The sequence below is a fragment of the Aulostomus chinensis genome, chromosome 2 (assembly GCF_037954235.1).
Source record: "Aulostomus chinensis isolate RoL2024-O1b breed Wild chromosome 2, RoL_Achi_v1.0, whole genome shotgun sequence".
NCBI lineage: Eukaryota > Metazoa > Chordata > Actinopteri > Syngnathiformes > Aulostomidae > Aulostomus > Aulostomus chinensis.
In genome coordinates, this window is record NC_141321.1 from 8,397,237 (window position 1) to 8,455,942 (window position 58,706).

Genomic DNA, 58,706 nt, shown 5'->3' on the forward strand with positions numbered 1-58,706 from the left:
TCCAAAGACATCAAGAGAGGACGAGGCTGATTGATACTCTAAATTGACCATAGGTGTGACTGTGAGTGTGAATGGTTGTCTGTCTCTATGTGTTGGTCCTGTGATGGACTGGTGACCTGTCCAGGGTGAACCCCGCCTCTCGCCTGAAGGCTGCTGGGATAGGCTCCACCCCCTTAACAGGATAAGCAGTAGAAAATGGATGGATGGATGGATGGATGGACGATTCTAAACAAGTTAATGTATTAAAGAGTCTCTAAGTATTCCTCTTTCCTCATTTAATGTCATGCAGGTCAAAATATGCTGATTAAGGAAAGGTAGGCGGAGGAGCTGTCCCCTGGATTCTAGCGCCACCTAGTTACTGACCGCTGCCAAATTTTGCTCACGGACTCAACAAGGTCCTGAGCCACATTATAGGACATATCATGATCGAGACATGCAAAGCTTCCTGTTTTGAGTTACCTGTTGAGAGGTGCCATGTGGCAGCCAATTTGTGTTGAATAGTGGTTTCAGTTTTCATGATCATAAATAATTAAAATTAAGTCATTTTTATTTGCAACTCACTTTTCACAAATCACTGAGCGCTGCACAATGAAACATTAAAAAAATACAAAACCGAAACGTCACACAACTTCACACAAAGAGGCAAAGAGCTTCAAATGTTCAAAACGCTCATCTTTAACAAATCCGACCAGCGTCTGTGTCAGTATGAATATATCCTTGAGATCTTGAAGGGAAGCATCATTAAGATGCACGTTCGTGATTCCATACAAATTAGACCTGGAGTTTGTCTGGTATTTTCTGTCCATCACTTCTGGAGTTAAACAGAACTGACTGCTGTAAATGAGGCAGCGACGTCTCCACGAGAGCGATGTCGTTATTGTGCAATCACAGTTTACCTGTTTCGAATTCATATTTATGTTCAGCTGTCCTATAAACGTCATTTCAGTATACTGTATGTCTAATTACCAAGAACAGATGTCCCAGGTAAACAGGAACAGGTGTCACCCTCAGGCTTGTTTCACTCTGGCAGACAACAGCAGCGCAACATGACTTCTAAACTAGTCCAGATCACAAATCTGACCCGCGGCCCAACCTCTCGCATGCATGGCTCTTCATTCCTCTAGTTGGACACCCAAACACATGCACTCATACACAGCACGCAACAAGCTACTTCTTTTAAGCAGCACCTGCTCTCCGCTCAAACAGCTCCTGGTTTCCCTCCTTTGTGAGCCCCGTCACACAGCTTGGCTTCCTACATGGACTCAGTGATAGGAGGGATGAAAAAAATGGATGTGCAGGAATTAAAGGCGAGTGGAACACACGTGCGGTAACATGGGTCAGCATCTAGGAACGAGCAAACCCATCAAACAGACATCAACTTTATGGTGAGTGAGCTGCCATCAGGAGATCATTGAGGTAACCTGTCTGTTCTCCGTCCAACATCAGCTTCAACTGTGGGGGTCAACTCAGCCCCCGCACCCTCACCGCCATGAACGACACATCCATCCTGACAATGAAGCAGAGTGGGGGAGGCACAACGGAGACGGAGCGCCACAGCGATCTAAAACAAATAAAATGGTCACAAGGACACACATTAGATGACATGACAACAGTCTGACGAACACACACAAGTGGTGAAAGAAAATAACGGTGTAAATACTCGAGCCGGGAAAGACGCACAGAACATAAATTCCTAGTTATTTGTGCGAGGGCGAACAAGTGTGTGCGCGCACTCGCAGCCCTTTGTAATGAGGGTTATGAAAATAAAACACGAAACACTGGCTCTTGTTAGCTTTTGTCATAACACATGAGGCAGACATTCCACTCAGAAGCCAATGAGCAGTTGAGTGACTCAGTGTTTTGGTTATGGCTCCACTAAAGCCAGTAGCTATGAGAAGACTTCAGATGGATCCAAAACCAGCTCTGCCCCACATGGAATTTGATTTGTCCTTTCACTGGCGGGACATTAATTCTGATCATATGTCCTTCTTGTCTGTTTATTGTTGTTATTACTAATTAGAATTGTCACTACAAATGTGAAGGACAGCTGACTGGTGTGCCTCACCCCCTCCCCCGCCGTCTCCATGTTCGTAACCGCTCCAAACCGCACCGCAACTCAAGAGAGATTCACAGAACATTCACTTTCTCTGTTTATTTTCAGGCCGAGTGAATCTACTTTCAGGGCACACATTTTGTTTTCGAATTCTCAAACTACACGCAAATTGTGTTGTCCAGTGCCAGTCAGAGAAGTAGGACTGTGACTGCTGTGAAGGAATCAGCTGTTATACATCGTATATGCTTATTTATGTTCTGTCAACAAGTCAAATACAGAAACTCTAAATCCACGTCAAGCGTGAATGTTTGTCAGACTCAAAGACCGACTCTGACAAACGATGAACTCTTCCTTAAATACCCAAACAGCTGTCTCATGCCTACAACTAGCTTTTTTCTCTGCATTTTTGGGGCAAAAGATCGTCCATCACCTTTATAAAATCCATTAGCAGATTCCTGAGGCTGGGTTTCCTGCATGAATATTTTCTGTCCGTTAGTATGGCGATTTGTGCTGTTTGATCCTGTAATGTGCTCAATGATCCCAAGTCACATGAGCGCCTTGGAAATATTTTCTCAAGCCATTTCATCAAAGTGCTCCTGGTCACACGGGTCACCCAACACAGTCGAGCGTTTCTTTGGGCTCAGGGTAAACACTGGTGTACTTGATCAAATTCACTGCGATCCTGTTGTATCGAGTGTGTCACAGCTTTCCCAGTCAGCCAGCACCAGAACTACCGAGGCCCGAGCTGGCCTCCCCTCACCACAAGAGGACACCTGCTTTGTTTCTCAAATCAGAACTTTTTCTGTTTGCACTGTTAATTTTGAACGATCAGATCAGATTTGCTGTGTTCAGACGTGGCTGACCTATCTGCATGGGTTGCTATTGTAACGACATAGCCACCAGTACCTCCTGTTTGTTAAAATGTATTCAGCTCTGCAACCACGACCTATGGAACCTCCTCTCTTCCATGCCGTGACATGTCTGCTCACAGCTTTGCCCCTGGGATGATTAGCTAACGTAGCTTAGCTTGATAGAAATCACATTAGCTGGTTTGATGCACTTCTGTGACTTTGGCATCGACATTGTTATTGTGTCTTATTGCGAGTGAGGCAAAAGACACTTGAAATCCTTTTTGAGCATTCAAACCAAGACACATCTGCAGAAATCTGATTCAGTTTTCAAACCTTCTCCAAATGTGGTTTGGATCGGATTTGCAAAAAATCATATTTCTGTGTTTTGTTTTTTTTTGTTTTGTTTTGTTATGTTTTTGTCTGTCCAGGCTGTCTAAAATAAATCTGAATACAATTAGGACATGCCAAAAATCTGACACGTGCTGGCAGTCTGGCCACGGCAGAATAGGTTTTATTAAGAGGCAGATTTTACAAAAACTGATGATTCTTAAAGGTGACTATTTTATGTAACAACTTTGCTTTTTTATGAAATGGGCAAAGAGTAAGAATGAAACCCCAAACTGTAAAAAAATTAAGCATTCAATACACACTGCAAGATTCATTTCGTTGGTGTGCACCACAGTGTTTTGTTGCATAAACAAACTGAAGTTACATTGGGTGGTGTGCAGGTAAGCTCGTTTATATTTGTTGACATAGAGCTGCCATGACAGCGCACAGGAAAGAGTTAATGATAGTGGACCCGGTGTTATTCACATTCTTGCCTCCCCAGAGTCCCTGACATTTAGGTGCTGCTTCCTGTTTCAAGACAATAATAAAACTGACATGAGAAAGCTCTGACGGCCTCATTACACCAGATGGTGAGATGACGGGAGTGTGTGTGTGACCATTACTGTGTGTTTGACATCAGCTTGCGCTTTCAATTAAAATCCTGCCCCAGCTTGTCCACTGGCCAGGACTCTGCTACACAGAAGTTACACTCCACGCAAATATACAGCAGTGGAGTCCTGGCCAGTGGACAAGCTGGGGCAAGATTTACCCACGTTCACAGAGGTAAACTGATCACTTTTGATCCACTGTTCTCAAAGTGCTCAACTGTATTTGGATCAATCACTGTTCACTTTGGTGAAGCGAAAAGTCAATTTGCACAAGAGGTCTAATTTCAGGCTGAATTATGACATCTTTCCTTAAACAAAGTCATAAATCTCCAGAAACTCTGGATGGGAAACATGTTTGTCCTCAACCCCCCAGCAGCCCAGCCCTCCAGTGCCAGACTCATGCCAGGTTCATTAAAGGCCCCATTTAGCTTGGTGAAGCACCATGTACGGCTCTTTTCATGAAGCAAATATGCTTGATGTGCTTGAACCTCCCTCATGTTATTATCACTGCACCCCGCTGTTTGAAACCTACACACACACACACACACACACACACACACACACACACACACACACACACAAACCTTTTATGATTAGACCAGAACATAAAGGGCTGCACCCTGATGAACCGTGGCGTTTTACTAGCACGCTGTTTTTCAGTCTGCATGTTGTGCTGGATATTTAAAATCTTATTAATGTAAAACAACCTGCACACCAGCTGTTATTCCTGCAACAGACACAACTAACATGGCAGGGTGAGAAAAACAGGACTGAGAGAGAGAGAGAGAGAGAAAGAGAGAATAATTCACTCAGAATAAAAAAAATGAGGCACTCATCTGGAAGTGTTTGCATCAAATAGGAAAGCAAATGTAGTTCTGAAAAATGGTCATGATACAATCGTCTTTGATGACTGATTTGACTGCCATATCAATTCAAAATACTTCTTTACATACTTTGAGGGACCGTCAGCATGGCTCCTTCGTGTGTGGACTCACCTGTCAATAGTTATTTCCTCAGCTCTGTAAGTGCCACAAGGTGAACATAGAGAACCAATAAACAATAAAAACGACAAAAATCCACCCAGTAAATGCAGTGCAGCTTAAATAAATTACTAATAGTTCAAACAAAAGAAGTAGATGAGCAAGAGCAACATCTTATAGTGTCAAAACATGGCAATGGTGTTGCTTTGTCTGATTGGGGTGACCATAGGTGTGAACAGGCTCCATGGAAGACGACCTGCTTTCTATGAAAAGTCTCATTCTAAGCTAACAAAACACAAGGAGTGTTAGCGGTCAGGGAACTGTACACAGCCTCAGTTCCTCCTGAGTGCTGAGAGCCAGTGAGACCACAGTTTAATTGGATGGCCCAACGCTAAATAAATAAATAAAACATGAAAAACAGCAGTAGAGTGTTAAGTAACACATCCTTTTTGCCTGTATGTCAGTATTATCAACCACCAGTAGGAAAGACACACCCCTCTAAGCAGACTGATGTAACAAATACATAAATTATCCTGACTTTTTAATGAATGAAGTGCCTGATATGTGTTGAGGAAAAGAGGAAGAGAGAGTCAACCACTTCATGTCTGGCTGAGAAGGTCAACACAATCGTGTGTCAAACCAATAAAATCACTCATGGTCATAATATGAGTGCACTCAGGACCTACAGTGTCTGTTTTCATTATCCTGCAGTCCTATTTCACATTTGGCACAGGATCTAGTACCCATGTTTGTCTTCTCATTTGATTACATTTTCCCATTAATGTATGTGACTAATAATTCTATTCTGACGAGGAGATGGGAACAAAACAGGAAAGGCCATTAAAAAAGGTCTACAAACATGGAGACTTTTGGGATAAAAAAAAAGAATAATTTGCCATCATCTGTTGCGATTCAGGAAAGTTATGACAGTATGTCACTGATGAATCAAGAGATTGGACTCTTAAAGACGAATACAAAAGTAGTCAATACATGACGGAGTATATAAACCCTAAAAATGTGGTCTCTTACCATAACTCTGAGCAATAAATCCACGTTCATCCCAGAACCAAAAATATTTTTTGATTTACCGTCACAGATGTGTACAGAAGGAAGGTTTGTAAAAAGCAGCAATTCTCACATCGGAAAAAAAAGTTGATAGGAGCGATGTCGGTTCACATGAGAAGCTTTTTCCAGATCACATTGAATTTCCAGATTAACCATGAATATGAATCATATTCAAAGTGTCAATCAAATAAACCGGTGTTATCTTTTGATACCATTTCTTGCGGATCATTCGAGGATCCTCTCAGCTGTTTGGCATTTAACACCAAACTGTGAACCCCCCACAGCCGGTGTGGTGAAAACGACGTGGCGGTCCCTGCTGAAATACCCCCTGATGACACCAATCAAACGTGTCGTAAAATACGCGCGTGTTCACAGATAAACAAATACTCTTATACTCTATTTGAGAGGGACAGAGGAAAAATAAATATAGGCCAACAGCAACGATCTTGTTCTTATAAAACACCACTAAATGGGTCAAAAGCTACCAAATACAGTCTGCAAATGACTCATTTCTACAGAGGGAAGCAGCCGGAACCTTTTCTTCATGCATTCATGTTCAGTGTCATGAATGTGGACTGATTTAATGGTGTCTTTGTAAACAGTCCACTGTTCTGACTCGGGGACTCCAAGCACTTATTTTAGAGCCACGGTCTCATTTAAAGCCACGCAGTGTGTGTTGTTATAAAAAAAAAAGGCAAAAAAAACAAAAGGCTCTGCTTTTTTTGATACATGAACAGATACGGTGAGCAGTTAAGAGCATGAGCCCTAACAGCTGTTCCTGCATTAGAAGGGATCAGAGTTATTCCCCCGACAGTGAAGCACAACGCCGGTTCACATTCTTTAACAAGGCCGATTACACTGGCCCTAAAGCACCACAACCACCTACAGCACGGGGACATGCGCCTGCCAGCACACGCGCGTTCTAAAAATGCATCCTGGTAGTGACTTTCACACAATGTCAAGCACCCGTTGGGTGTTTCATCATTTCTGAACATTTAGATATATTTCAACATTTTCACTGTCTGCAGGTGTAAGAATAGTTCTGACACAAAGGATATTATAATATGGTGTCAGCACTTTGTAAAAATGTTGCAATCAATAATATGAAATCCCCCCACCCACCCTTGAGTAGACAGACACAGCCACGTTGACCCTGAGCTGTGACCACGTGCCACTTTTTACTGCTCTGACACCCAGAGTGTCAGCAGGAAGACGGGGATGCTTCAAAGAGCCGGAGTGTGACAGTGTGGAGGCACGCTGTGTAAACAGACTCCCCCAAGGCCTCAGACCAAGAGTCCCCGTTGCTCTTAGTTCACTACCGTCAATGGTGAGTTAAGCCTCAACGCTTAAAACGTGAGGCAAGATCATGTTGTAGCCACACTGACGTGTTTTCATTTTAAAACCATCTCAGTCCACATGAGCACCATTTCTTGAATGATCTCATAATGACACGTGAAAATGAATATGACACGACCCTTGGGGACATGAGAACAAACCAGCTCTCCAGACAGGAAATAAAATATCCACTCTGTGGTCTGGTGCTCATTCGCCGAGACTTCTTCAGAGGGGAATAGCAATGGAAAAAAAAAAAGACCAAAAATTGATTTGTTTGGACCAACGACAAGGTCGAATTGTTTACCACTCAACATCGTCTGTAATTCATTATCCAAGCTAAACGATTGTGTTATCATGTTTTTCTTTCTTTTCTTTAGTTTGTTTGTTTTTTGAAACTGCAAATGAATGAGGGAGGGACACGTTAGGACGGATACGACCCCATCAGGTTGCGGCCGTGGGTGGCAACTGCATCGTTTTCAGAAGTCTGCACAAATGCGCTGACCTGAAAGGTTAAGTCTGACCTGCCCAGTAAATGAAGCCCACGCACACAGCAAAGAATCTCGGAGTTTCAAATTAAACCAGGTTGGCAGCGATTTGGCAGGGGTCTGCTTTAGGGGTTCGATCCCGTCTGAGTAATGCTGACGCTTAGGACTGACTGACTGATGCAAACTGATGTTGCATGTCAGGGCTAAATACATGAATTGTTTTGCTTGTGTGAAATGTGTTTTTGACATCACAACGTCACAAGATCACATAAGGAACCACCTTGCCAAGTTCCAAGTTATGCATTTGTGTTCAAACCAGGTTGGTTTGAATGAATCCCTGACCTTTTAGGTGGTGCAGCTTTGTCTAAGTGTGACAACAAAGAAGCTGGTCCATCAAAATAACGGCAGAAAATGAAAAGGAAAAACATTAGCTGCTAGTTGAACACTGCTGTAGTGTAACTTTACAGAATTTTTTTTAACAAAAAGAGCAACAACAACAAAAAAAAGGCTCTTTCCAGTGGAAAAGATGTATTTGTGCTTCTCTGATGGTTTGTTGATCTGTTAGGTGGAAGCGAGATAGCCTGCTATGGACGGATAGATTTTCAGTCGACTGCTCAAATGGTTCTGTGAAACAAACAATCTGACGTGCCAGGCTTGTTTTTTTTACAGACAGTTCATTTCATTGTTTTTAGTTAAGAAAATAAAACATTTATTGAAAAGATTGTTCCATGGTGTGTGTGTGTGTGTGTGTGTGTGTGTGTGTGTGTGTGTGTGTGTGTGTGTGTGTGTGTGTTTGGAAAGTACGTATTTATAGTTGGAGCTAATGTTGTGAGGCTCTGTCCCAAGAGATCCCCAATTATCATGGAATTCTGAGAGCAAAAGCTAAACCCAAACAGTCTAAAACGGTGCTAAGAATAGACAGACCTCAGACATAATGCATTCTCTGAGCATAAATGCAGTGATATCAGTGCGCACGCACGCACGCACACACACACACACACACACACACACACACACACACACACACTCAGACTCTTCTCTCCAGGAATGCTTTTAGATGCTGTGTAGGTGCAGACCCTGTGTGGGGGAAGATGGTGGAAACTAACATAAATTCTAGATCTAGCTTCATGTGTTAACACTTCAGAAGGTTCCTGAGATACAGCGGAGGGATAAATCATGGAGCAATATTCCCATCTTGCCAAGGACACACTGCAAACAACTTGGACAACTGCTGATGATCAGATGAGCTTCCAGACAGTTTTTATTTATAAAATAAAACAAATCTTAATGTTACAGTGTCATCGGGAAAGCTGCGTATGAGCCAAATAAAAACTTAAGCTGACCAACACATGATGTCATCGCAGGATGAAACAGTCTGAGCGAAAGGTTGGTCTGAATCTGAACGCTGAGTTCAAAGTGAGTTTGCATGTTTGCCTGTTACTATGAAAGAGCCAAAGCCCTCACAGACTCTACTGAACTCTGCTGCATTCCAAATAACAACATAAACACAGAAATAAAAAAAACCAAGAAAGAAGTCGGACATGGAAGTGACTGACTCACATTCACTGGGGTTTTAAAGCAGCTCTACTGTTCATGCCCCCCAGCCACCGCACTTCCTGTCCTACTGTAAACTCCAGACAGTGCCAATGGGTCCTTTGATCCTTGAACTGCAGCAGGCAGCCATTCAGGCTGTAAACACACTCACATACCTGCACGCATGCGAACAAACACACTTGAGTCGAGTAAAAATCCAATTATATGCAGAATACACAGTATAAGTGTCGACTGACACCCAGTAATTCCCAGTCTCTGTTTCCAATAAGTCTGGTAGCCTTGTCAGTTTCTCCTCTGTTGCAGTGACCAGACAGAGAGACGCTAACCGGTGAACACAGGTACAAAATAATGATCGTCATCATCTAATGTGATAAAGCAGGCCTCTGGATGTACCTTGAAAACTTACTTAAATGTGAGAATAAAAAGAGAATATCAGTGTCCTTTTTTTGCCATTTGTTTAATGTTGCAAATCTTGGACATTCAAAGTTATTTTCCCCATCTTTACTAATATAAAAGGAAATAGAAAAAGAACTAAACCAATGACAAGAGAAAATTAAGAGAACAGTGTCTCCAGATGTGATTTATGAAGTGATTTAACATCTGACATAGACAAGAGTGAGGTCCAAAGGCAGATCATTTTACTCCGATGGCAAAACACAATAAACTGGACAGAAGACAAAAAATCAAGAGGTGGACACGCACATCGAAAACCCCTTCAAGGCAATTCCTCGACCAGAAACTGAAAGCAGGAAAAGACTGAGAGGCTCTCCTTTGCTCTCGCTTGTTCATACAAAAAAACAAAAAAAACAAAGCTACTGCTCCTCTCCAGACAACAGACCACTTTTGGAGTGAACAATAATGACGTGACAAGCAAATTGTGTTATGTCTACAACTTCCTTCTCTCTCCTTTTCTCATTAGGTGAGGTCAATGGTGCTGCCCTTAACCTGTGAACTTGGGGCTCTAGTAAAAGCTCCAGCGGTACAGTTAACCGCTGTTGGGTCTCTCAGCTCCCTGCATCACAAATCTGAACTCTTACTTGAGTTTCAATCACAGCATGAATGTTTTTTTTGTAGTTCTCTCTTGAGGGTCAACAACTACGCACTGAGTGACAGACAGCCTCTGATTTTGCCATTGCCATGGCAGGTCAGCATGTGGAGGAATGCCGGCCTGGGAGGTGACCTGGTAGGTTCCATGAGACAGTCAAATACTCTTCTGCTTCTCTTTCCATTTTACATCACGTTGACTGAGTGATGGCGGTAACACATCCGGGGAAATAAACCCACTCATCCTGGGCACAAGATGAAAGTCGTTCATTCGTAAGGGCAATAATAAATTACCCATCAAGAATGAGGTGCGTCACACACAATAAAAAAGTACCACATCTGGATTCAAACCAGGCCGGACAGTCCAAGCTGCAGGTGAGCGCTGGCACCGATAACTGTCTGGCCATTAGCATGTAGATGGTGAGGATCAACTTCCAATAAAAAAACTCAGCTGCTGCACTGTTCTTAGCATGGCCCCGCCCCCTGATTCCCAGTCTCCGAGACCCAGTTCAGACCAGGCATCAACTTGGGTGATCTGACCACGGGTGGACATCTTTGCATAAAAGTGTGAGGTCACTCCTGGCACTCCAATGTGTCTACGCATGCGTCTCCAGTGACCGGATCTCCCTCGCCTGCTCAAGGTGCAAATAAACAAACATGAGGCAACAATATGCTTCCTTGACTCATCTCAGGGAAATCAGAAGAGGGTCGTGTTCCAGGAAGCCTCGTCCTGCCCAGGATATTTGATGCAACCATGATCCAAATGTTCATCAATATGCTTGATTTACAAATCGGCGCCCATGGTTTAGCCTTCATGTCACAGTCTCTAGGGTATGCAAATGGAGGCTCTTATTTATAATCAACCTTGTTGCTCTGGGGAGAGGAGGCATCATTTTTTTTATCATTTTAGTCAATATTTTTATGATTTATTATTTGTTAATCTGGCAGTAAAATTTACAATGAATCGTGAAGGATATCCACTTGCTGAGCAGCTTGCATGACCCCGAGAGCATCACCTCAGATTACAAACAAGAACATGCTATTGCTGAAGACGTCACATGGCCCAGATCACATTTGCACTTACTAATAAAAGAATGTGGATCAGGCCACCTTGAATGTGGTCTGAGTTAAGAGCAGTGTAAATACAGCACCGAGCCCATACGGGAGACCGATGTTACCTTAGCTACTAACATTATTATTTTCATTATTTTAACTTTATTTTGAAAGCTATGTCTCTGCACAGCATCTGATTTTTGTTAGCAACTGATTCAGGCTAATGCCAGACAAGGGAAACAGAGAAACTGAAAGATTTCTGATGACTGCTTTTAGTGGTGACATGAGAGCGTGTCAAAAGTTGGTCTATGGGCTGATAGATGGTCACATGCCATGTTCACACGTGTGGACGGAGGTCTCACTAGCTGGCCCCCCTTACAGACCTGTGGGGGGCAGATTCTCATCTCCAGGCAAGGTCACTCATTCAACTGAGGCCCGTCTAGCGTGGCCCCTTTCCTGCTGCCTGCCCGGGACTCACCTCTTCAGGTGTTAGGAGGGAGCACAGCTCGCAGTTCTTTAAAAGTCTCGAAAAGTGAAGGAAAAATATTTTTATAATAATTCTTATAAAGTCTTGCCTGTACAGGATTTATACAAAACCTAATTTTTATTTGATTCAAACAGCTGAACAAAAAGGTAGCGTTTGACACTAACACATGAATGTCTTGTCCTGCATGAACGGTCAGCAAGGTGATAGAAGGGACAGATGAACAGGCCAGGGTGACACCTAATAGATCAGATCTTTACGACCAACAGTTTAGAGATGAGAAGGAGACCTGCTGCGACCAGAAGTCCCCCTCTCGAAGGCCTGCAGCCCTGACCTCCCTGGGGGAGCGCGTCGTTCAGGGCCCATATAAACTTTTGAAGTAGGGAGTCCAAGGAAAGGCCAGGTATGTAAGGTAATAAATTATGTCTTTAAATACAAACACAAAAAGTGAAAGAGGGCATGACCCCTGACACGGAGATGAGTACTTCTGAGCAGTTATGTCTTCTGTTTTTCTCCGCTTGGATGGATACCTGTCAGCCTTTATTTATTGCTTCCCACTATTACTCTCAATAAGAATGAGACCCAAACTTCATCTTCTTTGAAGTGTTTTTCTACTCAAGTCAATAAATCAGAAGCTGCGATTCAGCGCAGCTATGTTGAACCACTAATTAATTGTGACATTCACAATGATAGGGAAGAAATTCCTTACAGTTTTGCCATTACAGCAAATATTTGAAGTAAATGCCACTATGATAGATGCATTTAGAAGCAAGTTGTTTCTTGGAAAAGACAGAGCATGAGTGAGTTTGTATCTAGCAGAGCTGCTATTAAGAGTTTATAGCTCCCTCTCATGTCTGGTGGGTGAGTGACAGAGAGACGCAGACAGAGGGTGTTCCTCCATTGCATCTCAGCCAGGGACAGCTGACTGGTTGGGATCTAATTGCTCTCAAGTGAGGTCAGCAGGAGGCATTTATCTAAGCAGAGTGCGAAGCGACAGTGGAAGATGCAAAGAGTCAGCCGGCCAGAAACAGGGACACATCCATGGGAGCTGACAGAAGCTCCCAGCTCAGCTTTACTGCCTCACTGGACTTGTTTTACAACTGAGACTGCAGCTTCAGGACTGAGGAGTCCTCAATTTCAAACTCTTGCTGAGAGGGAGCACAGCCTCGACAACTGCTGTCATCACTCAGAGCACAGGTCAGTCCTTCAACTACCGATTTCTTTAAAGAAAAACAGCATTGGTTTGTGATTTCCAAAACGTAAGAAGATACATAGTCGATTATAGGCCAGAGACGACTGAGCAAACCCAGCAGCGTTGATGCAATATTTCACTGTTCTGGGTCTGTTACAGGAAGACACATAGCTGTCAAATTACACCATAACAATGTTGATTCACCACTAGGAATGACACAGTTCATATGTGCTTGACTAGAGAAAAACAGACGCCTTTCAAAAGTTATTCAAAGATGTTCGAGAGCTCTATTGTTGTTATTTTTCCAACTGTGCAACCAAGACTCAAACACATTTTTGCTTTTAATACAGTGACATTCAACATAACAGTTCATGACCTGGATTATGGCGTCCTTTGACTGATTATGGTCTCAAGAGGATGGAGCAATCAAAGCAATCTGACAGTGAGAACTGAAGAGAAACATCACCCTTCTTCATCAGATCAGCCTCCAGCCTCATCTAACCCCAATCAACATCAGACCAGCTCCTCTCCGCGTCCCAGTAGGAATCCCTGCTGCACAGAGCCTGCACCTGGACGTCCCATCACAAGTGTCAGGGTCAAGAGGGTCGCTGGGCTGAGGGGATAGCTCACAGATCTCACATTTCAGTATGTTGTTCACTGATCCCCACTGCATTGTATTATAATGCGCAGATGGATGCTGACATGGAACGTTCAGAATGTGTTCCCGGGACTGTACCTGCATGCAGTCTTCCTGTTCAGCAGTGTGTGTGTGGTCTACAGTGACTGCACACCGGAGCAACTTGCTGCCATCATGAACTGCTCAAGGCATGAGCGCCACACCAGGAACTATGACTACATGGAGGGAGGCGATGTGCGTATTCGACAGCTGTTCAGCCGCACCCAGTGGTTCCTAACAATTGATGACAATGGCAACATCAATGGGACACAAGATCCAACCAACTGTTACAGTAAGGAGGCCTGCTTTTGTCTTGTGTACACACTGTTCTCGTGTCAGTTTAGTTGAATGTGGCAGACAACTTAGTCACATGGTCCGTCAGGGTGACAGGAGCACGTCCTCCAGTTTATTAGCAGAGTTAATAGGTCCCATGTCTCTATTAGAGCACTCAGAGTGACAGCAGGGGGGGGGCTTCGGCTTGTTAAATCAAAGCACCGTCAGAACAGTCTGTAATGAGGTAAACTGAGGAGGTGTGGGGACGGATCGGTGCCTATGACCTCGGACTCACACTGGCACACTTGTTCAAAAGGATTTACTTTCCCAAAAACGTGGCCGGACTGAAGGACAAAGAAAAACGACCGGCCTCATATTCCTTTACAGTGGCAAACGACATCTCGCTGACGTTTCTTTAGCAAAGAATACAAAAGCAAATGTTTTACACAGTTCGCTTTGTTTCTTAAGTGTATTTTCTAGACAGGGAATTTGTAATTGAACAAAGTAACCCTCTTGAATTGCTTCAGAGCCAACATTTCTCAACATTTTTAGAGACTACTGGAAGTCTCTGTCATGCTGAGGATGTTTTAAGTGGTTATCATTTCCTCCTATCTGACAGTGCAGCTGTGGCTGGAATGTTGGCATGAGAGCGAAAGGCCTCGGAGTGGATGGAAAAGATGCTTGTGCAACGATTGGCAACGAAAGAAAGGAGGAACGATACACCCTTGTGTGGCTGACTGTAGCACGCGAAAAACACACGCACTTCTTTTACGAGAGCGGCAGGGAGCAAATAAATTATGTGTAATATGAGAACAGATTCAAAAATGAAAAGGAGAGAATGAGTCTTGGAAGCAGAGTAATGATATTTTTGGCCTCCGTGTTGTTCAGCATCAAAAAGGTTATCTGCAATTCACCTCAAAAAGTTTCAAATCACTTATTTTAGCCATTTTCTTGAAACGTGTGCAACCGCTATGTGTCCGACACATATTGGGCATCGCAGAGAAGGAGCGTTGTGAAGAAATCATGTGTGGTTTGGGGTTATTGCAACAGTTTCCAGGAGTGTGTAAACATATCCTCCAATACAAACAGAGGACATGTAAAATAACAGATGGATCTGCTCTTCACAAACTAGTAAATGCTAAATGCTAACATTTTTGTTCAGGTTGAAATGATACACCGCAAATAGCTTCATTTGAGTTTGGACCAAATGTGATAACAATGTCAATCAAACAGAGCAAATAAACAGTTCTAAACTGGATCTACACTGCAGCATGGCAACTGGAAAACACAGTCACTGAGGCTTTTCGACAGTCGACCATTTATTTGCTGATTCACTGAGATAAAGCTGCTATCAGGTGCAGCTAAATGAGCCTGCGGGCATCTTATATTTGATTATAAGTAGTTATATAATTACTGTGTTTGCCAAACAGAAATAGAGATCGTCTAAAAAAAAAAAAAAAAAGTTGCATTGTTTCACGGGCAATGTCATTTGCATTCAAAGGCAGTAGAAAAAAGTTTTTAAAATACATTTTCCTGACATCATGATAACTTTGTATCAGTTGAGTCTGTTTCCATGACACAGAAATTCCTGAAAGGCTCTCAGTGAATTTAAATGACGGATTTGAGCTCCCTTCAGAGAAAGCAGAATCTGGAGATTTATCCACACGTTCATTTATTTAGCCTGGGGGGGGGGGGTGATGACAAGTCGATCCTGGCTGAGGATAGCCTGGGAGGCAGGACGCGTCACAGCCTAAATGTTAGTGATACAAGTGTGGAAATATGCTTTGTCTTTGCACAGCGAACAACTGCAGCTGTCACATTTAATAGTATGGGAATGTCATTTGCATGCTAGAAGAGAACGCCGGAAGATGTGTCGTCCAAAAAAAAAAACAACACATACTTATATTCGCACAAGAGGAAAAAATCAACAGCTGAATCTTTTTTTTTAAGGTGAAAATAATTTTAAACCAATTTTGCATGTACAGAAAGCTGTTTTAAGCACAAATACTTACCTAATATGGACTTTGAAATCATCCTCAGTTGTGATCGATCAAATTCAACGTGACAGAAAAGCGGGGTCGAGGAAATACTTGCGTGCAGTAAAAAGGCAGTAATATTCAGTCAAATACTACTAGCAAAGCATAAACAACATTCCTACATCGGGAGACTCATCTGTTTGTGATCTAGCAAACACTCAAACGCAACATGCTCAATGTCAGTCTGAGAGGCTTTCAGAGAGGTCTTCCCCTTCCTCCTCTGCCTGTCAAATGGAGGAATTCCTGCAGTATGCAGAAATTCACGATTGTATTTGAATCCCCAGATAACTCTCTTCAACATTGTCCTCAGATGAATAGATGTGTGTTTTACTGTTGCAATTTATGGACTCCCGAGGTTCCTTTTAGGAGCTAAACTTCAAGGATGATGAATTTTAGAGAGTTTTTCTGACTAAAGAAGAACTTGGGTGAGAGAGAGAGGGAGGGAGAGAGAAAGGTGAGAGGGCATGTTGTAGTCATTGCTGTGAAAATGAATGTCTTTTTATTGAGAAATTCATAAATATTGCTGGATATGGAACCTGCACCTTTGTGTTTAAAGAATCTACTTTATTTTATTCTCTTACAATGTCAAACCGGCCAGTTTTACTGTGTTTTTACATTAATAATTAATTAATGCATAAACTAGTAGTCGTATTAAATATTGTTTCTACTCACTGCAAACTTTATCCAGAGGGCACTTGGAGATGTGTCTGCCTACGTGACCTAGACCAGGCCCAGTTTTTTTCATGTTTCAGCTTTAACAGATCTGTTCCAAAAGGTACCGACGTCCCTCCTGGCTCATGCTGCACCCCTCCGCTGTGGTGAAAATCGCACAATTTGTGCGTAATACTGCAAACAAACAAGCAGCACTGACAACATTTCCTCCTTGCAACTCTAATTAACCCCCTGGAGTAATGTGTTACACAAATAAATTAATAATTTATTGATATCATTAAATAAAAAAGTGAGGCAGTCATGAGGCATGCTTTTAGTCTCCCAGAGATTTGAGGAGCAGGCCTAAAGTGTAGCGTGCAAAGCCCACTGAAGGAGGTAGTTCTCTCAATCCCGGGGGGAACGAGGCTTAATCTGTCTCCCACATGTGCAGTGGCATAGGCAGCAGTTTGAGTAATGGCCAACCAGGCCAGTTAATAAGCTTGAATGAAGCCAGAGAGACCCCAGACTGATTAACCACAGGAACTTCTGTCTTGTTCGTTAATGAAGATGAATGTTGAGGGCAGTATGGAGTCCAGAGTGAAGGCTGGATGTTACCGCGCTGGTAAATGTCTTATTTTTCTCACGGTGTGACTGTCTGACAGGTATCCTGGAGATAAGGACAGTGTCCGAGGGGGGCGTGCTGGCTATCAAAGGCATCAAGAGCCAGTATTACATCTGCATGAACAAGGTCGGACAGCTTCTCGGGAAGGTACGATGGCAACATATAGCAATCATGGCCGAGCGATAAACTGCCACCAAAGATGTTGTCTTGTGATGATGTCGCATTCTCTCTTTAATCCTTTACAGAGGATCTACAATGATAACTGCAACTTCAAGGAGATCTTCCTAGAAAACTACTTCAACGCTTACTCCTCTACAAAGTGGACTAAAAACGGCAAGGAAATGTTCATAGCCCTGTCTCAGAAGGGGCGGCCGCTGCGAGGGAAGAAGACCCGCCGCGAGCACGGAGCATCACACTTCATCCCCATGAAATGCCGGGAGGAGAGGAGGGTGGACTGAGAATGAGGACTAATGTTTATTCTATTAATACATATATATGTATATGTATATGTGTATATATATATATATATATATATATATATATATATATATATATATATATATATATATATTAACAGACACATGTAAACTCACTGCCATCGCCATGCTATACACTTAAGTTGTAATTTTCCATAATATCTAATTTTATGAGGAGGGAAGGAAATCAGATTATTAAACATACCACCATTTTCAGATTAGAAGAACTAGTGAAATTTTTGAAATAGCTTAAACATTAAAACCACAAGTCTATTCGATGTTATTGTTATTTTGAGTAAAATATTGTATTTCCTTATAAAACAGTTATGTGTTTTCTTATAAAACAATATTAGGCACTGTCGGAGCTGTATCCTTTCCAAAGATGATCTGCACGGACCAGATGAGGACACAAACACACACACACACACACACACACACACACACACACACACACAGGTACTACAGATGACTTGAAGCAAGCTGGACTTGTCTATTTTTTTATCAGTACAAGTGCTTGGAGTACACAAAACTGAGGCACACTAATAAGGTGACAGCCATTTTAGTGACATGTTAAGCTTGTGGGATCATCTGTTTAGATGTCAATATCAAAGTTGGATTTTGAAGATGTTCAAATATTCTTCTGCTCAAAAAAAAATGAAGATCCAGATTAAAATATCAAGTGATGGACGAGAGTTAACTGTCCCTCCGGTGGACACTGCAGGTGGAAGCCGTTGTTTCCGTTCAAGCCATTTTCAGCCTCTTATCGTCGTGAGCGACGGTGTAGTTTCACTTACGTCTATTTAATTTGCTAGACATGTGTGTTTCCCAAAAACAGACAAGTTTATAATGAAGCTGTCATTAAGAACATCCAAAAGTCAGTGAGGATTTTTTGGGGGGGTTTAAACATTTCTGCAGACATCAAATCTTGTCTATTTTTTCCCAGTAATTTCTACAATTTAGTGACATCAAACTTGGCATTTGCATGGTTGGTACGTTTGAAGTCATTTGGATGTACGGTTCCATGTTTGGCCCCCGTGTCTCCATGTTTGTTTGTTGTCTGTTAGTTCACATTGTGAGTGGAGGACTTGGTGATGAGGTCGGAGTTCTGCAGTGGAACTGTGAATGTCTGAGATGACAGTCAGGACCCTGGCTCATTTTTATACTTCATGACATCACATCACGACCCAACTCATAGCTCCGCCCCTTAAACACGTTGCACTGCCTAAAAATAGTCTGGGGTACAGCCAGCAGAAACTCTTGGGTTTGTTTGTATCTCTCTATTCGTTGTTGGCGGTGCTGAGCCTGCATGCAGATAATGATGATAGCGTCAGGGAGGGAAAGCACATTACCATCCATCCATCCATCCATTTTCTACACTGCTTATCCATTAAGGGTTGTGTGGGGGGGCTGGAGCCTATCTCAGCTGACATTGGGTGAGAGGAGAGTTCACCCTGGACGGGTCACCGGTCTGTCGCAGGGCCTCCAAGAGCAAATAGGGGCTCAGTGTCTTACGCAAGGATACTTGGACATGGTCACCGGGGGAAGTGAGGATCGAACCAGCGACCCTTCTGTCGCCAGAAAGCACATTACATCCTGCCTTATTTTATGTCAACATATTTTCAGTGTGTGAGCTGTGACTATCTAGCTAGCTCACAGTTTGTTGTTATTTCACAAAGTGAGGGGGAATTTGAACATCCCGTCACACAGAATATGGAGGAGGTGGTGAATGCAGGCAGAAGTAATCACCCGATGGCAAGCTAGCTAAGACCCAAAACACTGTTCCAGAAAACCAGACATAAACAAATGGTGTCAAGGTGGGGGTTTTTTTATTACGAAGAGATTTTTATCAAAATGGCGCCATGAAACACAGAAGGTCCAATCTACTCAAAATGTCATGTTTTAGTAGGTGCCCTGGCCTGAGGACACCACCGCCCAGATCTACATGCCAACACTGAGTCTCAGTTGTAGCACCACCTCCTGCCAACAGGAGGCGAGCCATTTGTTACAAACATCATTCAATTTATGTGACTTTTACACTGTTTGCTCCACACTTGATATGTCAGCATCTGTCGACGAGCTGAGCTGGGTCACCATGGCAGCCTCGTGACAGCCAATCAGCCTTCATATGGTTATAGAAACACCACTGACTCGTGAACACACCCTCACCACAGTAATCGTGCCTCCTACATTTAAAGGGGTCAACTGTTGCTTGCAAGTGTTCCTTCAGATATCATGTGGAGGACTTCACTCCATCTCTGTCAGTATGGAATAAGCCACATTATGAAGATGTACTTGATGTGTCGCACAGGGCTTTTATGGCAGGAGCTTGACTCCGTGACAGGAACAGGAAGTGTGAATAACTTGCAGCCATGCAGTTACACCTCATGAGCCTCGTTTACATCACAACCCACCGTATATTTAAAGATGTATCAACTTTGAAGTCACCGTTTCTTCATGCAGAATCCAGAGATTATAAAGATTCAAAACAGTGAGGTTCTTTAAAGTAACTGCCGCAGCGCGCAGAAAGGTGCAGGGTCCTGCTCAACTCCACCACTAGGGGGTCTAAACGCCCTCAGCCTCAAGACCCTCAAGGTCCTTTCACCAGCATGAGTGTCATCGCTTCCCCCAAGAATAACAAAATCATCAGCATGAGGATTAATGTTGACTGCTACATGCTAAATACCTTTTTCAGAAAAAGCAATGATTTACAAAATTTATAAAGTCTGCCAAATTCATTTTTATCAAATTAATCAGCGTCTTTAGATGTCATTTAACTGGTCGGATCGTTCCTGAGGAGAATATTTCTCTGACCAGCAGCCACTTCAGCTTTAGCCTGCCATCATTTGAGCTCCGCAGTAACCAGCTGTGGTTTGTTTTCATGGCTACAGAGCTGTACAAATGTTAACAATAAAATAAACCATTTCTTATTGTAAGCTGTAATTCAAGGAAAATCTGCTTATAAAGGCATGAATATCTGAAGCCTGAAGCCCAAACATAAAATACACTGGAGAAATAAACAGATTTTTCATTATGAAATCGCCATCCTTGTTAATAATGCAAATGTGGCCGTGTTGTTTGGATACAAAAATCTGTAGCCTCGGGTTTCCTGAGGCCTCAGCTCTGATACACAACACAGAGCTGAAACGAGTCCAAAATGTACCATTTGTAGGTAAATAGGACTTTGATATGAAATACAAAATGAACGCTTCAGAGAAACTCAAAATCTAATATATCTAATGAAATTAAGGACACAACATAAACACATATAGAAAACATCTAAAGCAACAGTATCTTTTCAGACAGACATCGGGACATTCCTCTGGAGATCTGAAGTCTGTTTCCTAGCTTGGCCGATACAATGACAAGATACTGACTGAACACACACTGAAAAGAAACATTTGGGAAAACTTTTGGTTCCTTGGACAATCTAAGGAACACGATATACATGAATAATAATAAAAACAAAAACATTCAATCTGATAAGTGAGGTTGAGACGTGGTCATGCAACTCCAGGATAAAACTATTCATTTATGACGGAATATTAAAATAAACTGACATGGTCAAATGTTAGGCTACTTTAATTCCCACTGAGTTTATACTGAGTATAAATGGATTCTTATCAGTGCAGCAAAATACTGGAGACATACTGGCAGGATTCCTACCCCTCAAGCACACACGTGCGTGCAGGAACACTCACACACACACCGACACAGTTTTACCTTTTGCCTGAGTTCACATCTGGCTTGGAGAAGCCCTGTCAGATAAAGACAGTCAAATTGAGAGAGCAAACCCCTGAAATACATTTGACCCAAACAACATCCGAGCAAGGTGAAGGCTTCTGCCAAGTCACGCAAAGTTAGTCTTAGCAGATAATTTGTAACATACCCAAAATGTAAACACATTTCAGACTCAAGGCTGTGTATTCCCAGGAGGACGGAGAGAGTGAGGGAACTGTCATAGACGCGAGGCTGAAACACAGTCATGCCAAACACATAAATTACCCACAAGGTGTGCCAAGACTCACAGGTTTTGTTTAATAAAATGCTCCTGAAATCACAGTCTTTTTTCTTTTACAAAACATGGCATCCCAGGAACTTTGTTTTGTTTTGGGTTTTTTGCACAAGAAATAAAATGACCAAACTAGCTGTGCCCTTGTCGGTTAATCTAGTCAAAAATATGCGACCGCTGAACGTATGTGAGTATATCAACACTAGGTCATTACATGCCGGATGCTTAAAATTCAAATGAATATTAGTAATTAATATTCGGATGTGGAAAAATAAGTGGATAAGTGCACTTGGAGAGCACAGATGTCTGCCAAGATCCATGTCATATTTCCTGAAAATAAACTAAACAGTCCAGTGACTATGAGAGCTCGCTCATGATCACCCACTGTTAGATCGGCATGTCTATGTTTGGGTAAAACAAATTCAGAATCATGTGATTGAGAGGCTCCTCCCTCCATGTATTGTTTATTTATTTAAAAAAAATTAAACTTCTGCAGTGGAATTTCCATAGACTGTGGTGACTGTTTACCAAAACGAGCTAACGGGCTACGAGTGCTAAATAACAGTCGGTTGCTATCAATGCAGCTGTCTTTGAGCTGTCTACTCAGGCAGACAGATGTGGAGTGTTCTCTCCCATTACAGGCCAATCAGTGCACGTTTCTATTGCCTTATGGGGGCATACGTGTATTATACAAAATTAAAAACCAGACATCTGCATGTTGTAACCTATAGTTAACACTGGAGTCTATGGAGCAGTGGGAGGTTGTGTAATTTCTTGGCTCTTCCTTGTCCTGCACAACAGTTCGTGAAAGTCAACTGGGTGGTTCTTGTGTAATCTAGCTAAAATACGGACAAACAGCAGTGAAAACGCGACAACCTTGGTGGGGTGATAATCAATACTTGCTGTGGCTACCGCAGAAATTGTTCATGTATTGTCTAACACGTCCAAACTTCTTCACTCCCTTTGCTTTTCTTATGCGAGAAAGCAGCTACTGTGCAGTTTGATGGATCCCTGGGGATGAATAATGACCCAGTGACAATGATTTGCTATTAATTGCGACGCTTTGGAACAGCAGTACTGTATTTGCATTAGCATGGAAGCGTGAAGCGAAGAGCTCCATGTGTTTCATATTACTGACAGCATGTGCATACAAGGGCAGAAGTAGGGAGGTCTGCTGCTGGCTGTGAACAGCACCGCAGGGAAGAACGGAGTGAGACAAGCTCAAAAAGTGGGTGTGCGTGAGGTAAAGTTAACAAGGAGGGAGGCTGGGGAGTCTCGTGCGATGTGGAGAGGTGGGCTTGGGGCAGCGGGAGAAAGGGGAGGGGTAACAAGCAGCTGAACTTGATACATTTCAGAGCCATAACTCTTCATTTCCCCAAAGGAAATCTATGGTTATGCAACCAGGGGAACTCTGTTTGCAGCTCTTAGCACGGAACCCCAGAACACCAGATCATTGTGAGGGAAATTCAAGACCACAACATCGCACTTTCCTGAACAGCAAATTAAATCAAAGCTTATTAACTTTACTACAAGTGTTGCTGGGGTTTGGATGGCTTAAACTTTGTTCCGTCTCCATGTAACTTGGAACTGAGGAAAATCCTTCTCAGTGAATTAAATCCACATGGATGTATAACAAATTTGAAAAGAGCATGTTTTTTTAATCATAAAACCGATAAAAAAAAACAACCCACTCATACCTGCAATGTGATATTGAGCTTGAAACTGTTAATGATAGTTCAAAATCTATGTTCATCGGCCATCATGAAATTAAACATTTATCTCAAAATGTAACTTTAACTTTAATTTAAACTGAGAGGAGAAAGACTACATTGAATTGCCACTAAATATCACAGTAATTACTATATGAAAGAAAAATACGTTTCCTAAAGCAGTTCATTGGCCTGCATTTTGTATAATACTGCAGTTAATCGTGGTTGTTTGCCACATTGACACGTGCCTGTCACGGAGACCTTCACATTTGACCACCAAGGTCTTTCCACTTCATCAGTTAGTCCCGATTTGACGTTCATGGAAAATTTGGAAAAATTCCCTCGAGGTGTTGAGGAGATTTCACAGTCATGATACAGCACTGGACGGCGATAAGAGCTTGTCTCTGACGGGTTCTGTAGTTTTACCCTTGAGACTTTCCTAAGGATGTCGTGTATGAGAAACCTTTACTTTTTCTTCCTTTTTTTTGCAGCAAATGCAGTGTTATTTCAAGAATCACATGTTTAAAAGGAGAAAAAGTCCAAGCCACATGAGATTCCATGATTACAAGTGGTACTGTTCCCTCATAACAGGGAGAACCAGGGTTGGAATTCAGGAACAGGCACTGAGAACCCTGGTGAGGAAGAGGAGCTGGTTGGACACATTTCGTTGTATTCTTGTGTCATGATAATGAGGACTTTCTTCTCCATCCAAAGAAAGACAATTCAGACGTGTTGTGAATCTGTCTGCATGATTAAAATCTGTCTCCAGGCTGTGGTATCTCGTGAGATCCCACAGTGATCCCATTGAAAAGTATTGGCAGCCGCTCTTCAAATTATCAAGAGAAATGTGGACATTGTTTCTAAAAGACATGATAGCTTTGTTTTTTCAGATGTAATTATTCAGTATTTTGATCAGTATAAAGACATGATGTTTCCCACACTGTCAAACATGGAGACTCAGAAACATGGCAGGTATGTCATCAATGTGTGGTTACTTGAGCTCCAAATATGAAGTTGTCTGCGACATGTCATCTAGAGCTCTCTTGACTCAAGTAGAATATCCATTAAAAAAATGCATTAAATAAAATTAGTCTGGATTGACCGAAATGAGTGCAGTTCAAATATTCGATTTTTATTTGCCTGACTGTGCGTTACATCGAAATGTTATCTGGATCAACGTCAGCAGATCAAAAGAAAAATTTATGAGATGTGGTGAGCTTGTTGTGTCTTTCCTCTTCCTCCGACTGAACAGAAAACAGATTTAATTTTTAACGCTGAGACAGTCAAGCTATTCATACCGAAGGTAGGCTGTTGCCTCGGGACTGCATTATTGTTTTGTCTTGCCATGTGATCATTGCATAGACTTTTTAAAAGAAGTGCATGTAGCCAGCGTGATGTCACTCATTGTTATAAAGCCTCAGGTTTTGCAACCAGATGAGAATGTATCAGGTCACAAATGGCAGAATGAGGTATAAGGTGGTGGTGCAGTGGTCAGCACTGTGGCCTCACAGCAAGAAGGTTCCAGGTTCCAGTCCCGGCTCCAGCACAGGATCTTTCTGTGTGAGTCTCCATGTTCTCCCTTTTCCTGTGTGGGTTCTCTCTGGTACTCCAGCTTCCTCCCACAGTCCAAAGACATTGAGAGGACGAGGCTGATTGATACTCTAAATTGACCGTAGGTGTGACTGTGAGTGTGAATGGTTGTCTGTCTCAATGTGTTGGTCCTGTGATGGACTGGTGACCTGTCCAGGGTGAACCCCACCTCTCACCTGAAGGCTGCTGGGACAGGCTCCACCCCCCCCCCCCCCCATGACCCTTAACAGGATAAATCGTAGAAAATGGATGGATTGATGGATGGATATATCACAGTACATCTCAATGTGTTATTTTTAATAATCACTCACATAATATTTTCCACTACTTGTGCTATCCACATTTAGTCCACATCCTGTTCTTGAGGACAGACACAAAAAAGACAAGAAAAAGAATTAATGTACAGCAGGGAGGCTGACCAGAAGTGACTCAGTATGCGCCCACCCAAGGGCCTCGCCTCCTGCAGCTTCTCTGTAAAGATCCTTGCTGGATCTTTGTGCTGGATCCCTTGTGCAGCCTCCTCAACCTGTGCTGGCTGAGGCTGCTCATCTTGAAGGGACGTTGATGCGTCCCTGTCTTCCTCCTCAGCCCCTGCTTCGGTCTCTCCAACCTGTGGCGGATCAACGTCCTCCGTCAGCTCAGACTGCTGAACGACCTCTTGGGCCTGTGCAGCCTCCTCAACCTGTGCTGGCTGAGGCTGCTCATCTTGAAGGGACGTTGATGCGTCCCTGTCTTCCTCCTGAGCCCCAACCTGTGGTGGATCAACGTCCTCCATCAGCTCAGACTGCTGAACGACCTCTTGGGCCTGTGCAGCCTCCTCAACCTGTGTTGTAGCCTCATCCTTCTGGGCAGTGGATGTATCCTTCTGGGCAGTGGATGTATCCTTCTGGGCAGTGGATGTATCACACTGACCTTCTTCAGCCACTACCTGGGTCTCCAGGAACCTGGCTGTTTCTCCATACTCCTCCATCATGGCCTGCTCATAGGCCTCCAGGGCCTTGGCTGCCTTCCATTCCTCTGCCATGTACTCTGCTTTCCTGGCCCACCAGATGGCCTGTAGGTATCTGGCTTCGTTTGTATGTGGCCTGTATAGGTTCATCATGTTATCAACTTGTTGTGTATATATATATATATATGACAAAAGGTATTTGAGGTACAGCTCAAGCAAGAAGGCTCAGGGTTGTCTTCTTCGATGTCTTGGTAAGGTACCAACAAGTTTGGAATGTGTTAAATGATCACTTGTACGGTTCTCATATATCATATATATTATCATATATATATATATATATACGCCTTCCCAAAGTTCTGTTTTTGATCTCAGAATAAAGGATTCTGAGATCAGAGAATAAAGGAATCTGAGATCACAGAATAGTTGCAAAGAAGAGATTGAAGAAAGGACTCCCTAAAATCACAGTTAGAACTGTCAGACCAAAATACACACACACACACACACACACACACACACACACCACCACCAACAACAACAACAACAAATATCAGAAACGATGGTTGCAGCCTGCTTCGCTAAGCTCATCCTCACATAGGTGATGTCTTTAATGTGCCAGTCGAACTTGGTGACTTCTTGGTCCAGTGTGTCTAACAATATGACCTGATTTTGTCTGGTCAAGGAAAAAAGGGAAGAACAAGGAAAAATGTTTTCAGTAATGGAACAGAAGGATGTTTGACAAAGCCAACAGGTTGAAATGTGACCTGCTGTCCTCCTCCTGGCCTGGAGGAGAACATTTCTGACATTCAGTGAATGCTGACAGGACCAGGTCTTTGCAGGACAGAAGACATTCCATTTCACACTTCACATGATGGCAACTTCTTAAATCTATCGTGTGTCAACTCCAACTACTAATCAAATTACGTACAGTTGTTAGTTTTAGTTAGTTTTTTAAATTTTCTTCATTGTAATTACCTCTGAATTTCAAGACCCACTTCCTTGTTGAAAAGAAAAACAAGCACCTTCAGAAATGCGGAGGAGGTTGGGGGAAAACGCACATTGAAAAGAAAAGAAGTTTATTATTTATGGTATTGTAAGTTACAAAATGAACATCACGCTGTATTGACAAGGACTTGAAAGGAGCTGCTGAGACCATAAACCTGTTCGGAACATGTCTACTTGAGGTGATACATCAAGGGAGTAGTAGTTACCTTGACATCAGGGCTTCAAAACCAGAGTCGCCTCCTGCTGGCCAGTAGAAAGACAGCAGCTTTACGGTTTTAACCTCCCAGAACTGAATGTCATGTCCACTCTTTTATACACTGTGATTTATTGCCAGTTTGGAGCATAAACACCACAACATCATGCAAGAGATAATTAGGAAATCTTGGCTATTGCAATCTTAATCTGCACAATGAAAAATACTTTGAAGTTGAAGAGTGTGGAATCACTGACCTTTCTGAGAAAGTGCAGAAGATGTCTTTAAGCACATCCACATGTTGTAGTGAAAAGACACAAAAACAGGCTTTTAATCTTCAAACAACAGGTATGACCGGTGTGAATGATTTGAATAGTATTGATAAATGTTTCAAAAGTAACTTGGTACTCAGTAGATATTTGGCTGGTTCCCGATTGTTTGAAATCTACTATCACGGACAGTGGAAGAGGCCTCATTTGATTCACATCTGTTTGCCATGCAAGTCTGCGTGGGATTGTCTGTTTTATTGAGAGTGTGACAGCTCAGGCAACTTTGAAATATGACATAAAACAATCTGTTTTACATCACACTGAGCACATTGATATTTTACACTTGTTTTCCTTGAACTAATCCTTTTAGGTTTTGATGAACCCCAATGAAGGGATATCCACTGTGACATTTTGTTAAAGCAATCTGAGTTTGATGGGTGCCAGGCTCTAATATCTGAATGATTGGTTGCAGAACATTGCAGAAAATTCCATTTTAATGTAATGAGAGAGAAAATTAATGCAAAATAATGTGACTTAATTACTCTTCAGTTTCACTTTAATGTCCACTTTCATTCAACTGACTAATTAATTTGATGTATGTGAGAACTAAGCAGAGCGGAGTGATGGCTGAAAGATATGGAAAAAGGCTTGTTCAAATAAAAGATACAAAAAAACAAGACATGTTGTGAAAGACATGTTGTTTTTCCCTTTTGTTAACGTTTATTGTGCTGTCTGTTTGATCTTGGTTTCTAAATGTTGTCTTTTTTTTTGCTTGTTTTTTTTGCCATTGTGGTGTTTCTTATTTCTGATTTGTGTTTGTTCGTTGTAAAACAATAATGTGAGTTATTAATGTTATTGTGTGTTTCTTTGCATGTGGGTTGCACGTGAATGAAGAGTTATTTGAGCAGAAGTCCGGTGTTTCCCTGCTCGTCATTCACTGGTTTCGTGCTGACACATTAGTCCAGTTTAACAATGTTGTCGACATCTCATACAACCCAATAATTTAACTTCTAACCTTTGCCGTCCTTGTGAAAAGCACTCGAGTCGCATTCCTGCTTGACTCAAAGTGTTTTGGTACGTCGCGGCTACCGTAGCTCACTAATGAACTATTACTTCCGGAGCCCACGAGAAGCATCAGTGAAGCCGTCAAGCTTCATTTATTTCACCTACAAGCCGGTAATTTACGTCTGTTTTAATCTAGACTGATACATGGGATTAGTAGATGATCAACATTTGATGAGTCTTCGCTTCCATCGCGACTGAACCAAGACGTCAGTTTAAATTCAGTCAGATATGCTAGCTGAGCTAGCAAGCCACACCGACATGTGCCTACTTCTTCATGCTAGTTTAATCAGCAAAACACTTCATATGGGAGCCTGGTAACGCTGGGAGAGATGCATGCAATGTCAACGATCGTATAGTTTGCGTTTCTTTGTTTTTACGTCATATTCACAGTCACTGACTTCCCTTCACTGTGGGGTCTGGGAGGCGTCTTCACCTGAAGCCCAAGCCGCCTCATCTTACGTCTGTCGATGTGGAGCAGCAGCGCCTTTTCTCCGAGCTCCTCCCGGATGCGAAGAATGTTCCCAGACACACTTACCTTACTACCAGGTAGACCTTCCATTACATGACGGTCACTTTTTTACATCTTTATACCAATTATTTCTGCCTCATTCGAATGGCAACCATGAAATCCTAGCAGGGACTCAGAATGACCCGCTTTTTACTTTACTGACCACATCAGACACTAGTACTCCTCCGGATAGCATCAGTGGCACACGTTGTGTAAATAAACCTGCAATAAATAAACACAACTGGAGTAAAGACAAGACGCCTCAGAACCAACACTGCATTGTAGCTCTGCTACAGGGAGCGAATAATCACACAGACACACAAACGTGAGAGTAGCCAGGTTTCCTGCAAAATTAAAAAAAAAAGAAAATATTAAAAGTGGAAGTACATAGGGTGATTATTCAGTTTATTTTATTTAAAATGAGATTCAACTTTTAGATGGGGCTGCAGTTATTATGACATTCCAATTGCTGTATGATTTGCAGTATTTAAACAAAGATCACTTTTTACATTTTTTTTTCCCCATTGAAAAACCCACTAAAATGACAATGTTGTGAAAGCAGAGATGTGTCGTCTGAAGACTATGATGCGTGGGCATGCGTTTCTGCAGCACCACAGCATTTAATGTAGGATTTTGGCGTATGTTTAGCCTATAAATATTGCTTGATTTGAAGCAATGTGATTTGAAAAGTGCAGTTGGCCATATTGTGATTATTTGTGCAGCCCTACTTCTACTTTAACAATATGGAGCTGTATGAATAAAAATGATGGCAGCTAAGCTCCACCATTTTTTTTTTAAAGGGAAAATCCTTGAAATTATATCGTCTCACAATATTAATAGTATCTCACAATTCAAGCCATGTGTGTGAAAATCACCTTTTGAAAACAATCCCTTGTTTGTCTTTAGGGTTTTCAACATTCAGGCATTCCTCACGTTTCAAGTTGTGTCAGTGTTGGATTATTTCTGTCTGCTCATATTGGCGTCATTTGTTTTGTCGTTCCTCTTCAGCTATGAATGTCGGGTCCACATACTTCAGCACTGGTCTGTCAACATTTAAAAGAGCAAGCATGAGCACCTTGGACCAAGACCAGCTTCTCCATCCCGGTTGCCGTGACAAAACAACAGTCTCTAGCGATTCATCAGACGTTCCTGAGCTTGCCAAGCAGCCTCTCCAAGGTTTAAAATTGGCATCACATGCAGTGCTGGAGGAAGCGAAGAAGAGGGGCAGGTTGAAATGTTCTAAATGTGGCGCATCGAGGATGTTCTTCTGCTACACATGCTGTTCATTAGTGGGTGTCAGCCCTCAAGAAATCCCCTTAATCAAGGTCAGTAAGGCTTTAGGACTCAATCGACTGTTCCTCTAGGCCTTCAGCTGAAGACCTGCTGCATTAGTCATAATATAGCGGAAAATATCAGTCGTGTTTTTGATCGGGGGAGGCTTGAATCACGGCCAACTGTCCACAGGACGCTGTTGTTTAGCCTAACCTGGACACGCGAGACACTTTGTGTCGTTGATGTCACATGTCTTATATGTAGCATCCTCCGTGGCGGAACATCCTCCTGACATGTCTCCACACCGTCTGCTCTGTGTAGCTTCCCATCAAGATAGACATCATCAAGCACCCCAAGGAGACCGATGGCAAGAGCACTGCAATCCACGCCAAGGTCCTCGCTCCTGACGATGTCACCATATACACGTACCCCTGCATGCCCGAGTTTGAGAAAGACAAGGTTCGTCACCTGGTAAAGACAGTGGGGGTGGTCTTACTCCCTCCACCTGTCATTCATAGAATCCACTCTTGATCATCTTCCTGTCTCTGCTGCTTATTCTTGTTTGAACAGAACTCCAGGACTTTGCAGGCTCCGTCCACTTTTCATCATCCTTAACATTATTTTTTTCACTGAGTATGTAAAACTCAATGGACATTTCAGTGTCACAGCAACAACACGTAGGAGAGTGAATCACAGGAATATAAACAACTTGATGAGTTAGGAAGTAAAAACAATTTTGAAAAATGTAATTCAATAATTCAAAGCAAGTACAGAGAAAAATCAGATATGCACAATATGAAGGCTATTAAGAGTCAGTCCATGAGGACAAGAGAAGAGTGCACACATGAGCAGGCCAATTAGGACAAATCCATGTTCAGTTTGTGTGTTGAATACCAACAGTAACGTTTGGCTCATGTTTTGATGCAGTTTTGACTGACTGAAGTCCCACTGTTGTTGAAATGCACGTCCGGCGGTTTCTGTGTCATGGCTCATGTTTTCTCGGTTAATTAACTAATTTCCGATGTTGACCCACAGGTTTTTCACGCCAGAAATATGGCATCAGTCATAGCGTTGGAGAACTGCATCAGTTAATGGGTTTGGACATGTCATGCGTGGCAGTGTTAGCACTGTCGCCTCGCAGGGAGAAGGCTCCCAGTTCGAATCTGACAGCCAGCCGGGGCCTCTCTGTTGAGGGCTGGCATGTTCTCCCGTGTCTGCACGTGTTCCCGCTGGCTGCTCGTCGAATGTTGGTGTGATTGTTGTCTGTGTCAGCCCTGTGTTGAACTAGCGACCCGTCCAGGGTGTACCTGCCTCTTGCCCGTGGCAGATGGGATAGGTGCCAGCCAGCCCCTGGCCAGGATGAGTGGTAGAGGCGATGCAGCAACTCTCACGTGTCACAGCATGTATGTCATGTCACATATCTCCCAATATGTGAGGCCAAACCAGAATTAGCAGTGGGACGAAATATCTCTACCGCACTATATAGGTTGACTGTTCTCAAATATTTACATTTCTATTAACAGCTGGTATTAAACTCCTGTTTCCATTTGGACCAGTTGTGTATTGTACTTGTCTTATGGAGGCACTAAGCTTAGACTGAGCTTTCCTCCAGTTCCTTCTCACTCACTCGTCCGGCCACTTTAGGTTTTTTTTTGGTTGTTGTTGTTTTTCCGACTGCGAAGTTTTACTACAGCACCTTGTTTTGGGGCTTCAGTCTCCACTTTGTTCACATCTGCTGCCCCAAGAGATGACATGAGATGGTGTGCTGCCCATCCTGGCGTGGTCAGGATTTTGGAGCCCCGTGGTCCGTCCCCATATTTACATGGATATCGGGATGTTTTGCAGATTGATTGCCCTGCATTGTAATGAGTGAGTTGCTCCGATTCCGTCCACAAATCAGAACCAGAGACAAACTTGTGACGGGATCACACAAGCTGCTGCAACACCAGGCAACTTGTTGAGTGTATATGGATTGGACCGCACCCGTCTTTGAACTCCATGTTGTTCTACTTGTAAACTTATGATTTTCCTTCGCAGAGTTGTGATGCTCTGATGCTGACAAAAATCTGTCCAAGTACTTAGCACCGCCGCTGTGGTAGTTCTCTAAAACACATTTTGCTCTTAGGACACGCACAGACTCACAAGGTCAGCGTACTGTAATTTGTACTCAGACGCGCGTTATGACAAATTCATCTTTCAGCAACTCCCATCATCCTGTCACCATGTTAAATGTGACGACTATGTTAAATTGTAGAAGCACTTGGTTTGTTCCACTCTGAATATGTGGTTTGTCTCCCTCGTCAGGTAGTTCTGGTGTTCCCCGGTCCAGGAGCGGTCACACTGCAACACATGATGCAACATTTGCACGACAGGACTGACAGCAGGTCACGTGACTCCTCTGGCGAACCCTGCCCAAAGAGGCTGAGAAGAGAGGAAGCTCAAAACCCCCCACGTGCTGCAGAAGACCAGGGGCCAGGGTCCCCAGATGAAGCAAAGGGCTCAGAGTCAAGGGCGTATCCCCTCCAGAGGGTGGTCTTCATCGACAGCACGTGGAACCAGACCAACAAGATCAGCACAGATGAGAGACTGAAAGGTAATCATGAAAGATTGCATTCGTGTGGCGGCTCAAAGAGCCGACTGAAACCGATCATTAGGGGCGAGTTTACTCCACCTGCAACAGTTAAGCATGACCTGAGTGTGTTCTTGAACGCCTGTCTGACACTTGCTCTCCTCCAGACTTGCTCCAGGTAGAGCTGAAGACCAGGAAAACATGTTTCTGGCGGCATCAGAAGGGCAAACCAGAGACATACCTGGCTACTATTGAAGCCATTTACTATTTCCTCAAGGACTTCCACCAGCTCTGCCTCGCTCGGGAGTACGAGGGAGACTACGATAACCTTCTCTTCTTCTACTCCTACCTGCACACGGTCGTCAGCAACGCTAGGACAGCAGTGAGGCAGCGTTGAGGGATCCAGAGACTGTTCTAGCTGTAGAGAAGGTGGATCCTAATTTGTCAAGTATTTTTTTATTATATTTTGTAAGTGATAATTTGACTTATGTACAGCTGTTCAACTTGGTTGGAGTATATGCGAGATGTGGATGAAAACAACCATTATGTAGTCAACATCTGATGGACGCAACAAATATCTCCACGTGTCAAACACATGGGAACAATTACTGTGAGCGTGAAAGTCAAATAAACAAGTCTGGATACATTTAAATATCTTTATTTACAAATCGGGTTCGGGCTTCATCATTTTCAGAAAAAAATCTTCACAGCAGGCATGGGAGCCTTTGGTATAAGCGTTATAAAGTATATGTTCTACATTTGTTAGACTAAATCTGGATGGTAAGAACCAATTTTGGTAGAATTGTAGAACTTGTGGCATCTAATAGTAGACCTCCCTGATCTTGGCTTGGAGACTATCACATGTCTTTTTGGCATCTCCTAGCAACATTGATGTGTTGGGCTTGTAGAAAATGGGGTTATCTACTGCAGCGTAGCCCACACCCAAGGTGCGCTTCATCACAATCACCTGCAGGGGCGGGGAGAGGGGAGGGTATGTGGTGACTTGTGCTGGACAGTTAAAAACCCTTAAAATGTTGAGTGGGACAAACCTGTTTGGACTTCCACACCTCCAGGACTGGCATGCCAGCGATGATGGAGTTGGGATCCTCTTGTGCTGCTGAATTCACCGTGTCATTGGCGCCGATGACCAATGTCAAGTCTGTCTCTGAGGGGCCGCAGATATTTATACACACACACACACACACACACACACACGATTCACCAGCTAAATCCACTGATCATCCTCAGCATCATCTTATCACAGTCATAAACGGAACCATGTGTCTCCGAGCACATGGCTGGTTGCTAAGAAAACAAAACGGTTGCCCTGATAACTTTGCCTGTCCACATATCTCTGAACAACAGCAGGCTGCTCCAAGACGAGATGAAAAAAGGGGATAAGATTATATTCGATGGAGTAATAACTGCCAACACCTCCCTGCCAAAGTGACAAACCAGTGTGGGCGTTTACTCTAACACCACTCTGAGGATAAACTGGAAAAGAAAGAAAAGATTACCGGGGAAGTCATCATTGATCTCGTCCATCTCCAAAACCACATCATAGGGTACGCCGGCCTCGGCCAGGAGGACATTCAGCTGGCCTGGCATGCGTCCGGCCACGGGATGAATACCAAACCTGGGGGAGAGGATTTCAAAAAAATCACTGTTCGTCAGCCCAAATTTATTTGTCATTGTAAGCTAATATTACAAAAGGGAGGGGGAGGTTCTTGCAGACGACTTGGCCAAACTTCAGCGGTTTTTTTTTTTGTACCTTGTAGACATTGAGGCTTTAGACCAGCACATCATCAGAACGAGTTTCTGGAATACATTTCTGGGGCCTTTGAGCACTGCAGTGAGAGTTTGGAACTGAAGATGCTCCAACGCAACATAGATTATTGGACTACTGTACTTCAAGGCGCTGCCAGGCTATTAGGCTTTCAAAAAGCATTTAGAGTTGCTGATGCAGCTCATCACACCCTGTTTTGTGTCCAGCTGAAAGGTGACAGACAGGCCTGCGCCTTTCAACTTCAATGCTGTTGCCGCAGCGGAATTTCTTCAAGTATCGAATGATGAAATCTGTATGATGAGTAAATCTCAATTTTTCATTTTGTAAAACTGCTTTGAGAGGAAAAATACCAGCAGCCTGAAACAGATGAATTAAAGGGCGTTTGGTAAACTGGTTAATATTTTCATGTTTGTATGTGAAAAAAATCCAAGGCGCTAGAAAATAAAAAAGGTCTGGGCATCACTTTCATTGTGCTCAACACACTGCCAAGGCTTTTCCACACCTTAGTAGAACATGTTAATCTCTGAAACCTCTGTTTACAAATGAAATGCATATAAAAAACCACGTCTGTATATTTAATCAAAATAAATGACATGGTTTGATCCAACAATTATGAAAGTAAATCAATGTTAAGAGATTTTTCAATCTTAAATGAACCACACACACACTGATGTACAGGTATTTGTGGATAAAATTTACCTAAAAGTTTCAAAATTTTATTTTCAGAAACTTCCAAGCCTGGAAATGTTTTCATTTCAAAGCTTTACCACGTCTTCCATGACTGAAAAAAACCCTGAATGTGATTTTCCCTCTGGTTAGATGGATTTAACTGGTATTGAAGTCACGGTATCAATATCCAAAATGTTTGCTCGGCTCCCACTGTATCGGTGGATCCGGGGAGCAAACCCTTGAGTCCATCAACGCGCTGATCTGGGTTCTGCAGGACAGCTGGGAGCAGGAAGGGTCACTTACCTGACCGACTTGCCCTGCTCCACTAGCATCTTCACCATGTCTGCAATCGGGTACTGGGCCTTTGCTGCACACAAACCCCAACCTGTAACACACACACACACACACACACACACACACACGTTCAGACTGTGAACCCACAATAGGCCAACAATGCAGGTTTGATAATCCCGCTGTGGTGTCTTGAGTGTGTTATTTTCTTTTCTGGACTTGTGTTTTTGTTGTTGCTTTATTGGACTGAACAGGCCATTTGACAGTCACAGCCGCACTGTTCCTCTTCATTCCTCCTTTTATCCCCCTCATCCACCACAAGTCTGCTCTCTCTATTAAATCACACTGCTTCACTGCTATGCAACATTTTTCCCAAAGTCCTCACGTGCAGCGTTCATGGGAGTCTTTTGCGTGCAAAGAACTCGTCTCTCTCATATCTGCATAACCTCAATTTAACCCTGGCAATCATGTACCTTGTGGTACCCCTAGCGAGGTTTACAAACCAGTCACCCGTGTGCTGTCGTTTGTAATCCTCTCGACAACTGAAGCCTTCTGTTGCCCGCTGCCATGCTTTGTTGTTGTTAGCGAGATTTGACTCAATAGCTCTTATGACTTTTCACAGTTTCTCTAATCAAACCAGCATGTCGGACCACACAGTGTCCTTGTGTTGGTTGAGAGTCACAGGAAAACAATAGTCAAAGGGTTTGCTCTTCCTCAGGCTACTCATCATCTCCCAAGTTTTTAGCCAGGTTTGTCATTTCCTGTTTCATGTATTTAGATGTACTTCATCTCGCACGCAAAGGGACCAAGCTTTCTCTTCTCAAACAAACATATTCGATTGATGTACACTCGGTCCCAGGAGACAAGGTGTCTCGGGGATAATTTGTGGATGAACTGCCCCCCCTTGTGGTCGCCATAATCCAATAATATTTACCGATTTATCAGTTAGCTCAGTTTCAAGATCATTCCCAGGACCGACAACAGCCAGAGCTGCTGTGAAAACATTTTGGAGGTGAAGTGAGTCAGTCTGACTGGAGCATTGAGAGTCAGCTTGGCCTCACCTGGATTACTAGTGTCGACCCGAACCTCATTCTAAACCATCTCTCCCAAAACTGACAAATAAGCTGACCTGTTTACCTAGCAGGAACACCGTCCGAACCTCAGTCTGGTCTGCAGTGCAGTCTGAACTCCAAATTCATGTCCATTTGACTGGCGTTCAACAAAAAGGAGCGTCTGCTGTAACTGGCTGAAACTTTAAATTCCCACATTAACAATAAAAACACCGCAGTTCTTTTCAATATCAAACCTTTGTCTCGATTCTACAAACGTGCACAGACGCCAGTGTTGTACCTGGCGTGATGATGATGCTGCTGGCTTCTTTGATGATGTCAATCGTCTGGTCCACATTGACCTCGGTGTGAGTGCCGACAATCTCCATGGGCTTCCCGCCCGCAGTGGAGGTGGTGCCATACCCACCCAGGATCACGTTGGGCAGAGAGCGGTTCATCGCCTTGGAGGAGAGGAAGAATAAATGAGACGCATCGGTGTGATGTGCTGACAGGCAGAGTGGTAGTAGTGGACTGCATCTAACTTAAAGGGGGATTCTCTTTTTAAAATGGAAAACCATTGTGATGCGACCCAAGAAAACAGAATTCGTGTTGACCATTTTTACTGTGGTTTCTCTGTCTTGATTAGGTAGAGCAGCTGTCGTTACTCACAACCAAGACTCACGGTGCTGAAACATGTCCATATTTCAACGTGTTCGAGTTTTGTTTTTTTAAATTCATTGCAGCTAGGGTTTTAGCTTCTTTTTTTTTAACGATGCGAACATCCATTTGTGGCTTCATTACAACCAAGTTCCTATGTGGTTGTTTATTGGTTGAAAATAGAAAAACAAAGCATTTGACAGCACCACCACCTAAGTGGGACTATTGCACCCCGGTCGTATGCTTCTGTGGGCTGTCAGTGACTTTGGGGATTTGCATGACTACATTTGAATACAAAAATAAGTTATTTGATTCACAATAAACATCTATTCGATCGCATTGTTGACAGCTGAACTATCAAACGCCTTTTGAGTGCAACAGCTTTCTGTTCGTTTCACAATAAAAACACAAAAATAGCGCTGTGGGAAATGCCAGCATGAGAGGAAACTCCTAAGCTCCCCCATGTTGCTTTACAGGGAACCGCATAAATAAAGCTTTGAAAACGGTGGAATGTATTCAGCAAAATCTAATTTCTAGGCCAGAAAAAGAAGGTCCTGGAGGTGAGGGCCCCCGTCTGCAGGTCACGTAGGACTGACTGCGTGTACTCACCACACACATGATGTAAGAGAGGATGGCACCAGAGGAGCCGATCAAAGCTCCAACAATGGTCATGAGATTGTTGTCCAGCAGGAAGCCTTCAGCACAGAGCGCCCAGCCGGAGTAGCTGTTCAACACAGTGATGACCACTGGCATGTCGGCGCCGCCGATGGCTGCGGTCAGAGTTACGCCCTGTGGTGAAGTTGCAGATGGTGAGCTTCATAGCTTCTAGTGAATGATTCCAAAATGTGTTGTAATGGTGTGAATTTCTATCAAACTGTCTTCAAGATTTGTGTTCCATCGCCTCGAGGTTTCAAATATCCATGTAAACTTGAACACTGTCAGTTTCTCACTTAAGAAAGTAATCATCTGGCACCACTAGTTGTACATTGGAATTCTTTCAGTATTTATTTTTGTCACCGTCTTTCAGTAAAAACTCACCATAACAGTGGAAAGACCAGACACTCCCAGTAGACACCCCATACCAGTACCATAGCTGGAGCTGAGCATGAAGGGCACCATGCCACCCATTGACGCTGCCATCAGACCGGCATTCAACATGTGGCGTCCCGGCAATAAAAGGGGGGCAGAGTTCAGGATGCCTGGAACCACAGCATTTTCAAACATTATGACATGGTTTAAGGGACGTAATCTGATGTTGTGGGTCTTTAAACTTGTGTGTCAGGGCCTCAAATAATTTGTCCCTTCCACAAAGGAGACAGCCGCCCTCCAACCCCCCCCCCCCCCCCCCAACAAATCACCAGAAAGCTTCTCATGAGTTCCATTTAATCAAGCACACAAAGTCGCCAACCAGGCCTGGATTTACCCGCGGAGCTTTGTCCCTGATTGCTTCTTTCATCTGGTTCAAGCCAGAGGCTGTGCCCACTCTGTTGATATATCATATAGACATTTGTGAATTAAATGAAGACCAGTGCTCAGACTTGTAAAATGACAAAGTCTGCTTTGTAATTTGTACAATGTCAACATACACTTTAAGACTCTCTACCGAAGGAAGGAATCTGTGTGTGTGTGTGTGTTATTTGACTCAACAACTGCTCATCCTGTAGACATCAAACCTGGTGTGTGTAGCACTGGGGGTCTTAAGAGCAGTGCAGACTTAAGTCTTTTTGATAAGTGAATCTTACTCACATATTTTGGCCCCAAAAAAAAAAAAAAGAGTTCTTTCTGCAGGTAGATAAATGGAGGAGGCCTGTAGCGGTCGTAATAGCGTCATGATGGATCAAAGGCATTCCATGATGGTGAGAACAAGAGCGGGTGTGTTTTTAATGGCTGCTACAAATACTCCTAAATCAGTACCTTGTAGCTTGCCATAGGCCACCAGTGACCCGCTGAAAGTGACTCCTCCGATGTAGGTGCCCAGATAAGCCACAGTCTTGAGTACGCTGGCGGCTGGGTGAGCATCCAGGTGAGGGTGCTCAATCATAAACTCCGCCACACAGGTGAACACTGCTGCCAGGCCTACCAGGCTGTGGAAAGCTGCCACCAGCTGCGGCAAGTCTGAGATTTCAATACGCTTGGCAATGGTCAAGCCTTCATGGAGGATACAGAGATGGGGGGGGGGGGGGGGGGGGGCAGATCAAGAATTACAGTTAAAATACTGGATAAGTCAAGCATCAGACATTAAACTTCTCATGCACAGGTGTGAGTACAAAAGACATGTATAAAGTACAAATATTACAAAATGGTTAAAGGCCAGACACCTGTTTTCAGTTACTCTGCTCTAACAAATGGGGCCTGGTTTTCAAAGACAATCAAAAGGGTCTTAAATGCTTAAGTGTGTTTTCTCAAAAACACAAGGTTATTAATTAAACAAGCTTTGATGCATGTGTGCACTGAGAATAACATCGTTTATCATCCTGCTCTCTTAATTGACTATTAAAGTGTGCAGCATTCAGACGTGATGACGAAACCCACTCAGCTCTGTATGCGGGCAGGATGATGGATGCTCTCATCATGAATGAGTTACATGTTACACGGGACTCGAACGGGCTTCTTAGAGTGAATTTGTCCAAACAGTCCGACTCCAAAAATAAGCCAGGCCTACACTTTGTGAGCCCTTCTTTTTTAAGTAGAGAGGAAACCCTGAGCTAATGCACTGCTAACTTCTCCCAGCAGTTCCTGGTGACTTTGGATGGAAGAGGACAAGATCTGGCCTGACCCGAAATCAGGTCCTGCTTTAACGAATGACAATCAAACACTGCACAGCACGGGTCTCCCATTTGGTCTTTCTAACAAAACTGATAGCAATCACTGCCGGTTCATTGTTGTAATAAATGCGGTGGCAATAGAAAGCAGACTTCTACCTACCCAGAGTTCCTCCAGTGGCCATGGCCAGCGACATCTGTGATAGTAGTTCAGGTGATGGTTTGAGGGCGCCGAGGGTGGCGGCTATGCCACCTGCGACACCCATCATGCCCAGGGCGTTCCCCAGACGACTGGTGCTTTGAGCCGAGAGGCCTGCCAGAGCACCGACGCAGCATATGCCCGAGCCCAAGTACATCATCTGAGGTTGACAATGGACGGCGGTAAACTTGGGCCAAATACCAAGACATGACACAAATATATAGAAAGCGTAGCAAGACTTGAGCCTGCGTGGCCTTTCGGAAACACCAACTGATTCTACTGAATGATTGGAGACAACGTGACCTGCTCGATGCTGTATCCCGCTAGCACTGACGCTCCGTATCCCCCCACAAATCCAGCACCGGGCAACAAGTACAGGTAGTTGTACTCAGGAGGGTCAGTGGGACGCTTGAACATGTCCAACATCTTCTGGGTGATCAGGAAACCACCTGCACCAAAAATGATAGATTTCTGTTTGACTGGTTGAGAAAATTCTAAATGTTTCACATTGTTTTCTTCGGTGTCGCAATGTCAGACCAGCGATGTTGATGGAGGAAACAAAAGCAGCAGCCAGAGCGAGACTCTGGGGCACGGAGGAGGGTGTGAGACCCCCACCCATCAGAACCAGACCTCCAACTGCCGTCAGACCTGACAAAGAGCAGAGACACGACGTCAGACAATGGGTTCCAAAATGAGGTAGTTTCAAATGCAGGGGCGAGACTTGAATCCTGACCTGAGATGGCATTGGTGACGGACATCAAAGGTGAATGCAGAGCGGGGGTCACGCCCCACACAGTGTGGTATCCCACGATCCCTGCCAGGCCAAAGGTCGTCACCATTTGAGTGAAAGCGGCATTGGGAGAGATGATGCCCAGAGCCAGACAGGTGGACAGACCTGCAGAGGGCAGTGGTCTGTTATGTGCGTGTCGGTGTACACTTCTCTTTTTTGACCATCAACACAATTAAATGACTAAGCAGAGAAATACTTTCATAACATCTTACGTAAGTGAAATTCAGATTTTCTCTGAAACCTGAAACACTTCTTGATTGTAAAGTACATTCCAGACTGTGCTTCATTATGATGGTGCGTCTCTTTCATAAGAGATCTCAGTGCTCTTAGCAAGAGACTCAATTACGTTTTTAAATTGAGTTCAAACAGTAAACCACAGCACCCTGAAGGTAAATTTATGATGATTAATGATCATAAAGAGCTAAATAATTTCACCAGTGGCACAATTTCTCTTCTGAAATTTCTAATTATTTGTATTATGTCATTTATTTCATGAGAGCAGAATCCTCTTTGTTTTTTGTGGAGACGTGCATCTGTCCCAGACCTGCTGTGTAGACTCCCGCGGAGGTCAGGGTGCGGTTGAAGGGCGACACCGCTGCTGATTTCTCAGCCTCCAGCTCAGCAACTGTTTTCTGCTTCACCGGTGCAAGAGGGGCCATTTTAGGGAGGGGGGCCGGGAACTTGTTCTGACCATCCTAGACACATCAGAGACACACAAGACGACCAGTGTGAGACAGGCTTTCAACTAAAATATGTCCAGGCATTTTTTTTTCCGTGAGAAAGAGACATCAAGAGAGAAGACTTGCCTTGTGGGAGACTAAAAGTACAGAAATACAAGATTATACTGAACAAACAACAATCACAAAAAAGAGTTACCAGTGGTTTTGGAAGATAAATTCTCTCGTAAGGGGTCTGAAAAACTCTTAGACTAAAGAGCGAAAACTGATATGGAATGTTGAGGTTGCATGGTTTCTCTGCCATAAACAATGTGTTAAATCCAAAATTCCTGGAAAAGCATATTTTGAAACGTTCATAGCATTCTTCTCGGTTTCCAACGTGATCTTGTCCCAGCTGGGATTGGGTTTCTAGTGATCATTTGGCACAATGTGCTAGCATGAGAGGACCTGACAGCCAAAAGACAGGGAAGAGCGCCAGCAGAGAGCGGCTGCCAGGAGACAGTTACAACACATATCAGCCCACCTTCATAACCAACGTCCCACGGATGACATGGTCTATTGTTCCATAGTCAAAATCCTCTTTGGGCTCATAGTGGAAGTATTCCTTGTCTGGGCTGATGGCCTTCAGCAGCTTCAGGATGTTGTTGGAGTACAGCGTGCTGGATTGGGTGGCCATGCGGCTGGGCAGGTCCGTGTAACCAATGTGTGTCACGTTCTTATTATGACAAATAAAAAAAGTATAGCATCACTAAAATATACAGTACAAGTAAATACGATGGTACTGAGGCTGATCACAGAGCTCACATTGTGAACGTAGAGCTCTCCAGGCTTGGTGGTCTCGATGTTGCCCCCCGCCTCTGAAGCCAGATCCACCACCACAGAGCCTTCCTTCATCGACTCCACAAACTCCTTCTTGATCAGGATGGGAGCCCTCTTCCCTGGAATAGAGACGAGGGTGCAGCGTCACATACTGAGGAGGTGGGAGAACTGAAGCAGGATAAAGCTGCACTGGCATTACTGAAGGATTTACAAATGAAACTGCACCGTTGAAATTTTAGCTGACAGGTTCACAGCAACGCTCATAGGACCTCCCAGAGTTATGACTGCTAACCTGTCAGCAGTTTTAGCAATTAGCCACACAGATCAACATTAGCATTTATTGCCTCTGCCAAGGAGCTAATGTGACGACTGGCGTAAGTCTGCTAACGGACAGACAATCTCAAAAAATAATCAATTTTGATGAAACTTGGTTTTCAAACAATTATTGATCCAGCTGAGACATTCAAGCATATTATGATGACATGTGCTGAAACCATGTGTTTTAATTAGAGGGTAAGTATGAGAGTAAGAACAGAACAAATATTGATGGTTTGGCATAAAATTTAAGGACATATTTTGATATTATTTTGGTCATATTCCGTATCCATGTAGCCTCCTAGGCAGTGGTATGTGCTGTTAGCTTGAAGTGGTTTTAGGAACAAATCAGAAATTCAAGTTGTCCAGCTCTGGTTTGGATTCCACCACCTCCAAGGAGAAATATTTGCCTCTTGCTGCTAAATGCTAATCTGAAGTCCCCAGCTAATCACAGCCTCTATCGGTCTGCCTTATCCCCGTGGTAGCAAGCTTATCACAGCTTTTTGCTCTGATACGGGTTGACGTGAGTGCTGAATTCAGGGAACCTTTGAGATACGTAAAAATAAAACAAGGATCTAAAAGATGCAAAAAGACTCTTCTTTGATTTTGGGACTATGAACCACACGACCGACGTGTGTTTGTCTGTTCAAACATAATCCTGTTGAGCTTTAAAGACTAAAAAATTACATGAAAGAGGGGAGGATCTGAAGTGACTGACCTGGAATCAGGGCAGTGCTGATGACAATGTCGACCTCTTTACACTGTTTGGCGAACAGAGCCATCTCAGCCTCAATGAACTCCTTGGACATCTCTTTGGCATAACCTCCGACTCCCTCGCCAGACTCCTTCATGTCCACTTCTAAAGGTTCGGCTCCAAATGACTTGAACTGCTCCAGAGCTGCTGGTCTAACAATCAGGGAACATCCAGGTTGGTAAAAAAAAAATCCTACTCAAAGATAAAGGCCGACTTGATTCCCTCAGACAGAACAGGTATAATGTTCCCTCAGCTGTACCTGGTGTCAAAACCTCGGACTATTGCTCCCATCGACTTGGCTGCACCTGCTGCTGCCAGACCAGCCACGCCACCGCCAATAACCAGGACCTGTGAAGGACAGAAACATCGAAGGTAAAGTTCTGTATTAAACATTTGATAAAGAAGAGCACAAACGTGCATCGAGACAAACCCCACTTGCCAACGCAGAGCGGTTACCTTGGCTGGAGGGACTTTCCCTGCAGCTGTGATCTGACCGGTGAAGAACCTTCCAAAGTGGTTGGCAGCCAGGACCACAGCCTTGTACCTACACAACAAATGCTCCAGTCACAAATACAGCAGCTAAATCTTCCTGAACCACGATGTGTCATATTTGCTTCATCCTCACCCAGCAATGTTAGCCATGGAGCTGAGCGCGTCGTAGCCTTGTGCGATGGTGACTCGGGGGACCTGGTCCATGGCGAGCACAGTGCTCTGTCTCTCGGACAGCTTCTGCATAAGCTCTGGATTCTGAGCTGGATAGACGAAGCTCACCAGGGTGGATTTTGGCTTTAGAAGGTCCACTTCGCTCAAACTGGGGGCTCGAACCTACAGCAGAACAAAAGTGCCATGACTCAGGGAAGCGAGCAAGACTTCCTTGTTCTTTCACTGATAATTAGTTACTACGGTGCCAGCCTGCTGGTTAGACTGCAAAGGTAGAGGTGTACCAACCTTGAGGACCAGGTCTGAGCCCAGTGCTCCCTTGATGTCAGTGATGGTGGCCCCAGCATCTTTGTACTCCTGATTGGAGAACTTGGAGTCCTCTCCCGCTCCGCTCTCCACCTGCACGTTGAAGCCCTGTTTGACCAACGCCTGCACCCCAGCAGGTGACAGGGCAACACGGCGCTCATTCTGGAAGGTTTCCTTCGGAACACCAACCACTAGTTCCTTGTAGAGCACACCTAGACAAACACACACACAGGTTTGCAGCAGTTGGCAGGTAGCTGTCCTTTTCAGGACATTCCATCAACGTCCATTCATATGGACATCCTCATCCTGACCTATCCTCAATTAACAAAAGAAACAAGACTCAGGTTTTTTTTTTGCCACATAAGGAAACCAACCACACACACACACACACACACACACACACAGAGCTGAGTCTGAAGACTCAGAAGGAACTTCAACATCAACAAAAACTTTATATTTCCTTGTCACTACAGCACGAGCGTTTAGCTGCGACTGGCTGGCTGGAAACGGTGTCAGGTTAACATTTCTCTCCAAATATGGCACAGTGACCTCGCCGTCATGGAGACACTCTGAGCAGGTGATTGGCTCTGAGCCAGCACCGACAACAGGGCCTACACTGCCACGCGCACACACACATACACACACCTAGAAAGTAAAAGTGGGAAAACTGTCATAAAGTTTCAACAGCGTGCACACAGTGAACACTGCCAACTCAACAAACCAATGTGTGTGAACAGAATCCTGCAGACTGCAGCGGTGCCTTTACGAGTCACCTTTATCTGACCTCTCACATGTTAGCAGCGTAGCCGTGGCCTGGTCCACAACAACCTTCCCTATTTTGGGAAGCTGTTGCAAATGGTGCATGATCTGAGCTGTTCTCCCCTCTTCAGGCCAGAATGAGTGGATCCTTAAGTGCACTCTTAATTCCTCCAGTCAGACTCAGAGGAGATCCAGACCAACACAAACATGCAGACCCGGCTGTCCTTTGCAAAAACACTAAGGTGAAGCCCGGATGTTTTACACGGGCTAGACAGTTCCTACCTCCAGAGGCCTTTTGGTCCCGTAGCACAGGGAAAGTCTTGAAATTCCTCCTCCCAGGTATCTTCCGACAGACCCCTGGCTGGAACAAAGTTAAAGACGAACTGGAGATGCAGCGCAGGAGGGTCGACATGGCCTCCGAGTGTCCTCCCTGAGGCTCCCTCTGGCTCTTGAATGTGAACCCAAACAAGCACAGGTATGTTACACTACTTCTAATGCCAGGCAACAAAGCACATTTACATCATAACCCCCGGAGAAGGTCCTCACACCCCGGGCACACACACAGCCTGTCTGCTCTGCAAGAACTACAGACAGCACAGTGACATTTCAGCTCTGCAGGGCACCCACACTCACACTCACCACACACACACACAGCACCCGGAGGTACACACGTCGGGGCTGTTCGCGAGATCTGGAGCTGTGACGGCAGAGTTGGACGCTGTGCCAATTGTGGCCTTGTTGTTGCCAGCAGGAAGCAGAAAATCACAAATTATAGGGGTAGAACACAAACACACACTTTCTAACACATGCAAAATGTAGTATTAATGTAAAAAGTTTTAGTAGATACTGGAAGAAAATATATAAAACAGAAAAAAACTGGAAAGTTCCTCTGCTTGGTGTGTTGATATGAGGTAAATCTACGCAGAAGTTATTGTATTCATTCACTCATTCATTCATTGAACCTTTGCGTGGTTGTCCTTCATAAATCATGACCGATGAAGTGAATGCTGTTCTGGTGGGGTTATCATCCTCAGACTTGCCTTTCAAGGTTCCCAAAAGGAGGTCAATAGTTCAACTTCAACAACAGGCAACAGGGTCGCAGGTCAAACATGCCCCCTCCTCAGTCCACGTCTGCTGGCAGGAACACACACACACACACACACAACGACCTTCCGCAGTTTGGAAATCACTGCTGCACTATTTATGTATAAATAGCAAACCACGTGACTGCATCCATGACCACCCTCGAGGCAGATAAGTGCCTTCACACACTGCAAAAGGCTTGCTGACTGCACGCGAAATAACTGGTTAGATGTGTGTTTGCCAAATGTATGATTTTTAAAAATACGCGCAGTGGAACGTCACAGCTCAGCCTCCACGACACTGAGCCGACGCAGGGTCGCATAAACGCAGGTGTAATTAATAGAATCATCACACTTTAATTTAAAACACACGCGCGCGCACACACACACTCACACGCGCACGCACACACACACACACACACACAAACGTTCCGCACTTTCTCCTCTCTACACACGGGGTCGCCAAAGCGACAGGTTGACCAATTGAAAAAGATCATGTTGGACGACGAGGACCAAACTCTTGTTTATACAGAGGTGAGAATGTACTTTGATATGAAAGTTTAATACCTTTTGATATGAGTTTGTCATTGTTAATTGTTGTTGTTTGTGTTAATAAAGAGTTAAAAAGAAACAAAAAAAACCTCTTGTTTATATTGATGTCCTACATATGTAAATGTCAAGGGGCAGTGTTTACTCCGACTATCGAATTTTTTATTTTTTTTTCTTATCAAACTTTCGCATGGTTCTCAAATAAATAAGCTGCAATGAAAACGGAAGTCAGCGGCCACCGAGCGTCCGGACCCAGGAAAAGGTTTTGGTTGGCCATCTGTTTTAACACCGCATGGGTGCTGGAAACACTCAACGCTGCCAGTAATAGGTTCGTTAGGTTCAGGCCTCTATATCTGTGTAACAGTGACAGTTTAGGTTAAATTGTGTTTGTCACCCATGAGTTTGGAATGTTAGCCTGTAGCCCATAGCTAGTAGCATAGCTAACAGTAGCTCCAGTGGTAACTCACCAGCTCCTCGCATCAGGCTCTGCTCGTCGGTGCCTCTTTCTGGCTTGTTCTTCTGTGCTGTATCTCCCGCGGACAGATGCTGGTGATGGTTGACGATGTCTCTGAGGCTCTTGTCCGTGGATCCATCCGACCGGGGTTCTCAGAGATGCAGGTTGGGTCCAGGCTTGATGTCAGCGTTGGGGCTTAGTCTGGGTTCCCCGCTGCTGGTGTCTTTTCCCGTGGGAAACTGCCTGTGCACCGCCTGGCCCAGGCCCGACCTGGCAGAGGGCTTCCTACAAGTGGATCTGAAGTGCTCCTCTTCCAGTCTGGTCTCTCAACCACCCGCACGCCTCAGCCTGGACCCCGACCACCTCACCGCCGTACCCTGCCCCAAGCTGAAGTGCATCAAGTTGACCGTGGTGGTCCGGAGTCTTGAATTTAAGAGAAATACACCTTCTCGGCTTGTCCATGAGCTTGTGAAAGACATGCTGAAATGTGTGTATGTGCACAGAAAACACGTGATAAACCTGGAGGAGTTTGACACAGAGATCATGTATGTCGTCATTGAAAGCATCAATCCAGATGATGCCACAACTGGACTCATCACCTCGAGGACTGGTTTGGAGGTAGCTGCCATCCAGACAGTCAAGCACTTCAGAAACCAGCTGCAAGGCCAGCCAGCAGGCCCACTGGGAGGGCTGGAGGAGGTCAGCATGAGTTCTCAGTACTCCATCAGCTACATTCATGCGTCATCTACATCCGCTGTCTAAAATGCATTTTAGGTGAGCGCCTCCCTGAGAGAGATGCTTCAGCTGCCTCTGCTCTATCCAGGCACCCTCAGCTCTCTTGGTGTGTCATGTCCCAGAGGTGTGCTCCTGGTGGGGCCCCCAGGTGTGGGGAAGACCCTGCTGGTCCGGCGAGTGGTGGGCGAGGTGGGAGCCAGCCTGGTGGTGGTCAGGGGTCCAGAGGTAGAAAATGATGTTTGATTGTCCCTCTTCCTGTATGTGTCTTTACACCAGTACTCAGGGAGGGTTACATGTCTGTCAGGGCTGTGCAGTTTTAAATTGAAACATAAATGATGACATGATGTAGTAAAAAAGGTGATTCCTGCAACCGCTCCATGTCACAAAAGTTTGACCTGGAATTTTTTTCTGGAAATTTTGAAAACTGTAAAACCATTTTTATTATTATTTTTATTATTATTTATTAAGTATTATTATTTAGTTCGGTTGTTTTTTTTTTGTATATCATGAGCACCATTTGTGTGGCAAGCTCTATGGTAGCAGGTGTGACATCCTGAAGCATGATTGTGGAGCATCATCCTGACATTCTCAGAGCCTCACCATCATACTGACTCTTTTTTTAGGGCCTGAGCCAGAAGGTACTTCTGGTGAAGACCCTATTATGTTTGCTCGGCAGAGCAACACATTAGCAGCACTAATTTTTCTTCTTTTTTTTTGCCCAGTGGATGTGTTAACCTATCACTTGAGTCAATAAAGTGCAATAATACCGCATAATATTAGACACATAAGATAAATATCAGTGTGTACATTCACTGTTAAGTTCGTGAAGAAGAAATAATTATAAAAGAATATATATGATCTCAAATAATCTATAAATGATATACTGACTTGCTTTTTTGGTCCATCTTTCTATCCCTGTGATCTGAGTCTTTGGTGTCCGATCAAGTTTAAAGTTAATGTTTTTGCCCAGTGCATGCATTCTAAATTGCAATGCAGAGGGTGAACTTGAAATGGTTTCAGGTGGTGCGTTCACGGCCGGGTGAGAGCGAGGAGACGCTGCGAGCTGTTTTTGTGCGGGCTCGAACTGCAGCAGAGGAGGGTCCGTGTGTGCTGTTCCTCGATGAGCTGGACTCTCTGTGTCCAAGAAGAACTGGCTCCTCGGCGCCGGAGAACCGCCTGGTTGCTCAGCTTCTCACACTGATGGACGGGATGAACCAGTCAGATCACTTCCTCATTGTCGGAGCCACCAACCGGCCGGACAGCTTAGACCCGGCCCTACGCAGGCCTGGACGATTCGACCGAGAGGTGCGGGTGGTGATAGGCTCATTTCTGACACATGGTTATTGATGTCAATGCATGTTTGAGGCTCTGTGTTGCGTGTCTCCCCTGTAGGTCATCATGGGGGCTCCCACCTTACAGCAGCGAGAAGCCATCTTGTGTGCTCTGTGTGAGAGGATGCCACTGTGTCCCAATGTGGACATGTCAGGGCTCGCACAGAGGACCTCAGGCTACTTGGGAGCAGACCTCAGCGCCCTGTGCAGGGAGGCTGCGATGTATGCCCTACGGGAGAACTCAAAGGTGAATACAGAGAGGTAGCACCTTGAAACATGGATGACTGACTATCTCAAGGTCGCAGTGAATCTTAAATGTGTCTCAGCACACCACTTGAGATCAATTCCTTCTTCCTGCTTGGGTCATGCTTATCTGGTCAGTCTTACTCACTAACTGATATGAAGTGTGACATCCCCACAAATTAACAAGGGGGAGGGGAGAAGAGAATTATTATTTTGTAGCCTTAAAATGATTCCTCCTCACTGTTGCATGTAGGGCTCGGGTGACCAGGCAGTAGGTATGAAGCACTTCCTGGAGGCCCTGAAGCTGGTGCAGCCCTCCTGCCTGCGGAGCAGCCTGGGCAGGACGGAGCTGGCTCCAGTGGCGTGGGAGCAGATAGGAGGCCTAGACGAGATCAAACTCAAATTAAGACAGGTAAGATGGAAACGAAGCCAGTCAGAGGAATGTCTGCATCTGGAGGTTGCTGATGTTCTGTTCTCTGTCTCTGTTCTGGTCTGTGCTCCTCTGTGTGTGAACATTAAAGAGTATCGAGTGGCCGATGATGTATCCAGAGGCGTTTGTTCGTCTTGGTCTGTGTCGGCCACGTGGCGTGCTGCTCTATGGGCCTCCTGGATGTGCTAAGACGACGCTGGTCAGAGCGGCGGCCACCTCTGTCCACTGTACTTTCCTGTCGGTCAGCGGTGCGGACCTCTACTCTCCCTATGTGGGAGAATCTGAGAAGGCTTTAGCACAGGTACTTCTTCCTGTACTAACACCTGACAACAGCTCCATGTTTGTGTCCTCCTGATGGCTTCATCACCGCACTCCTCTGCCCTCGTGCAGCTGTTCCGCCAGGCGCGGGCCTGCTCTCCCTGCATCCTGTTCCTCGATGAGATTGACTCTCTGATTGGCTCCCGGTCCGACAGTCGGACGGCAAACAGTGTACAGACACGGCTCCTGTCTGTGCTTCTGAACGAGATGGACGGTGTTGGCCTGAAGACACTGGAGAGGAGGGGAACAGAGAAGATCCTCCAGATAGAGGGAGCAGAGGAGGGTCACACACAGGAGCAGGTCTGATGTCCCTCCATCACTCGAGCTGATCGATGAATATTTGGTGCTGTAACTCATTTCTGCTCTTAAACAGTTGGGCTGTCAGGAAGTCTGCAACAAAGAAGTGATGGTTGTAGCTGCCACGAACAGACCGCACTGCCTAGATAGCGCCCTGCTGCGCCCTGGGAGACTGGATCACATGATCTACGTTCCACCCCCTGACCAGCAGGTAATCCATTTCGATTAGAATCAGAAGTACTTGACTGATCCTGGGGGGGGGGGGGGGGTGTCTTGTGTTGCACATGTTCCTATTCAAGTACTGAAAATACAGGATAAAGAGAAATAGTGAAATAGAAATATGGCACCAGTGCAGGTATGAATATGAACAATAACTGGTTAGTTGGTGTTCGTGAAGCCCAGGGCCAGCCGGCCGGCTGACTGTCACTCAGAGGGAGAAGTGGTGATGCATTTAGCTCCACCTTTTTCACCTTCAGTTGGGCCAAAACTGTTGCAGGCGGGGAAACGTCCCGTCTCCAGTTACCGAGGCCCACGTATCACAAAGAAGCGCCCACAATCCGCACCTGACCCTCTTCCCTTCATTGACCACGCTCAGCACAGCCGCGCCACTGCTCTTGGACTTGTCCAAGTACTGCTGAATGAAGCACATCAGGGTGTAGATCAGGGCAACCCCTTAACTGCTGCTTTATCTCATCACTGTGCAAGCAAATGTCCTGTACAAAGCTGGTTGTCTGGAAGGAGTGAGGCACAGGGATTGGATCTCCACTGGTCTCTGTTGTCATCACCAGCTCTCCTCCCTCATGGTCTCTGTTTTTTTTTGTTGTTGTTGTTGTTGTTTTTTCCCTCTCCTGTGAATCCCCATGAATGCCGCGGCGATGATGCCTGGCGCCACGCATGGCTGGACAGCCAGATCCAGCGATCAGCTGATCCCTGTGGTGATAAGGCTGTGGCGTTGCTGTGCCAGTGCATTCAGCATCAAATTCATTCAGATGAAAAAACAAAAACCGTGGTGGAAACATTGCAGAACTCTCTACTAGCTGCTGCCACCATTATTCTCTGTTTGGTGAGGATGCAGCTTAGATACCTACCCACTCGTAAAAACATGTGACCAAAGAAACACCAGCAAACTAGAACTGGAGGTGCTGCTTTGTCCATTTTGGGGTATTGTTGAGCATCTGATCCCTATGTTGCTGTAACAGTTCATATTTTAGGTAATTAAACATTTATCTAAATACAGTTTGAATATTACGTTTCTGCCAAAAGATCCCTTTTAACAACAAGCTGCTGCTGGCTTTAACAACCGTGACAAGAGGCCTGATGTCATATACGTGTGTTCAGGCCCGTCTCACCATCCTGGAGCTGTGCACACAGTCGATGCCTGCGGCCGCTGACGTGTGTCTGGAGGAACTGGCTGCCAGTACTGATTTCTACTCCGGAGCGGACCTGCAAAATCTTTGTAAAGAGGTAATGCCATGGAGTACATCTAAAGGTGTTCTTTGAACTACATGCTGTCATCCAGACAGTAGAAGTATATTCAGAGAAATGTTCTTGCCTTCCAGGCTGCTCTGTTGGCGCTGCAAGAAGAAAACATGGAGGCTTCTACCATAAAACACACACACTTCCTGCGATCCCTTAACAAGATGAGCCCTTCTCTCACTGCCTTGCAAATCCAGAAGTACCAAACACCCCCCAGATGACACCTCATGTGATGATGTCTTGTGGATTAAAATGTTATTTATTTAAAATAAAATGAGTAAAATATGAGTTTGGTGTCTTTTTTTTTTTAACCTCCTCATTGTATTCAGTTCTTAAATTTGGACACATGAGGGCGCTGCGCACACGTATATTGTATTGATCATCAGCTATAGGGCTGTTGACAAATTGACTTTCAGTGAGTTTCAATACAGGAAGCTCTGTCTGTCTACGTGCCTCTCACCTCGTACGACCCCTCCTCCAGCCTACATCAGCGGGGCTCTCGGATGCTGCGCTGAGACGCCAAGTTCCCCAGAGCAGCAACAGGTGAGATCAGCAACACGCACGCGCACACACACACACACACACACACACCTGTAGTCACCGCCTCAGGATATTCAGAACTAAATTAAAACATTAGAAATTTCTCCTCAGACATCTAAGAAGTATGGCAATGAGAGGATTTTTCCAAATGCTGAGGAAGAAAAAGGAGGTGAGTTGTCCATTTTTAATTTTCTAAACTGAGTTTGAGTGTGGATTTTTTTTTAAATGGAGCTCATAATTTTTTTTAATACAACGATTCACATCAAGAATATCTTTTTCATCCGCGTTCCAGCTCATCCCTCTGATAGGTTTCACGGCTGTTGCTGCAACAGGAGCCACATCTGCTGCGATCTACTTCCTCCTGACCAAACCTGATGTTATGTGAGTCAGACTGGATTTTATTTTCTCTTTTAGAATAAAATAACTTGTTCTGATACCTCACACATTATTGGTCCGCCGTATTTCATCAGCTTCAGCGAAGCTTGATACTGATGTTACTGTTTTTAGTCTGAATAAGACGTCCAACCCAGAACCTTGGGAGAGGGTGGATCCGTCAAAGCCCCAGAAGGTGAGCAATAACGCACGAAACATTTATGCTTGCATACTCAGTAAAAGTCCGTTGAATCAGATTAGTGCAGAATTTTCCAGAGTGCCGCTGAAATCTGCTGAGTCACTGAGGAAGGAACGTTATCAAATGAGAAGCAGCCTGCTATCCTGACAGCAGAGGAATGAATTTATACGCGCATGCTGCCCCCTGCTCCTCGTGTGACCCTCAGGTTGTTGGAACGTTCATTTATTTGTCATTCTGGCATCCCTGCAGCTTGTCACCATCCATCAGCAGTGGAAACCAGTGGAGGAATTGGAATTGGTGAAGAAGCTCACCAAGTAAAAGACGACGACACCAGAAAGACCCTGAGCGGGCCTCCCAACCACCCCTCATCAGTCTGTCAGAATCCTTTCTGCACAAACTAGGACGCTTGACACTCAGTGTGCGGAAATGCTTCTGGTCCACTGGTGGGGTTTCTGTCTGCCCCGTAGCCTCAAGGACATCGTCCATCCTCCAGAGTAGACACACTGACCCATGTGACAGACATCCCTCCTGACATGTAAAACCAGCAAATATTCTACGCTTTGGTGTTCATTATAAATTATTATTGTGAATGTTGTCATCTGCTGCTTTTGCTCTCCCTCTTCGAGAAAGTACACAAATATTCGCTCGACAAAAGTCTGTGTTTCATGATGAATGCTGGCTCGAAGACGCGCTGCCTCCCTCTCTCAATGTACGTGCATCAGAAAATTAATTGTTCAAAAACACAGGCTGGTAATATATGTATTCCTCATTGATAATCGATGTCAGGAAGAGACCAAACCCACCGATGGATTGAGTTCCAGTCCAGTCAGGTACTGATATGTTCTTCTTATATATATGCATATATCATTTAATATGCTATTTAAATCATGTGTAACTGTGCTGCAGCCCAGTGTTTTTGAACCACTGCCCATTAGTGGGCTGTGATTGTCCTGTAGTGGGCAACAACATGCCTTATAATCAAACCTGAGGTTTGGAGAGGGAAACTGTGCTTATTATATTGTACCATTGTGGAATATTAATCTAATAATATGGAAATTATATATCTAAAGCCTATGAAGTGTATCAGAGTGTTTAAAAGAATTCTGTCCACTTGTTTTAGGAACACTTTCTAGTTTTACTTTAATGACTTCCTTGTTTGCGCCAGCTTCACATAATTAACTAGAATTACAGGCCAAACTCCTCTCTCGGACCATTAATCCCTTTTGACTGGGAATGTCCTGCTTTTATGATTTTATGTTTGTTTCTGCCGCACCCATGCAGTTCTTAAAGAACACGGTTATGTATTCATTTACCTCCCGGGCTGTGGAGCAGGGAGCAGGGTTTTTGGATTTCGTTGATATATCATTATAGATTATGAGATTAGATCAGGCTAAATAAATTGGAATCTATTCTGATGTGCTCTAGCCTTTTGTAAGATTGAGAAAAGGTTGAGGAGCCTGCAGTGGCACCCTGTTGATGTGTAAAACCACATCAGTGAGCTGCGTTCCCTCTGAGGTCCTGCCGTCTTCACTCTTCTGCCTCTTCAGATGCGTAATGTAACACTTCATTTAGATCATTGTACCTTTTCATTTGTACAGTTACATTCAATCTTGTTTGAATAATATAATATTATTGAAAATAATAAGGGCGGCATGGTGGTGCAGTGGTCAGCACTGTGGCCTCACAGCAAGCAGGTTCCAGGTTCCAGTCCTGGCTCCAGCACAGGATCTTTCTGTGTGAGTCTCCATGTTCTCCCTGTTCCTGTGTGGGTTCTCTCTGGTTCTCCAGCTTCCTCCCACAGTCCAAAGACATCAAGAGGGGACGAGGCTGATTGATACTCTAAATTGACCGTAGGTGTGACTGTGAGTGTGAATGGTTGTCTGTCTCTGTGTGTTGGCCCTGTGATGGACTGGTGACCTGTCCAGGGTGAACCCCACCTCTCACCTGAAGGCTGCTGGGACAGGCTCCCCCCCCCCCCCCCCCATGACCTTTAACAGGATGAGCAGTAGAAAATGGATGGATGGACAAAATAATAAACAAAAAAGTGTAAAAGGAGGTAAGATATATCCAGAAACTACTCCTTTAAACACTTGGTTCGCGATGCTAATGAGCTTGAGGCCAAGAGGCTGCTGAACACGCCGATGTGGTCTTGATTTTTATCTTTTGATTCGATGTGTTGTCAATTAAAAAAAAAATCCAGAAGGACACCAGCTTTCAATCAAACACTCCTGAAAAAAAATAAACACGTCAGTGGAGCAATATAACAATACACCAGTACAAGTACACATCCTGCATGCATGAACCAAAGTACAGTAAAAGTACTGACGGTACTGGTTTGGTCCATCTGACAGATTTATTAAGACAGGACTTTATTAGAGTCCTGATGCTGAACTGAGCTTTCATTTTCTATCCAGGGACTCCTGATCAGTGAGAGCGGCCATGAGGCGATTCTTGGTCGAGGAAAAAAACTACGTTTTTCTGTTTGATCTTGAGATGCGAGATCACCTGGGAACCTCAGATCCGACCCTGCAGAGCTGTGACCCCCAACCACACGCTGCTGTTTGAGGACAGGAGCAGAGAGAGTCGCCGTTCCCTGGTTTAATCTTTAGCGATGCGTTGTATTTAAAAGCGTGTTTCTACTCCAATAAATCGACAGACTTGATTGAATGAACCAGCAGCGAACAATAGATGAGTCACATGAGAAAACACGGGCGAGACACGGAGCAAAGAGTAGCGAGCAAGTTTGCACAGGAGCACAACATCACCAAGGCTACGGTCAACGAGGACAGACTTCAACCAATCAAAATGTAAGATTTAGGATGATTTAGAATAATCGCTACTACAAATACTTCTACCACTACAAATAATAATAATATTCAATTAGAATAAAAAGTTCAATTTGTATCAATGGTGGTTAAAATCTTGATCCTGAGCAATTTGTTTTAAAGTCTTCAACCTATAATCCAGTTTATTTTCCAGCCAGACTCAGGACACACGTTATCTGCATGAGGGGACAAAGACGATGAGCTGTGCAGTAATTACTTTCCTCCAGGCTCTGGTCTGCTCGGTTTATGGCCGTGTGGGTACTGAACACTCGGGTCAATCCTCTTAACTCTCTCCTGGATCTCTGGCAGAGGCGCAGCACTGCAGCGTTGACTGTAGAGTGTTTCGGAATGGATTTCTCATACATTGTTAAACCCAAATCAAGTGGTGTGAAAAGAGAGAGAGAGAGTTGTGAGCTCCTCTTCACTCCAGCAAACCTGCTTCTTATCTGGTTTTGCTTTTGCCTGTTTGTTTTTGCAGAGGTTTCTCATGAGAGCTTTGTGCTCCCGTCGGCCTCGTAGACTTGGAGAACACGAAGGTTCAGGATCTCTGACGTGTTCTAAAACATTTGAGGTGTGTCACTTTGTAGATTACCGCTCAGGCTGACCGCCGCATGCTGCAGGCATTGCATTATATCAAGTTATGTGCACTGGAGAGTTATTCGAGGAAACAATGACGGGGAGGAAGGATGTTCGAGAGTGTGTACGTGACTGACATCACACACACCATGTGACCAGTAAAGGAGATATTCCCCCCATGTGTTGGCAGACGTGAACTTTACTAAAAAAAACAAAAAACAAAAAAACTAAACCTGTCCGGAAGAGGGAGATTCCTGTCAGTCCGTCTTCCTGTTGCTTGAGCCGAATCTAGCGTGGCTCCGGCAGCAGGGAGCAGCGTGTGATGGAGCTCCACAGCACAGCAGCCGGCCTGTGGAGGCTGTTACCCGCGGGCTCGGCTCTTATGCCAACATGAGGAGCGATTGCATCTTGTGATATGTCTCTGTTGCCTAGAGACGGAGACGCTCCCAGTTTATGCACGTTATTGATAACAAACATTTGATATGTCTGCACTTTGGATGGAAACCTTTTTGTGTGAAAGGCCTTCGTTGCAGAGCACGTGTGGTGACTTCATAATACGCTAAAGAGGTCAATAAAACTATTAGTTCATCTGTTTCACACAAACACTCGTCTGAATTGCTTTTGATTCCACTTGGCTCACATTTAAATCCATTACAGGCACGGGTCATGATTCCTCTCCTTATGGAAGGCTCTCTCACCCAATAATGAAACAAATAGAGGTAAGAAAAATACTTTCAGACCATTTTTATCGGTCAAAGTTCAACAACTTTGGGCTCAAATAGAATGTGGCTGCTCGGCTTGTGAGAGAGACGTCATTTTACAGTTTAAAGTGGAGTTGTATAAAGTATAAGAATGCGAATTTTTCTTTCCGGCGTGATCCTTTCATCCTGCAGCTACAGTTCAAGTGCTCCATCTCGTGGTGGGACGTGATAGCACAGCACGCGTTCAACCGCGTGCGGTAAACCACGTCTGATTCCGAGTTCAACCTCTCGTTTGCTGCTCGACTCACATTTATAATGGCAAACTCTTAAGTGACCAATTCAGTGGCTGCACCAAATGTTTTAATTCCATATTTCGTGATAATATCTTTTGTAAATCCAGCTTGAAAATCCTTGTTTTAATCAAAAAGCTTTTTTTTTTAAATAGTTGGGTAGGAGTAGGTTTTATGTCTGTCGCCATTTCATTTAATATTGGAAGGACTGTTTAATGCTGGATTTGGTAAGTGCTACTTCAATAAACTTTATTTTTGTTATAAAAGTACAAGTGCATGTGTTTCTTTGCGGTTAAAAAACAACAACAACGAGGCCTTGGAAGCAGTAAGGCAACACACTCACGATGTCAGAAACATGGGACGAAACATTTCAAAGTTGCTGAGTTGAGGGGTTGGAGAGCAGAACGGGGTCCGACCAAGACCAGGGGTCCGTTTCACAAAGCAGGTTTAGTGCAAACTCGGGGTCTATTAACCCTGAAATAAGGAAAACACGGAGTTTTCCGTTTCACAAAGGGAGGTCACTCAAACCAGAGAAAGAGGGTTCACTCCGGCCTGTTTCACAGACAGCGGTACCTGATGCGCTCGGTCAGTTACCGCAGTAACAGACGCTATGAAACTAATCTGGTCGGGACCAGGTTTTTGTCAATGAACCTCGAGTTTCTCGCTGTCTCCGCCCACTTTCAGATTGAAAGTGGGCGGAGATGAATGATTTCCGCATTCATTTATCAGCAGGCGAGTTTTGGCGAGTTTTTCAACTAACATGGCAGGTCCTTTTCTTGACGATCCCGTGGATAAAGGTGCAGCATTGCTGCGCAGAGAATTACATATTCGTCGGGAGATGGAGATCAGACGGCGCATAGACGCTCTTGCTTTTCCAGACAGTGTCACCTCCTAC

General features: G+C 44.3%; 6 protein-coding genes across 11 annotated transcripts; 4 read left to right on the plus strand and 2 right to left on the minus strand.

Moving 5' to 3' along the window:
* Positions 1 to 12,668: 12,668 nt before the first annotated feature.
* Positions 12,669 to 17,859, plus strand: fgf7 (fibroblast growth factor 7). Its single transcript, XM_086225917.1, has 4 exons — positions 12,669 to 13,036; positions 13,382 to 13,999; positions 17,330 to 17,436; positions 17,535 to 17,859. Exons 2-4 carry the CDS (start codon positions 13,714 to 13,716, stop codon positions 17,745 to 17,747), a joined length of 606 nt encoding a protein of 201 aa, XP_086082043.1. The 5' UTR covers positions 12,669 to 13,036; positions 13,382 to 13,713; the 3' UTR covers positions 17,748 to 17,859.
* Positions 17,860 to 19,051: 1,192 nt separating this feature from the next.
* LOC147268985 (uncharacterized) lies at positions 19,052 to 26,331 on the minus strand. Its single transcript, XM_086225905.1, has 2 exons — positions 25,385 to 26,331; positions 19,052 to 19,067 (listed from the first exon to the last, which is right to left on the minus strand). The coding sequence occupies exon 1, from the start codon at positions 26,173 to 26,175 to the stop codon at positions 25,417 to 25,419; it is 759 nt and encodes a 252-aa protein (XP_086082031.1). The 5' UTR covers positions 26,176 to 26,331; the 3' UTR covers positions 19,052 to 19,067; positions 25,385 to 25,416.
* A 2,183-nt stretch (positions 26,332 to 28,514) lies between these two features.
* On the plus strand, positions 28,515 to 33,546 carry dtwd1 (DTW motif tRNA-uridine aminocarboxypropyltransferase 1). Of its 2 annotated transcripts, none has more exons than XM_086225885.1 (6): positions 28,515 to 28,662; positions 28,942 to 29,097; positions 30,068 to 30,384; positions 30,653 to 30,790; positions 32,636 to 32,924; positions 33,068 to 33,546. In XM_086225885.1, the coding sequence occupies exons 2-6, from the start codon at positions 29,019 to 29,021 to the stop codon at positions 33,295 to 33,297; spliced, it is 1,053 nt and encodes a 350-aa protein (XP_086082011.1). In that variant the 5' UTR covers positions 28,515 to 28,662; positions 28,942 to 29,018; the 3' UTR covers positions 33,298 to 33,546. The 2 variants fall into 2 exon arrangements, with proteins under 2 accessions (XP_086082011.1, XP_086082018.1); XM_086225892.1 differs by having other exon boundaries at positions 28,572 to 28,662; positions 28,975 to 29,097.
* On the minus strand, positions 33,543 to 47,715 carry nnt2 (nicotinamide nucleotide transhydrogenase 2). Of its 3 annotated transcripts, none has more exons than XM_086225832.1 (22): positions 47,492 to 47,715; positions 45,676 to 45,841; positions 44,617 to 44,846; positions 44,294 to 44,493; positions 44,125 to 44,212; positions 43,928 to 44,016; positions 43,633 to 43,820; positions 42,585 to 42,718; positions 42,304 to 42,495; positions 41,648 to 41,798; positions 41,047 to 41,208; positions 40,851 to 40,961; positions 40,617 to 40,762; positions 40,278 to 40,473; positions 39,267 to 39,500; positions 38,391 to 38,551; positions 37,962 to 38,141; positions 36,997 to 37,156; positions 35,659 to 35,740; positions 34,418 to 34,536; positions 33,950 to 34,065; positions 33,543 to 33,867 (listed from the first exon to the last, which is right to left on the minus strand). In XM_086225832.1, exons 2-22 carry the CDS (start codon positions 45,803 to 45,805, stop codon positions 33,721 to 33,723), a joined length of 3,216 nt encoding a protein of 1,071 aa, XP_086081958.1. In that variant the 5' UTR covers positions 45,806 to 45,841; positions 47,492 to 47,715; the 3' UTR covers positions 33,543 to 33,720. The 3 variants fall into 3 exon arrangements, with proteins under 3 accessions (XP_086081958.1, XP_086081949.1, XP_086081968.1); XM_086225823.1 differs by lacking the exon at positions 47,492 to 47,715 and adding an exon at positions 46,434 to 46,801; XM_086225842.1 differs by lacking the exon at positions 47,492 to 47,715 and adding an exon at positions 46,033 to 46,097.
* On the plus strand, positions 46,877 to 52,585 carry afg2b (AAA ATPase AFG2B). Of its 3 annotated transcripts, none has more exons than XM_086225873.1 (11): positions 46,877 to 47,009; positions 47,568 to 48,177; positions 48,253 to 48,438; positions 49,234 to 49,518; positions 49,606 to 49,791; positions 50,041 to 50,199; positions 50,309 to 50,518; positions 50,608 to 50,835; positions 50,909 to 51,043; positions 52,171 to 52,296; positions 52,392 to 52,585. In XM_086225873.1, the coding sequence occupies exons 2-11, from the start codon at positions 47,587 to 47,589 to the stop codon at positions 52,527 to 52,529; spliced, it is 2,244 nt and encodes a 747-aa protein (XP_086081999.1). In that variant the 5' UTR covers positions 46,877 to 47,009; positions 47,568 to 47,586; the 3' UTR covers positions 52,530 to 52,585. The 3 variants fall into 3 exon arrangements, with proteins under 3 accessions (XP_086081999.1, XP_086081981.1, XP_086081990.1); XM_086225864.1 differs by lacking the exon at positions 46,877 to 47,009 and adding an exon at positions 47,262 to 47,352; XM_086225855.1 differs by lacking the exon at positions 46,877 to 47,009 and having other exon boundaries at positions 47,211 to 48,177.
* Positions 52,586 to 52,752: 167 nt separating this feature from the next.
* On the plus strand, positions 52,753 to 55,432 carry coxfa4l3 (cytochrome c oxidase associated subunit FA4L3). The gene is made up of 5 exons (XM_086193518.1): positions 52,753 to 52,851; positions 52,960 to 53,017; positions 53,141 to 53,229; positions 53,356 to 53,416; positions 53,669 to 55,432. The coding sequence occupies exons 2-5, from the start codon at positions 52,973 to 52,975 to the stop codon at positions 53,735 to 53,737; spliced, it is 264 nt and encodes an 87-aa protein (XP_086049644.1). The 5' UTR covers positions 52,753 to 52,851; positions 52,960 to 52,972; the 3' UTR covers positions 53,738 to 55,432.
* Positions 55,433 to 58,706: the final 3,274 nt, after the last annotated feature.

Coding starts and splice junctions, on each gene's coding strand:
- fgf7 (XM_086225917.1), top strand. CDS start 13,714: ATGCGCAGATGGATGCTGACATGGAACGTTCAGAATGTGTTCCCGGGA. Junction 14,000..17,329: donor AGATCCAACCAACTGTTACA/GTAAGGAGGCCT, acceptor ACTGTCTGACAG/GTATCCTGGAGATAAGGACA. Junction 17,437..17,534: donor TCGGACAGCTTCTCGGGAAG/GTACGATGGCAA, acceptor AATCCTTTACAG/AGGATCTACAATGATAACTG.
- afg2b (XM_086225873.1), top strand. CDS start 47,587: ATGTCTCTGAGGCTCTTGTCCGTGGATCCATCCGACCGGGGTTCTCAG. Junction 48,439..49,233: donor TGGTGGTCAGGGGTCCAGAG/GTAGAAAATGAT, acceptor AAATGGTTTCAG/GTGGTGCGTTCACGGCCGGG. Junction 50,836..50,908: donor AGGGTCACACACAGGAGCAG/GTCTGATGTCCC, acceptor GCTCTTAAACAG/TTGGGCTGTCAGGAAGTCTG.
- dtwd1 (XM_086225885.1), top strand. CDS start 29,019: ATGTGGAGCAGCAGCGCCTTTTCTCCGAGCTCCTCCCGGATGCGAAGA. Junction 30,791..32,635: donor CCGAGTTTGAGAAAGACAAG/GTTCGTCACCTG, acceptor CTCCCTCGTCAG/GTAGTTCTGGTGTTCCCCGG. Junction 32,925..33,067: donor CACAGATGAGAGACTGAAAG/GTAATCATGAAA, acceptor GCTCTCCTCCAG/ACTTGCTCCAGGTAGAGCTG.
- LOC147268985 (XM_086225905.1), bottom strand. CDS start 26,175: ATGATGAACCTATACAGGCCACATACAAACGAAGCCAGATACCTACAG.
- coxfa4l3 (XM_086193518.1), top strand. CDS start 52,973: ATGGCAATGAGAGGATTTTTCCAAATGCTGAGGAAGAAAAAGGAG. Junction 53,018..53,140: donor TGCTGAGGAAGAAAAAGGAG/GTGAGTTGTCCA, acceptor TCCGCGTTCCAG/CTCATCCCTCTGATAGGTTT. Junction 53,230..53,355: donor CTGACCAAACCTGATGTTAT/GTGAGTCAGACT, acceptor TACTGTTTTTAG/TCTGAATAAGACGTCCAACC.
- nnt2 (XM_086225832.1), bottom strand. CDS start 45,805: ATGTCGACCCTCCTGCGCTGCATCTCCAGTTCGTCTTTAACTTTGTTC. Junction 42,496..42,584: donor GAGAGCTCTACGTTCACAAT/GTGAGCTCTGTG, acceptor TGTCATAATAAG/AACGTGACACACATTGGTTA. Junction 33,868..33,949: donor AGGTGTGGAAGTCCAAACAG/GTTTGTCCCACT, acceptor CCGCCCCTGCAG/GTGATTGTGATGAAGCGCAC.